The sequence below is a fragment of the Lepisma saccharinum genome, chromosome 2, assembly GCF_977018435.1.
Source record: "Lepisma saccharinum chromosome 2, izLepSacc3.1, whole genome shotgun sequence".
Taxonomy (NCBI): Eukaryota; Metazoa; Arthropoda; class Insecta; order Zygentoma; family Lepismatidae; genus Lepisma; species Lepisma saccharinum.
Window position 1 is genome coordinate 716,913 of NC_139230.1, and position 72,089 is coordinate 789,001.

The following is a 72,089-nucleotide window of genomic DNA, read 5'->3' on the forward strand; positions in this document are numbered from 1 at the left end:
AGGCACAGTAGATTGGTTGAATTTCCTTATTCTACACAGTGCTCTTGAGACTTGTCCTTTGGGGACTCGTTGTTTTATCGGCGTGTCCTTCATCGAACCAGTCTTTCTGGTACATTTCCATCTGAGATACAATGTTATTGAGACTTGTCATGTGGCGACCCGTTCCTTTAGAGGCATTTCCTTCCGCGACCCAGTCCTTGGTGACCTTTCCGTATGATACACAGTGATTTTGAGACTTACTCATTGGCGACCCGTTCTTTTAGTGGTGTGTCATTCAGCGACCAGACCTTTTATGACCTTTCTATATGCTAAAAAGTGTTTTTGAGACTTGTTCTTTAGCGAACCGTTTCCTTAGCGGTGTGTCCTTCATTGACTTGGTGTTCTTGTGACCTCTCCATATGCTACACCGTGATTTTGAGACCTGTCCTTTGTTGACCCGTTCTTTTAGCGGCGTTTCTTTAGGCGATGCAGTCTTCTTGCGACCCTTCCATATGCTACACAGTGATTTTGTAATCTGTGTTTTGGCCACTCGTTCCGTTAGTTTGGTTTCCTTCAGCGGCCCAGCCTTTTTATAACCATTCCATACGCATTATAAAGTTTTTGATACTTGTTCTTTCGCGATCTAATCTTTTAGCGGATTGTACTTCGGCGATCCAGTGTTTTTGTGACATTTCCATATGTAACACAGTGTTTTTGAGACTTGTCCTTTGGCGACCCGTTCTTTTAAATATGTGTCCCTCGGAGGCTCAGTCCTTTGGTAACCTCTCCATATTCTACACAGTGCTCTTGAGACTTGTCCTTTGGCGACCCGTTCTTTTAAAGGCGTGTCCCTCGGAGCTCAATCTTTTGGTAACCTTTCCATATTCTACACAGTGATCTTGAGACTCATCCATTGATGACCTTTTCTTTTAGCGGCGTGTTCATCGGCGTTGCAGTGTTTTTGTGACCTTTCTACATGCTGCATAGCTTTCTTGAGACTTGCTCTTTGGCGACCCGTTCTATTAAAGGCGTGCCCCTCGGAGGCACAGTAGATTGGTTGAATTTCCTTATTCTACACCTTGATTTTGAGACCTGTCCTTTGTTGACCCGTTCTTTTAGCAGCGTTTCTGTAGCCGACGCAGTATTCTTGCGACCCTTCCATATGCTACACAGTGATTTGGCAATCTGTGTTTTGGCCACTCGTTCCTTTAGTTTGGTTTCCTTCAGCGGCCCAGCCTTTTTATAACCATTCCATATGCAACACAGCGTTTTTGAGACTTGTCCTGTGGCGACCCGTTGCTTTAGCGGCATTTCCTTCCTCGATCCAGTCTTTGGTGACCTTTCCATATGATACACTGTGATTTTGAGACTTAATCATTGGCGATCCGTTCTTTTAGTAGCGTGTCATTCAGTGACCCAGTCCTTTTATGACCTTTCCATATGCTACACAGTGTTTTTGAGACTTGTTACTTTTAGCGATCCGTTTCCTTAGCGGTGTGTCCTTCATTGACCCGGTGTTCTTGTGACCTCTCCATATGCTACACAGTGATTTTGAGAAATGTCCTTTGTTGACCCGTTCTTTTAACGGCGTTTCTTTAGGCGACGCAGTCTTCTTGCGACCCTTCCATATGCTCCACAGTGATTTTGTAATCTGTGTTTTGGCCACTCGTTCCTTTAGTTTGGTTTCCTTCAGCGGCCCAGCCTTTTATAACCATTCCATATGCAACATAAAGTTTTTGAGACTTATTCTTTCGCGATCAAACCTTTTAGCGGATTGTCCTTCGGCGATCCAGTGTTTTTGTGACATTTCCATATGCAACACAGTGTTTTTGAGACTTGTCCTTTGACGACCCGTTCTTTTAGCGGCGTGCCTTTCGGCGACCAGTTTTTTCTGATCTTTTCATAAGCTGGACAGTGTTTTTGAGACCTGTCCTTTAGCGACCCGTTCTTAAAGCGACGTGTCCTTCGGCGAACCAGTCTTTTGGTAACCTTTCCATATTCTACACAGTGATCTTGAGACTCATCCATTGATGACCTTTTCCTTTAGCGGCGTGTTCATCGGCGTTGCAGTGTTTTTGTGACCTTTCTACATGCTGCATGGCTTTCTTGAGACTTGCTCTTTGGCGACCCGTTCTATTAAAGGCGTGCCCCTCGGAGGCACAGTAGATTGGTTGAATTTCCTTATTCTACACAGTGCTCTTGAGACTTGTCCTTTGGGGACCCGTTGTTTTATCGGCGTGTCCTTCATCGAACCAGTCTTTCTGGTACATTTCCATCTGATATACAATGTTATTGAGACTTGTCATGTGGCGACCCGTTCCTTTAGAGGCATTTCCTTCCGCGACCCAGTCTTTGGTGACATTTCTATATGATACACAGTGATTTTGAGACTTAGTCATTGGCGACCCGTTCTTTTAGTGGTGTGTCATTCAGCGACCAGACCTCTTATGGCCTTTCAATATGCCAAACAGTGTTTTTGAGACTTGTTCTTTAGCGATCCGTTTCCTTAGCAGTGTGTCCTTCATTGACTTGGTGTTCTTGTGACCTCTCCATATGCTACACCGTGATTTTGAGACCTGTCCTTTGTTGACCCGTTCTTTTAGCGGCGTTTCTTTAGGCGACGCAGTCTTCTTGCGACCCTTCCATATGCTCCACAGTGATTTTGAACTCTGTGTTTTGGCCACTCGTTCCTTTAGTTTGGTTTCCTTCAGCGGCCCAGCCTTTTTATAACCATTCCATATGCAACATAAAGTTTTTGAGACTTGTTGTTTCGCGATCAAATCTTTAAGCGGATTGTCCTTCGGCGATCCAGTGTTTTTGTGACATTTCCATATGCAACACAGTGCTTTTGAGACTTGTCCTTTGGCGACCCGTACTTTCAGCGACGTGCCTTTCGGCGACCAGTTTTTTCTGATCTTTTCATAAGCTGGAAAGTGTTTTTGAGACCTGTCCTTTAGCGACCCGTTCTTGAAGCGACGTGTCCTTCGGCGAACCAGTCTTTTTGTGACCTTTGAATATGCCACACAGTCATTTTGAGACTTGTCCTTTTGGCGACTTGTTCTTTTGAAGGCGTGTCCCTCGGAGCTCAGTCTTTTGGTAACCTTTCCATATTCTACACAGTGCTCTTGAGACTCATCTTTGGTGACCTTTTCTTTATGCGGCGTGTCCTTCAGCGACCAAGTCTTTCTGCTACATTTCCATATCATTGATAGTGTTATTGAATCTTGTCCTTTGGCGACCCGTTCTTTAGCGGCGACTCTCTCGACGACCCAGTCTTTTTGTCACCCTTTTATATACTACACAGTGTATTTGAGAATTAATCTTTGGCGACCCATTCCTTTAGCGGAGTTTCCTTTAGCGCCCATGCTTTTTTATCAAGTTTCAAGGCGTGTCCCCCGCAGGCACAGTATTTGGTAACCTTTCCATATTCTGCACAGTTCTCTTTATACTTGTCCTTTGGTGACCGTTCCTTTTAGCGGAGTGTCCTTCAGCTACATAGCCGTTCTGCTACATTTCCATTTGATATACAGTGTTATTGAGTCTTGTCCTTTGGTTACCCGTTCTTTCAGAGGCGTGCCCTTCGGCGACACAGTATTTTCCGACCTTTCCATATGCTACACATTGTTTTTGTAATCTGTATTTGGGCCATTCGTTCCTTTAGCGTGGTTTCCTTCAGCGGCCAGCCTTTTTATAACATTTCCATATGCAACACAGCGTTTTTGAGACTTGATCTTTCGCGATCAATTCTTTTAGCGGCGTGTCCATCGGCGTTCCAGTGTTTTTGTGACCTTTTCATATGCAACACACTGTTTTTGACACTTGTCCTTCGGCGACCACTATTTTTGTGACCTTTCCACAAGCTGGACAGTGTTTTTAAGACTTGTCCTTTATTGACCCGTTCTTGTAGCCACGTGCCCTTCGGCGACCCAGTCTTTTTGTGACCTTTCCATATACCACACAGTGATTTTTAGACTTCTCCTTTGGTCAGTTTTTCCTTTAACAAACGTGTACTTCGGCGACACAGTCTTTTTGTGACCTTTCTACATGCTGTATAGCTTTCTTGAGACTTGCTCTTTGGCGACCCGTTCTATTAAAGGCGTGCCCCTCTAGGGCACAGTAGATTGGTTGAATTTCCTTATTCTACACAGTGCTCTTGAGACTTGTCCTGTGGCGACCCGTTCCTTTAGAGGCATTTCCTTCCGCGACTCAGTCTTTGGTGACCTTTCCATATGATACACAGTGATTTTGAGACTTAGTTATAGGCGACCCGTTCTTTTAGTGGCGTGTCATTCAGCGACCCAGTCCTTTTATGACCTTTCTATATTCTACACAGTGTCTTTGAGACATGTTCTTTCAGCGATCCGTTTCCTTAGCGGTGTGTCCTTCATTGACTTGGTGTTCTTGTGACCTCTCCATATGCTACACAGTGATTTTGAGACCTGTCCTTTGTTGACCCGTTCTTTTAGCGGCGTTTCTGTAGCCGACGCAGTATTCTTGCGACACTTCCATATGCTACACAGTCTTTTTGTGACCTTTCTACATGCTGCATAGCTTTCTTGAGACTTGCTCTTTGGCGACCCGTTCTATTAAAGGCGTGCCCCTCGGAGGCACAGTAGATTGGTTGAATTACCTTATTCTACACAGTGCTCTTGAGACTTGTCCTTTGGGGACCCGTTGTTTTAGCTGCGTGTCCTTCACCGAACCAGTCTTTCTGGTACATTTCCATCTGATACAATATTATTGAGACTTGTCCTGTGGCGACCCGTTCCTTTAGAGGCATTTCCTTCCGCGACCCAGTCTTTGGTGACCTTTCCATATGATACACAGTGATTTTGAGACTTAGTTATTCGCGACCCGTTCTTTTAGTGGCGTGTCATTCAGCGACCCAGTCCTTTTATGACCTTTCTATATTCTACACAGTGTTTTTGAGACATGTTCTTTCAGCGATCAGTTTGCTTAGCGGTGTGTCCTTCATTGACTTGGTGTTCTTGTGACCTCTCCATATGCTACACAGTGATTTTGAGACCTGTCCTTTGTTGACCCGTTCTTTTAGCGGCGTTTCTTTAGCCGACGCAGTATTCTTGCGACCCTTCCATATGCTCCACAGTGATTTTGCAATCTGTGTTTTGGCCACTCGTTCCTTTAGTTTGGTTTCCTTCAGCGGCCCAGCCTTTTTATAACCATTCCATATGCAACATAGGGTTTTTGAGACTTGTTCTTTCGCGATCCGTTCTTTTAGCGGCGTGTCCATCGGCGACCCAGTGTTTGTGTTACCTTTCCATATGCAACACAGCGTTTTTGAGACTTGTCCTGTTGCGACCCGTTCCTTTAGCGGCATTTCCTTTCGCGACCCAGTCTTTGGTGACCTTTCCATATGATACACAGTGATTTTGAGACTTAGTCATTGGCGACCCGTTCTTTTAGTGGTGTGTCTTTAAGCGACCAGACCTTTTATGACCTTTCTATATGCTACACAGTGTTTTTGAGACTTGTTCTTTTAGCGATCCGTTTCCTTAGCGATGTGTCTTTCATTGACTTGGTGTTCTTGTGACCTCTCCAAATGCTACACAGTGATTTTGAGACCTGTTATTTGTTGACCCGTTCTTTTAGCGGCATTTCTTGAGGCGACGCAGTCTTCTTGCGACCCTTCCATATGCTACACAGTGATTTTGTAATCTGTGTTTTGGCCAATCGTTCCTTTAGTTTGGTTTCCATCAACGGCCCAGCCTTTTTATAACCATTCCATATGCAACATAGGGTTTTTAAGACTTGTTCTTTCGAGATCAATTCTTTTAGCGGATTGTCCTTCGGCGATCCAGTGTTTTTGTGACATTTCCATATGCAACACAGTGTTTTTGACACTTGTCCTTCGGCGACCAGTATTTTTGTGACCTTTCCACAAGCTGGACAGTGTTTTTAAGACTTGTCCTTTATTGACCCGTTCTTGTAGCCACGTGCCCTTCGGCGACCCAGTCTTTTTGTGACCTTTCCATATACCACACAGTGATTTTGAGACTTCTCCTTTCAACAGTTTTTCCTTTAACAAGCGTGTACTTCGGCGACACAGTGTTTTTGTGACCTTTCTACATGCTGCATAGCTTTCTTGAGACTTGCTCTTTGGCGACCCGTTCTATTAAAGGCGTGCCCCTCGGAGGCACAGTAGATTGGTTGAATTTCCTTATTCTACACAGTGCTCTTGAGACTTGTCCTTTGGGGACCCGTTGTTTTAGCGGCGTGTCCTTCATCGAACCAGTCTTTCTGGTACATTTCCAACTGATATACAATGTTATTGAGACTTGTCCTGTGGCGACCCGTTCCTTTAGAGGCATTTCCTTCCGCGACTCAGTCTTTGGTGACCTTTAAATATGATACACAGTGATTTTGAGACTTAGTTATTGGCGACCCGTTCTTTTAGTGGCGTGTCATTCAGCGACCCAGTCCTTTTATGACCTTTCTATATTCTACACAGTGTTTTTGACACATGTTCTTTCAGCGATCCGTTTCCTTAGCGGTGTGTCCTTCATTGATTTGGTGTTCTTGTGACCTCTCCATATGCTACACAGTGATTTTGAGACCTGTCCTTTGTTGACCCGTTCTTTTAGCGGCGTTTCTGTAGCCGACGCAGTATTCTTGCGACCCTTCCATATGCTACACAGTGATTTTGCAATCTGTGTTTTGGCCACTCGTTCCTTTAGTTTGGTTTCCTTCAGCGGCCCAGCCTTTTTATAACCATTCCATATGCAACATAGGGTTTTTGACACTTGTTCTTTAGGGATTAATTCTTTTAGCGGATTGTCCTTCGGCGATCCAGTGTTTTTGTGACATTTCCATATGCAACACAGTGTTTTTGTCCTTTGGCGACCCGTTCTTTTAGCGACGTGCGTTTCGGCGATCAGATTTTTGTGATCTTTTCATAAGCTGGACAGTGTTTTTTATACATGTTCTTTCGCGATCCGTTCTTTTAGCGGCGTGTCCTTCGGCGACCCAGTGTTTGTTTTACCTTTCCATATGCAACACAGCGTTTTTGAGACTTGTCCTGTGGCGACCCGTTGCTTTAGCGGCATTTCCTTCCTCGACCCAGTCTTTGGTGACCTTTCCATATGATACACTGTGATTTTGAGACTTAATCATTGGCGATCCGTTCTTTTAGTAGCGTGTCATTCAGCGACCCAGTCCTTTTATGACCTTTCTATATTCTACACAGTGTTTTTGAGACATGTTCTTTCAGCGATCAGTTTCCTTAGCGGTGTGTCCTTCATTGACTTGGTGTTCTTGTGACCTCTCCATATGCTACACAGTGATTTTGAGACCTGTCCTTTGTTGACCCGTTCTTTTAGCGGCGTTTCTGTAGCCGACGCAGTATTCTTGCGACCCTTCCATATGCTCCACAGTGATTTTGCAAACTGTGTTTTGGCCACTCGTTCCTTTAGTTTGGTTTCCTTCAGCGGCCCAGCCTTTTTATAACCATTCCATATGCAACATATGGTTTTTGAGACTTGTTCTTTCGCGATCAAATCTTTTAGCGGATTGTCCTTCGGCGATCCAGTGTTTTTGTGACATTTCCATATGCAACACAGTGTTTTTGAGACTTGTCCTGTGGCGACCCGTTCTTTAGCGGCGACTCTCTCGACGACCCAGTCTTTTTGTGACCCTTCCATATACTACACAATGTATTTGAGACTTATTCTTTGGCGACCCATTCCTTTAGCGGCGTTTCCTTTAGCGCCCAGGCTTTTTTATCAAGTTTCAAGGCGTGTCCCCCGCAGGCACAGTATTTGGTAACCTTTCCATATTCTGCACAGTTCTCTTTATACTTGTCCTTTGGTGACCTTTCCTTTTAGCGGAGTGTCCTTCAGCTACATAGCCTTTCTGCTAAATTTCCCTTTGATATACAGTGTTATTGAGTCTTGTCCTTTGGTGACCCGTTCTTTCAGAGGCGTGCCCTTCGGCGACACAGTATTTTCCGACCTTTCCATATGCTACACATTGTTTTTGTAATCTGTATTTCGGCCATTCGTTCCTTTAGCGTGGTTTCCTTCAGCGGCCCAGCCTTTTTATAACATTTCCACATGCAACACAGCGTTTTTGAGACTTGATCTTTCGCGATCAATTCTTTTAGCGGCGTGTCCATCGGCGTTCCAGTGTTTTTGTGACCTTTTCATATGTAACACACTGTTTTTGAGACTTGCCCTTCGGCGACCAGTATTTTTGTGACCTTCCCACAAGCTGGACAGTGTTTTTTAGACTTGCCCTTTAGGGACCCGTTCTTGAAGCCACTTGCCCTTCGGCGACCCAGACTTTTTGTGAAATTTCCTGATGCCACTCTGTCATTTTGAGACTTCTCCTTCGGCCAGTTTTTCCTTTAACAAGCGTGTATTTCGGCGACACAGTCTTTTTGTGACCTTTCTACATGCTGCATAGTTTTCTTGAGACTTGTCCTTTGGCGACCCGTTCTTTAAATACGTGTCCCTCGGAGGATCAGTCGTTTGGTAACCTTTCCATATTCTACACAGTGTTCTTGAGACTTGTGCTTTGGCGACCCGTTCTTTTAAAGGCGTGTCCCTCGGAGCTCAGTCTTTTGGTAACCTTTCCATATTCTACACAGTGCTCTTGAGACTCATCCATTGGTGACCTTCTCTTTTAGCGGCGTGTTCATCGGCGTTCCAGTGTTTTTGTGACCTTTTCATATGCCACACAGTGTTTTTGACACTTGTCCTTCGGCGACCAGTATTTTTGTGACCTTTCCACAAGCTGGACAGTGTTTTTAAGACTTGTCCTTTATTGACCCGTTCTTGTAGCCACGTGCCCTTCGGCGACTCAGTCTTTGGTGACCTTTCCATATGATACACAGTGATTTTGAGACTTAGTTATTGGCGACCCGTTCTTTTAGTGGCGTGTCATTCAGCGACCCAGTCCTTTTCAGACCTTGCTATATTCTACACAGTGTTTTTGAGACATGTTCTTTCAGCGATCCGTTTCCTTAGCGGTGTGTCCTTCATTGACTTGGTGTTCTTGAGACCTCTCCATAATCTACACAGTGATTTTGAGACCTGTCCTTTGTTGACCCGTTCTTTCAGCGGCGTTTCTGTAGCCGACGCAGTATTCCTGAGACCCTTCCATATGCTACACAGTGATTTTGCAATCTGTGTTTTGGCCACTCGTTCCTATAGTTTGGTTTCCTTCAGCGGCCCAGCCTTTTTATAACCATTCCATATGCAACATCGGGTTTTTGAGACTTGTTCTTTCGCGATCCGTTCTTTTAGCGGCGTGTCCATCGGCGACCCAGTGTTTGTGTTACCTTTCCATATGCAACACATCGTTTTTGAGACTTGTCCTGTGGCGACCCGTTCCTTTAGCGGCACTTCCTTCCGCGACCCAGTCTTTGGTGACCTTTCCATATGATACACAGTGATTTTGAAACTTCTCCTTCGGCCAGTTTTTCCCTTAACAAGCGTGTACTTCCGCGACACAGTCTTTTTGTGACCTTTCTACATGCTGCATAGTTTTCTTGAGACTTGCCCTTTGGCGACCCGTTTTTTTAAAGACGTGTCCCTCGGAGGCACACTAGTTTGGTTGAATTTCCTTATTCTGCACACTGCTCTTGAGACTTGTCCTTTGGGGAATCGTTGTTTTACCGGCGTGTCCTTCATCGACCCAGTCATTCTGCTACATTTCCATCTGATATACAGTGTTGTTGAGTCTTGTCCATTGGCGACCAGTTCTTTAGCGGCGTGCTAATCGGCGACCCTGTGTTTTTTTGACCTTTCCATATGCAACATAGGGTTTTTGAGACTTGTTCTTTCGCGATCAATTCTTTTAGCGGATTGTCCTTCGGCGATCCAGTGTTTTTGTGACATTTCCATATGCAACACAGTGTTTTTGAGACTTGTCCTTTGGCGACCCGTTCTTTTAGCGGCGTGCCTTTCGGCGACCAGTTTTTTGAGATATTTTCATCAGCTGGGCAGTGTTTTTGAGACCTGTCCTTTAGCGACCGGTTCTTGAAGCGACGTGTCCTTCGGCGAACCAGTCTTTTTGTGACCTTTACATATGCCACACAGTCATTTTGAGACTTGTCTTTCGGCCAGTTTTTCCTTTAACAAGCGTGTATTTCGGCGACACAGTCTTTTTGTGACCTTTCTACATGCTGCATAGTTTTCTTGAGACTTGCCCTTTGGCGACCCGTTCTTTTAAATACGTGTCCCTCGGAGGCTCAGTCCTTTGGTAACCTTTCCATATTCTACACAGTGCTCTTGAGACTTGTCCTTTGGCGACCCGTCCTTTTAAAGGCGTGTCCCTCGGAGCTCAGTCTTTTGGTAACCTTTCCATATTCTACACAGTGCTCTTGAGATTCATCCATTGGTGACCTTCTCTTTTAGCGGCGTGTTCATCGGCGTTCCAGTGTTTTTGTGACCTTTTCATATGCCACACAGTGTTTTTGACACTTGTCCTTCGGCGACCAGAATTTTTGTGACCTTTCCACAAGCTGGACAGTGTTTTTAAGACTTGTCTTTTATTGACCCGTTCTTGTAGCCACGTGCCCTTCGGCGACCCAGTCTTTTTGTGACCTTTCCATATACCACACAGTGATTTTGAGACTTCTCCTTTGGCCAGTTTTTCCTTTAACAAGCGTGTACTTGGGCGAAACAGTCTTTTTGTGACCTTTCTACATGCTGCATAGCTTTCTTGAGACTTTCTCTTTGGCGACCCGTTCTATTAAAGGCGTGTCCATCGGCGTTCCAGTGCTTTTGTGACCTTTTCATATGTAACACACTGTTTTTGAGACTTGTCCTTCGGCGACCAGTATTTTTGTGACCTTTCCACAAGCTGGACAGTGTTTTTCAGACTTGTCCTTTAGGGACCCGTTCTTGAAGCCACTTGCCCTTCGGCGACCCAGACTTTTTGTGACATTTCCATATGCCACTCAGTCATTTTGAGACTTCTCCTTCGGCCAGTTTTTCCTTTAACAAGCGTGTACTTCGGCGACACTCTGTTTTTGTGACCATTCTACATGCTGCTTAGTTTTCTTGAGACTTGCCCTTTGGCGACACGTTTTTTTAAAGACGTGTCCCTAGGAGGCACACTAGTTTGGTTGAATTTCCTTATTCTACACACTGCTCTTGAGACTTGTCCTTTGGGGAATCGTTGTTTTACCGGCGTGTCCTTCATCGACCCAGTCATTCTGCTACATTTCCATCTGATATACAGTGTTGTTGAGTCTTGTCCATTGGCGACCAGTTCTTTTGCGGTGTGCTAATCGGCGACCCAGTGTTTTTGTGACCTTTCCATATGCCACTCAGTCATTTTGAGACTTGTCCTTTAGGGACCCGTTCTTGAAGCCACTTGCCCTTCGGCGACCCAGACTTTTTGTGACATTTCCATATGCCACTCAGTCATTTTGAGACTTGTCCTTTGGCGACCCGTTCTTTTAAATACGTGTCCCTCGGAGGCTCAGTCTTTTGGCAACCTTTCCATATTCTACACAGTGTTCTTGAGACTCATCCATTGGTGACCTTCTCTTTTAGCGGCGTGTTCATTGGCGTTCCAGTGTTTTTGTGACCTTTTCATATGCCACACAGTGTTTTTGACACTTGTCCTTCTACGACCAGTATTTTTGTGACCTTTCCACAAGCTGGACAGTGTTTTTAAGACTTGTCATTTATTGACCCGTTCTTGTAGCCACGTGCCCTTCGGCGACCCAGTCTTTTTGTGACCTTTCCATATACCACACAGTGATTTTGAGACTTCTCCTTTGGCCAGTTTTTCCTTTAACAAGCGTGTACTTGGGCGACACAGTCTTTTTGTGACCTTTCTACATGCTGCATAGCTTTATTGAGACTTGCTCTTTGGCGACCCGTTCTATTAAAGGCGTGCCCCTCGGAGGCACAGTAGATTGGTTGAATTACCTTATTCTACACAGTGCTCTTGAGACTTGTCCTTTGGGGACCCGTTGTTTTAGAGGCGTGTCCTTCACCGAACCAGTCTTTCTGGTACATTTCCATCTGATATACAATGTTATTGAGACTTGTCCTGTGGCGACCCGTTCCTTTAGAGGCATTTCCTTCCGCGACTCAGTCTTTGGTGACCTTTCCATATGATACACAATGATTTTGAGACTTAGTTATTGGCGACCCGTTCTTTTAGTGGCGTGTCATTCAGCGATCCAGTCCTTTTATGACCTTTCTATATTCTACACAGTGTTTTTGAGACTTGTTCTTTCAGCGATCCGTTTCCTTAGCGGTGTGTACTTCATTGACTTGGTGTTCTTGTGACCTCTCCATATGCAACACAGTGTTTTTGAGACTTGTCCTTTGGCGACCCGTTCTTTTAGCGGCGTGCCTTTCGGCGACCAGTTTTTTGTGATATTTTCATAAGCTGGGCAGTGCTCTTGAGACTTGTCCTTTGGGGACCCGTTGTTTTAGCGGCGTGTCCTTCACCGAACCAGTCTTTCTGGTACATTTCCATCTCATATACAATATTATTGAGACTTGTCATGTGGCGACCCGTTCCTTTAGAGGCATTTCCTTCCGCGACTCAGTCTTTTGGTGACCTTTCCATATGATACACAGTGATTTTGAGACTTAGTTATTGGCGACCCGTTCTTTTAGTGGCGTGTCATTCAGCGACCCAGTCCTTTTATGACCTTTCTATATTCTACACAGTGTTTTTGAGACATGTTCTTTCAGCGATCAGTTTCCTTAGCGGTGTGTCCTTCATTGACTTGGTGTTCTTGTGACCTCTCCATATGCTACACAGTGATTTTCAGACCTGTCCTTTGTTGACCCGTTCTTTTAGCGGCGTTTCTGTAGCCGACGCAGTATTCTTGCGACCCTTCCATATGCTCCACAGTGATTTTGCAATCTGTGTTTTGGCCACTCGTTCCTTTAGTTTGGTTTCCTTCAGCGGCCCAGCCTTTTTATAACCATTCCATTTGCAACATAGGGTTTTTGAGACTTGTTCTTTCGCGATCCGTTCTTTTAGCGGCGTGTCCATCGGCGACCCAGTGTTTGTGTTACCTTTCCATATGCAACACAGCGTTTTTGAGACTTGTCCTGTGGCGACCCGTTCCTTTAGCGGCATTTCCTTTCGCGACCCAGTCTTTGGTGACCTTTCCATATGATACACAGTGATTTTGAGACAGTCATTGGCGACCCGTTCTTTTAGTGGTGTGTCTTTAAGCGACCAGACTTTTATGACCTTTCTATATGCTACACAGTGTTTTTGAGACTTGTTCTTTTAGCGATCCGTTTCCTTAGCGATGTGTCCTTCATTGACTTGGTGTTCTTGTGACCTCTCCATATGCTACACAGTGATTTTGAGACCTGTTATTTGTTGACCCGTTCTTTTAGCGGCATTTCTTGAGGCGACGCAGTCTTCTTGCGACCCTTCCATATGCTCCACAGTGATTTTGCAATCTGTGTTTTGGCCACTCGTTCCTTTAGTTTGGTTTCCTTCAGCGGCCCAGCCTTTTTATAACCATTCCATATGCAACATAGGGTTTTTAAGACTTGTTCTTTCGAGATCAATTCTTTTAGCGGATTGTCCTTCGGCGATCCAATGTTTTTGTGACATTTCCATATGCAACACAGTGTTTTTGACACTTGTCCTTCGGCGACCCGTTCTTTTAGGAGCGTTTCTTGAGGCGACGCAGTCTTCTTGCGACCCTTCCATATGCTACACAGTGATTTTGTAATCTGTGTTTTGGTCACTCGTTCCTTTAGTTTGGTTTCCTTCAGCGGCCCAACCTTTTTTTAACCATTCCATACGCAACGTAGGGTTTTTGAGACTTGTTCTTTCGCGATCAATTCTTTTAGCGGATTGTCCTTCGACGATCCAGTGTTTTTGTGACATTTCCATATGCAACACACTGTTTTTGAGACTTGTCCTTTGGCAACCCGTTCTTTAAAATACGTGTCCCTCGGAGGCTCAGTCTTTGGTAACCTATCCATAATCTACACAGTGTTCTTGAGCCTTGTCTTTTGGTGACCCGTTCTTTTAGCGGCGTGTCCTTCATCGACTCAGTCTTTCTGCTACATTTCCATCTGATATACATTGTTATTGAGTCTTGTCCTATAGCGACCAGTTCTATAGCGGCGTGCTAATCGGCGACCAGTATTTTTGTGACCTTTCCATATGCAACACTGTGTTTTTGAGACTTGTCCTTTGGCAACCCGTTCTTTTAAATACGTGTCCCTCGGAGGCTCAGTCTTTTGTTAACCTTTCGATATTCTACACAGTGCTCTTGAGCCTTGCCCTTTGGTGACCCGTTCTTTTAGCGGCGTGTCCTTCATCGACCCAGTCTTTCTGCTACATTTCCATCTGATATACTGTGATATTGAGTCTTGTCCTTTGGCTACCCGTTCTTTAGCGTCGTGCTAATCGGCTACCCAGTGTTTTTGTGACCTTTCCATATGCAACACAGTGTTTTTGAGACTTGTCCTTTGGCGACCCGTTCTTTAAGCGGCGTGTCCTTCGGCGACCCAGTGTTTGTGTTACCTTTCCATTTGATACACAGTGATTTTGAGACTTAGTTATTGGCGGCCCGTTCTTTTAGTGGCGTGTCTTTCAGCGACCCAGTCCTTTTATGACCTTTCTATATGCTACACAGTGTTTTTGAGACTGGTTCTTTCACCGATCCTTTTCCTTAGCGGTGTGTCCTTCATTGACCCGGTGTTCTTGTGACTTATCCATATGCTACACAGTGATTTTGAGACATGTCCTTTGTTGACCCGTTCTTTTAGCGGCATTTCTTGAGGCGACGCAGTCTTCTTGCGACCCTTCCATATGCTACACAGTGATTTTGTAATCTGTGTTTTGGCCACTCGTTCCTTTAGTTTGGTTTCCTTCAGCGGCCCAGCCTTTTTATATCCATTCCATATGCAACATAAAGTTTTTGAGACTTGTTCTTTCGCGATCAAATCTTTTAGCGCATTGTCCTTCGGCGATCCAGTGTTTTCGTGACATTTCCATATGCAACACAGTGTGTTTGAGACTTGTCCTTCGGCGACCCGTTCTTTTAGGGGCGTTTCTTGAGGCGACGCAGTCTTCTTGCGACCCTTCCATATGCTACACAGTGATTTTGTAATCTGTGTTTTGGCCACTCGTTCCTTTAGTTTGGTTTCCTTCAGCGGCCCAGCCTTTTTATATCCATTCCATATGCAACATAAAGTTTTTGAGACTTGTTCTTTCGCGATCAAATCTTTTAGCGCATTGTCCTTCGGCGATCCAGTGTTTTCGTGACATTTCCATATGCAACACTGTGTTTTTGAGACTTGTCCTTTGGCGACCCGTTCTTTTAGCGGCGTGCCTTTCGGCGACCAGTTTTTCTGATCTTTTCACAAGCTGGACAGTGTTTTTGAGACCTGTCCTTTAGCGACCCGTTCTTGAAGCGACGTGTCCTTCGGCGAACCAGTCTTTTTGTGACCTTTCCATATGCCACACAGTCATTTTGAGACTTTTCCTTTGGCGACTCGTTCTTTTAAAGGCGTGTCCCTCGGAGCTCAGTCTTTTGGTAACCTTTCCATATTCTATACAGTGCTCTTGAGACTCATCCTTTGGTGACCTTTTCTTTATGCGGCGTGTCCTTCAGCGACCCAGACTTTCTGCTACATTTCCATATCATTGATAGTGTTATTGAATCTTGTCCTTTGGCGACCCGTTCTTTAGCGGCGACTCTCTCGACGACCCAGTCTTTTTGTGACCCTTCCATATACTACACAATGTATTTGAGACTTATTCTTTGGCGACCCATTCTTTTAGCGGAGTTTCCTTTAGCGCCCAGGCTTTTTTATCAAGTTTCAAGGCGTGTCCCATGCAGGCACAGTATTTGGTAATCTTTCCATATTCTGCACAGTTCTCTTTATACTAGTCCTTTGGTGACCTTTCCTTTTAGCGGAGTGTCCTTCAGCTACATTGCCTTTCTGCTACATTTCCATTTGATATACAGTGTTATTGAGTCTTGTCCTTTGGAGACCCGTTCTTTCAGAGGCGTGCCCTTCGGCGACACAGTATTTTCCGACCTTTCCATATGCTACACATTGTTTTTGTAATCTGTATTTGGGCCATTCGTTCCTTTAGCGTGGTATCCTTCAGCGGCCCAGCCTTTTTATAACATTTCCATATGCAACACAGCGTTTCTGAGACTTGATCTTTCGCGATCAATTCTTTTAGCGGCGTGTCCATCGGCGTTCCAGTGTTTTTGTGACCTTTTCATATGAAACACACTGTTTTTGAAACTTGTCCTTCGGCGACCAGTATTTTTGTGACCTTTCCACAAGCTGGACACTATTTTTCAGACTTGTCCTTTAGGGACCCGTTCTTGAAGCCACGTGCCCTTCGGCGACCCAGACTTTTTGTGACCTTTCTATATGCCACTCAGTCATTTTGAGACTTCTCCTTCGGCCAGTTTTTCCTTTAACAAGCGTGTACTTCGGCGACATAGTGTTTTTGTGACCTTTCTACATGCTGCATAGTTTTCTTGAGACTTGCCCTTTGGAGACCCGTTTTTTTAAAGACGTGTCCCTTGGAGGCACAGTAGTTTGGTTGAATTTCCTTATTCTACACAGTACTCTTGAGACTTGTCCTTTGGGGACCCGTTGTTTTACCCGCGTGTCCGTCATCGACCCAGTCTTTCTTCTACATTTCCATCTGATATACATTGTTATTGAGTCTTGTCCATTGGCGACCGTTCTTTAGCGGCGTGCTAATCGGCGACCCAGTGTTTTGTGACCTTTCCATATGCAACATAGGGTTTTTGAGACTTGTTCTTTCGCGATCAATTCTTTTAGCGGATTGTCCTTCGGCGATCCAGTGTTTTTGTGACATTTCCATATGCAACACAGTGTTCTTGAGACTTGTCCTTTGGCGACCCGTTCTTTTAGCGGCGTGCCTTTCGGCGACCAGTTTTTTGTGATATTTTCATAAGATTGGCAGTGTTTTTGAGACCTGTCATTTATCGACCGGTTCTTGAAGCGACGTGTCCTTCGGCGAACCAGTGTTTTAGTGACCTTTCCATATGCCACACAGTCATTTTGAGACTTGTCCTTCTTCCAGTTTTTCTTTTAACAACCGTGTATTTCGGCGACACAGTCTTTTTGTGACTTTCTACATGCTGCATAGTTTTCTTGAGACTTGTCCTTTGGCGACCCGTTCTTTTAAATACGTGTCCCTCGGAGGCTCAGTCCTTTGGTAACCTTTCCATATTCTACACAGTGCTCTTGAGACTTGTCCTTTGGCGACCCGTTCTTTTAAAGGCGTGTCCCTCGGAGCTCAGTCTTTTGATAACTTTCCATATTCTACACAGTGCTCTTGAGACTAATCCATTGGTGACCTTCTCGTTTACCGGCGTGTTCTTCGGCGTTCCAGTGTTTTTGTGACCTTTTCATATGCAACACAGTGTTTTTGACACTTGTCCTTCAGCGACCAGTATTTTTGTGACCTTTCCACAAGCTGGACAGTGTTTTTAAGACTTGTCCTTTATTGACCCGTTCTTTTAGCCACGTGTACTTCGGCGACCCAGTCTTTTTGTGACCTTTCCATATACCACAGTGATTTTGAGACTTCTCCTTTGGCCAGTTTTTCCTTTAACAAGCGTGTACTTCGGCGACACAGTCTTTTTGTGACCTTTCTACATGCTGCATAGCTTTCTTGAGACTTGCTCTTTGGCGACCCGTTCTATTAAAGGCGTGCCCCTCGGAGGCACATTAGATTGGTTGAATTACCTTATTCTACACAGTGCTCTTGAGACTTGTCCTTTGGGGACCTGTTGTTTTAGCGGCGTGTCCTCCATCGAATCAGTCTTTCTGGTACATTTCCATCTGATATACAATGTTATTGAGACTTGTCCTGTGGCGACCCGTAACTTTAGAGGCATTTCCTTCCGCGACTCAGTCTTTGGTGACCTTTCCATATGATACACAGTGATTTTGAGACTTAGTTATTGGCGACCCGTTCTTTTAGTGGCGTGTCATTCAGCGACCCAGTCCTTTTATGACCTTTCTATATTCTATACAGTGTTTTTGAGACATGTTCTTTCAGCGATCCGTTTCCTTAGCGGTGTGTCCTTCATTGACTTGGTGTTCTTGTGACCTCCCATATGCTACACAGTGATTTTGAGACCTGTCCTTTGTTGACCCGTTCTTTTAGCGGCGTTTCTTTAGGCGACGCAGTCTTCTTGCGACCTTTCCATATGCTCCACAGTGATTTTGTAATCTGTGTTTTGGTCACTCGTTCCTTTAGTTTGGTATCCTTCAGCGGCCCAGCCTTTTTATAACCATTCCATATGCAACATAAAGATTTGAGACTTGTTCTTTCGCGATCAAATCTTTTAGCGGATTGTCCTTCGGCGATCAAGTGTTTTTGTGACATTTCCATACGCAACACAGTGTTTTTGAGACTTGTCCTTTAGCGACCCGTTCTTTTAAAGGCGTGTCCCTCGGAGCTCAGTCTTTTGGTAACCTTTCCATATTCTACACAGTGCTCTTGAGACTCATCCTTTAGTGACCTTTTCTTTATGCGGCGTGTCCTTCAGCGACCAAGTCTTTCTGCTATATTTCCATATCATTGATAGTGTTATTGAATCTTGTCCTTTGGCGACCCGTTATTTAGCGGCGACTCTCTCGGCGACCCAGTCTTTTTGTGACCCTTCCAATTACTACACTGTGTATATGAGACTTATTCCTTGGCGACCCATTCCTTTAGCGGAGTTTCCTTTAGCGCCCAGGCTTTTTATCAAGTTTCAAGGCGTGTCCCCCGCAGGCACAGTATTTGGTAACCTTTCCATATTCTGCACAGTTCTCTTTATACTTGTCCTTTGGTGACCTTTCCTTTTAGCGGAGTGTCCTTCAGCTACATAGCCTATCTGCTACATTTCTACATGATATACAGTGTTATTGAGTCTTGTCCTTTGGTGACCCGTTCTTTCAGAGGCGTGTCCTACGGCGACACAGTATTTTCCGACCTTTCCATATGCTACCCATTGTTTTCGTAATCTGTATTTTGGCCATTCGTTCCTTTAGCGTGGTTTCCTTCAGCGGCCCAGCCTTTTTATAACATTTCCACATGCAACACAGCGTTTTTGAGACTTGATCTTTCGCGATCAATTCTTTTAGCGGCGTGTCCATCGGCGTTCCAGTGTTTTTGTGACCTTTTCATATGTAACACACTGTTTTTGAGACTTGTCCTTCGGCGACCAGTATTTTTGTGACCTTCCCACAAGCTGGAGAGTGTTTTTCAGACTTGTCCTTTAGGGACCCGTTCTTGAAGCCACTTGCCCTTCGGCGACCCAGACTTTTTGTGACCTTTCCTTATGCCACTCTGTCATTTTGAGACTTCTCCTTCGGCCAGTTTTTCCTTTAACAAGCGTGTATTTCGGCGACACAGTCTTTTTGTGACCTTTCTACATTCTGCATAGTTTTCTTGAGACTTGTCCTTTGGCGACCCGTTCTTTTAAATACGTGTCCCTCGGAGGCTCAGTCCTTTGGTAACCTTTCCATATTCTACACAGTGCTCTTGAGACTTGTCCTTTGGCGACCCGTTCTTTTAAAGGCGTGTCCCTCAGAGCTCAGTCTTTTGGTAACCTTTCCATATTCTACACAATGCTCTTGAGACTCATCCATTGGTGACCTTTTCTTTTAGCGGCGTGTTCATCGGCGTTCCAGTGTTTTTGTGACCTTTTCATATGCCACACAGTGTTTTTGACACTTGTCCTTCGGCGACCAGTATTTTTGTGACCTTTCCACAAGCTGGACAGTGTTTTTAAGACTTGTCCTTTATTGACCCGTTCTTGTAGCCACGTGCCCTTCGGCGACCCAGTCTTTTTGTGACCTTTCCATATATCACACAGTGATTTTGAGACTTCTCCTTTGGCCAGTTTTTCCTTTAACAAGCGTGACCTTGGGCGACACAGTCTTTTTGTGACCTTTCTACATGCTGCATAGCTTTCTTGAGACTTGCTCTTTGGCGACCCGTTCTATTAAAGGCGTGCCCCTCGGAGGCACAGTAGATTGGTTGAATTACCTTATTCTACACAGTGCTCTTGAGACTTGTCCTTTGGGGACCCGTTGTTTTAGAGGCGTGTCCTTCACCGAACCAGTCTTTCTGGTACATTTCCATCTCATATACAATGTTATTGAGACTTGTCCTGTGGCGACCCGTTCCTTTAGAGGCATTTCCTTCCGCGACTCAGTCTTTGGTGACCTTTCCATGTGATACACAGTGATTTTGAGACTTGTTCTTTCAGCGATCCGTTTCCTTAGCGGTGTGTCCTTCATTGACTTGGTGTTCTTGTGACCTCTCCATATGCAACACAGTGTTTTTGAGACTTGTCCTTTGGCGACCCGTTCTTTTAGCGGCGTGCCTTTCGGCGACCAGTTTTTTGTGATATTTTCATTAGCTGGGCAGTGGTTTTGAGACCTGTCCTTTAGCGACCGGTTCTTGAAGCGACGTGTCCTTCGGCGAACCAGTCTTTTTGTGACCTTTCCATATGCCACACAGTCATTTTGAGACTTGTCCTTCGGCCAGTTTTTCCTTTAACAAGCGTGTATTTCGGCGACACAGTCTTTTTGTGACTTTCTACATGCTGCATAGTTTTCTTGAGACTTGTCCTTTGGCGACCCGTTCTTTTAAATACGTGTCCCTCGGAGGCTCAGTTCTTTGGTAACCTTTCCATATTCTACACAGTGCTCTTGAGACTTGTGCTTTGGCGACCCGCTCTTTTAAAGGCGTGTCCCTCGGAGCTCAGTCTTTTGGTAACCTTTCTATATTCTACACAGTGCTCTTGAGACTCATCCATTGGTGACCTTCTCTTTTAGCGGCGTGTTCATCGGCGTTCCAGTGTTTTTGTGACCTTTTCATATGCCACACAGTGTTTTTGACACTTGTCCTTCGGCGACCAGTATTTTTGTGACCTTTCCACAAACTGGACAGTGTTTTTAATAATTGTCCTTTATTGACCCGTTCTTGTAGCCACGTGCCCTTCGGCGACCCAGTCTTTTTGTGACCTTTCCATATACCACACAGTGATTTTGAGACTTCTCCTTTGGCCAGTTTTTCCTTTAACAAGCGTGTACTTGGGCGACACAGTCTTTTTGTGACCTTTCTACATGCTGCATAGCTTTCTTGAGACTTGCTCTTTGGCGACCCGTTCTATTAAAGGCGTGCCCCTCGGAGGCACAGTAGATTGGTTGAATTACCTTATTCTACACAGTGCTCTTGAGACTTGTCCTTTGGGGACCCGTTGTTTTAGCGGCGTGTCCTTCACCGAACCAGTCTTTCTGGTACATTTCCATCTCATATACAATATTATTGAGACTTGTCATGTGGCGACCCTTTCTTTTAGTGGCGTGTCATTCAGCGACCCACTCCTTTTATGACCTTTCTATATTCTACACGGTGTTTTTGACACATGTTCTTCCAGCGATCCGTTTCCTTAGCGGTGTGTCCTTCATTGACTTGGTGTTCTTGTGACCTCTCCATATGCTACAGTGATTTTGAGACCTGTTCTTTGTTGACCCGTTCTTTTAGCGGCGTTTCTGTAGCCGACGCAGTACTCTTGCGACCCTTCTATGTGCTGCACAGTTATTTCGCAATCTTTGTTTTGGCCACTCGTTCCTTTAGTTTTGTTTCCTTCAGCGACCCAGCCTTTTTATAACCATTCCATATGCAACATAAAGTTTTTGAGACTTGTTCTTTCGCGATCAAATCATTTAGCGGATTGTCCTTCGGCGATCCAGTGTTTTTGTGACATTTCCATATGCAACACAGTGTTTTTGAGACTTGTCCTTTGGCGACCCGTTCTTTTAGCGACGTGCCTTTCGGCGACCAGTTTTTTCTTATCTTTTCATAAGCTGGACAGTGTTTTTGAGACCTGTCCTTTAGCGACCCGTTCTTGAAGCGACGTGTCCTTCGGCGAACCAGTCTTTTTGTGACCTTTCCATATGCCACACAGTCATTTTGAGACTTGTCCTTTGGCGACTCGTTCTTTTAAAGGCGTGTCCCTCGGAGCTCAGTCTTTTGGTAACCTTTCCATATTCTACACAGTGCTCTTGAGACTCATCCATTGGTGACCTTCTCTTTTAGCGGCGTGTTCATCGGCGTTCCAGTGTTTTTGTGACCTTTTCATATGCCACACAGTGTTTTTGACACTTGTCCTTCGGCGACCAGTATTTTTGTGACCTTTCCACAAGCTGGACAGTGTTTTTAAGACTTGTCCTTTATTGACCCGTTCTTGTAGCCACGTGCCCTTCGGCGACCCAGTCTTTTTGTGACCTTTCCATATACCACACAGTGATTTTGAGACTTCTCCTTTGGCCAGTTTTTCCTTTAACAAGCGTGTACTTGGGCGACACAGTCTTTTTGTGACCTTTCTACATGCTGCATAGATTTCTTGAGACTTGCTCTTTGGCGACCCGTTCTGTTAAAGGCGTGCCCCTCGGAGGCACAGTAGATTGGTTGAATTACCTTATTCTACACAGTGCTCTTGAGACTTGTCCTTTGGGGACCCGTTGTTTTAGAGGCGTGTCCTTCACCGAACCAGTCTTTCTGGTACATTTCCATCTGATATACAATGTTATTGAGACTTGTCCTGTGGCGACCCGTTCCTTTAGAGGCATTTCCTTCCGCGACTCAGTCTTTGGTGACCTTTCCATATGATACACAGTGATTTTGAGACTTGTTCTTTCAGCGATCCGTTTCCTTAGCGGTGTGTCCTTCATTGACTTGGTGTTCTTGTGACCTCTCCGTATGCAACACAGTGTTTTTGAGACTTATCCTTTGGCGACCCGTTCTTTTAGCGGCGTGCCTTTCGGCGACCAGTTTTTTGTGATATTTTCATAAGCTGTTCAGTGGTTTTGAGACCTGTCCTTTAGCGACCGGTTCTTGAAGCGACGTGTCCTTCGGCGAACCAGTCTTTTTGTGACCTTTCCATATGCCACACAGTCATTTTGAGACTTGTCCTTCGGCCAGTTTTTCCTTTAACAAGCGTGTATTTCGGCGACACAGTCTTTTTGTGACTTTCTACATGCTGCATAGTTTTCTTGAGACTTGTCCTTTGGCGACCCGTTCTTTTAAATACGTGTCCCTCGGAGGCTCAGTTCTTTGGTAACCTTTCCATATTCTACACAGTGCTATTGAGACTTGTGCTTTGGCGACCCGTTCTTTTAAAGGCGTGTCCCTCGGAGCTCAGTCTTTTGGTAACCTTTCCATATTCTACACAGTGCTCTTGAGACTCATCCATTGGTGACCTTCTCTTTTAGCGGCGTGTTCATCGGCGTTCCAGTGTTTTTGTGACCTTTTCATATGACACACAGTGTTTTTGACACTTGTCCTTCGGCGACCAGTACTTTTGTGACCTTTCCACAAACTGGACAGTGTTTTTAAGAATTGTCCTTTATTGACCCGTTCTTGTAGCCACGTGCCCTTCGGCGACCCAGTCTTTTTGTGACCTTTCCATATACCACGCAGTGATTTTGAGACTTCTCCTTTGGCCAGTTTTTCCTTTAACAAGCGTGTACTTGGGCGACACAGTGTTTTTGTGACCTTTCTACATGCTGCATAGCTTTCTTGAGACTTGCTCTTTGGCGACCCGTTCTATTGAAGGCGTTCCCCTAGGAGGCACAGTAGATTGGTTGAATTACCTTATTCTACACAGTGCTCTTGAGACTTGTCCTTTGGGGACCCGTTGTTTTAGCGGCGTGTCCTTCACCGAACCAGTCTTTCTGGTACATTTCCATCTCATATACAATATTATTGAGACTTGTCCTTTGGCGACCCGTTCTTTTAGCGGCGTGCCTTTCGGCGACCAGTTTTTTCTTATCTTTTCATAAGCTGGACAGTGTTTTTGAGACCTGTCCTTTAGCGACCCGTTCTTGAAGCGACGTGTCCTTCGGCGAACCAGTCTTTTTGTGACCTTTCCATATGCCACACAGTCATTTTGAGACTTGTCCTTTGGCGACTCGTTCTTTTAAAGGCGTGTCCCTCGGAGCTCAGTCTTTTGGTAGCCTTTCGATATTCTACACAGTGCTCTTGAGACTCATTCTTTGGTGACCTTTTCTTTATGCGGCGTGTCCTTCAGCGACCCAGTCTTTCTGCTACATTTCCATATCATTGATAGTGTTATTGAATCTTGTCCTTTGGCGACCCGTTCTTTAGCGGCGACTCTCTCGACGACCCAGTCTTTTTGTGACCCTTCCATATACTACACAATGTATTTGAGACTTATTCTTTGGCGACCCATTCCTTTAGCGGAGTTTCCTTTAGCGCCCAGGCTATTTTATCAAGTTTCAAGGCGTGTCCCCCGCAGGCACAGTATTTGGTAACCTTTCCATATTCTGCACAGTTCTCTTTATACTTGTCCTTTGGTGACCTTTCCTTTTAGCGGAGTGTCCTTCAGCTACATAGCCTTTCTGCTAAATTTCCATTTGATATACAGTGATATTGAGTCTTGTCCTTTGGTGACCCGTTCTTTCAGAAGCGTGCCCTTCCGCGACACAGTATTTTCCGACCTTTCCATATGCTACACATTGTTTTTGTAATCTGTATTTGGGCCATTCGTTCCTCTAGCGTGGTTTCCTTCAGCGGCCCAGCCTTTTTATAACATTTCCACATGCAACACAGCGTTTTTGAGACTTGATCTTTCGCGATCAATTCTTTTAGCAGCGTGTCCATCGGCGTTCCAGTGTTTTTGTGACCTTTTCATATGTAACACACTGTTTTTGAGACTTGTCCTTCGGCGACCAGTATTTTTGTGACCTTCCCACAAGCTGAACAGTGTTTTTCAGACTTGTCCTTTAGGGACCCGTTCTTGAAGCCACTTGCCCTTCGGCGACCCAGACTTTTTGTGACCTTTCCTTATGCCACTCTGTCATTTTGAGACTTCTCCTTCGGTCAGTTTTTCCTTTAACAAGCGTGTATTTCGGCGACACAGTCTTTTTGTGACCTTTCTACATGCTGCATAGTTTTCTTGAGATTTGTCCTTTGGCGACCCGTTCTTTTAAATACGTGTCCCTCGGAGGCTCAGTCCTTAGGTAACCTTTCCATATTCTACACAGTGCTCTTGAGACTTGTCCTTTGGCGACCCGTTCTTTTAAAGGCGTGTCCCTCGGAGCTCAGTCTTTTGGTAACCTTTCCATATTCTACACTGTGTTCTTGAGACTCATCCATTGGTGACCTTCTCTTTTAGCGGCGTGTTCATCGGCGTTCCAGTGTTTTTGTGACCTTTTCATATGCCACACAGTGTTTTTGACACTTGTCCTTCGGCGACCAGTATTTTTGTGAGCTTTCCACAAGCTGGACAGTGTTTTTAAGACTTGTCCTTTATTGACCCGTTCTTGTAGCCACGTGCCCTTCGGCGACCCAGTCTTTTTGTGACCTTTCCATATATCACACAGTGATTTTGAGACTTCTCCTTTGGCCAGTTTTTCCTTTAACAAGCGTGTACTTGGGCGACACAGTCTTTTTGTGACCTTTCTACATGCTGCATAGCTTTCTTGAGACTTGCTCTTTGGCGACCCGTTCTATTAAAGGCGTGCCCCTCGGAGGCACAGTAGATTGGTTGAATTACCTTATTCTACACAGTGCTCTTGAGACTTGTCCTTTGGCGACCCGTTCTTTTAGCGGCGTGCCTTTCGGCGACCAGTTTTTTGTGATATTTTCATAAGCTGGGCAGTGCTCTTGAGACTTGTCCTTTGGGGACCCGTTGTTTTAGCGGCGTGTCCTTCACCGAACCAGTCTTTCTGGTACATTTCCATCTCATATACAATATTATTGAGACTTGTCATGTGGCGACCCGTTCCTTTAGAGGCATTTCCTTCCGCGACTCAGTCTTTGGTGACCTTTCCATATGATACACAGTGATTTTGAGACTTAGTTATTGGCGACCCGTTCTTTTAGTGGCGTGTCATTCAGCGACCCAGTCCTTTTATGACCTTTCTATATTCTACACAGTGTTTTTGAGACATGTTCTTTCAGCGATCAGTTTCCTTAGCGGTGTGTCCTTCATTGACTTGGTGTTCTTGTGACCTCTCCATATGATACACAGTGATTTTGAGACCTGTCCTTTGTTGACCCGTTCTTTTAGCGGCGTTTCTGTAGCCGATTCAGTATTCTTGCGACCCTTCCATATGCTCCACAGTGATTTTGCAATCTGTGTTTTGGCCACTCGTTCCTTTAGTTTGGTTTCCTTCAGCGGCCCAGCCTTTTTATAACCATTCCATATGCAACTTAGGGTTTTTGAGACTTGTTCTTTCGCGATCCGTTCTTTTAGCGGCGTGTCCATCGGCGACCCAGTGTTTGTGTTACCTTTCCATATGCAACACAGCGTTTTTGAGACTTGTCCTGTGGCGACCTGTTCCTTTAGCGGCATTTCCTTTCGCGACCCAGTCTTTGGTGACCTTTCCATATGATACACAGTGATTTTGAGACTTAGTCATTGGCGACCCGTTCTTTTAGTGGTGTGTCTTCAAGCGACCAGACCTTTTATGACCTTTCTATATGCTACACAGTGTTTTTGAGACTTGTTCTTTTAGCGATCCGTTTCCTTAGCGATGTGTCCTTCATTGACTTGGTGTTCTTGTGACCTCTCCATATGCTACACAGTGATTTTGAGACCTGTTATTTGTTGACCCGTTCTTTTAGCGGCATTTCTTGAGGCGACGCAGTCTTCTTGCGACCCTTCCATATGCTACACAGTGATTTTGAAATCTGTGATTTGGCAAATCGTTCCTTTAGTTTGGTTTCCTTCAACGGCCCAGCCTTTTTATAACCATTCCATATGCAACATAGGGTTTTTAAGACTTGTTCTTTCGAGATCAATTCTTTTAGCGGATTGTCCTTCGGCGATCCAGTGTTTTTGTGACATTTCCATATGCAACACAGTGTTTTTGACACTTGTCCTTCGGCGACCCGTTCTTTTAGGAGCGTTTCTTGAGGCGACGCAGTCTTCTTGCGACCCTTCCATATGCTACACAGTGATTTTGTAATCTGTGTTTTGGTCACTCGTTCCTTTAGTTTGGTTTCCTTCAGCGGCCCAACCTTTTTATAACCATTCCATACGCAACGTAGGGTTTTTGAGACTTGTTCTTTCGCGATCAATTCTTTTAGCGGATTGTCCTTCGACGATCCAGTGTTTTTGTGACATTTCCATATGCAACACAGTGTTTTTGAGACTTGTCCTTTGGCAACCCGTTCTTTAAAATACGTGTCCCTCGGAGGCTCAGTCTTTGGTAACCTATCCATAATCTACACAGTGCTCTTGAGCCTTGTCTTTTGGTGACCCGTTCTTTTAGCGGCGTGTCCTTCATCGACCCAGTCTTTCTGCTACATTTCCATCTGATATACATTGTTATTGAGTCTTGTCCTATAGCGACCAGTTCTATAGCGGCGTGCTAATCGGCGACCAGTATTTTTGTGACCTTTCCATATGCAACACTGTGTTTTTGAGACTTGTCCTTTGGCAACCCGTTCTTTTAAATACGTGTCCCTCGGAGGCTCAGTCTTTTGTTAACCTTTCGATATTCTACACAGTGCTCTTGAGCCTTGCCCTTTGGTGACCCGTTCTTTAGCGGCGTGTCCTTCATCGACCCAGTCTTTCTGCTACATTTCCATCTGATGTACTGTGATATTGAGTCTTGTCCTTTGGCTACCCGTTCTTTAGCGTCGTGCTAATCGGCGACCCAGTGTTTTTGTGACCTTTCCATATGCAACACAGTGTTTTTGAGACTTGTCCTTTGGCGACCCGTTCTTTAAGCGGCGTGTCCTTCGGCGACCCAGTGTTTGTGTTACCTTTCCATTTGATACACAGTGATTTTGAGACTTAGTTATTGGCGGCCCGTTCTTTTAGTGGCGTGTCATTCAGCGACCCAGTCCTTTTATGACCTTTCTATATGCTACACAGTGTTTTTGAGACTGGTTCTTTCAGCGATCCGTTTCCTTAGCGGTGTGTCCTTCATTGACCCGGTGTTCTTGTGACTTATCCATATGCTACACAGTGATTTTGAGACATGTCCTTTGTTGACCCGTTCTTTTAGCGGCATTTCTTGAGGCGACGCAGTCTTCTTGCGACCCTTCCATATGCTACACAGTGATTTTGTAATCTGTGTTTTGGCCACTCGTTCCTTTAGTTTGGTTTCCTTCAGCGGCCCAGCCTTTTTATATCCATTCCATATGCAACATAAAGTTTTTGAGACTTGTTCTTTCGCGATCAAATCTTTTAGCGCATTGTCCTTCGGCGATCCAGTGTTTTCGTGACATTTCCATATGCAACACAGTGTGTTTGAGACTTGTCCTTCGGCGACCCGTTCTTTTAGGGGCGTTTCTTGAGGCGACGCAGTCTTCTTGCGACCCTTCCATATGCTACACAGTGATTTTGTAATCTGTGTTTTGGCCACTCGTTCCTTTAGTTTGGTTTCCTTCAGCGGCCCAGCCTTTTTATATCCATTCCATATGCAACATAAAGTTTTTGAGACTTGTTCTTTCGCGATCAAATCTTTTAGCGCATTGTCCTTCGGCGATCCAGTGTTTTCGTGACATTTCCATATGCAACACTGTGTTTTTGAGACTTGTCCTTTGGCGACCCGTTCTTTTAGCGGCGTGCCTTTCGGCGACCAGTTTTTCTGATCTTTTCACAAGCTGGACAGTGTTTTTGAGACCTGTCCTTTAGCGACCCGTTCTTGAAGCGACGTGTCCTTCGGCGAACCAGTCTTTTTGTGACCTTTCCATATGCCACACAGTCATTTTGAGACTTTTCCTTTGGCGACTCGTTCTTTTAAAGGCGTGTCCCTCGGAGCTCAGTCTTTTGGTAACCTTTCCATATTCTACACAGTGCTCTTGAGACTCATCCTTTGGTGACCTTTTCTTTATGCGGCGTGTCCTTCAGCGACCCAGACTTTCTGCTACATTTCCATATCATTGATAGTGTTATTGAATCTTGTCCTTTGGCGACCCGTTCTTTAGCGGCGACTCTCTCGACGACCCAGTCTTTTTGTGACCCTTCCATATACTACACAATGTATTTGAGACTTATTCTTTGGCGACCCATTCTTTTAGCGGAGTTTCCTTTAGCGCCCAGGCTTTTTTATCAAGTTTCAAGGCGTGTCCCATGCAGGCACAGTATTTGGTAATCTTTCCATATTCTGCACAGTTCTCTTTATACTAGTCCTTTGGTGACCTTTCCTTTTAGCGGAGTGTCCTTCAGCTACATTGCCTTTCTGCTACATTTCCATTTGATATACAGTGTTATTGAGTCTTGTCCTTTGGAGACCCGTTCTTTCAGAGGCGTGCCCTTCGGCGACACAGTATTTTCCGACCTTTCCATATGCTACACATTGTTTTTGTAATCTGTATTTGGGCCATTCGTTCCTTTAGCGTGGTATCCTTCAGCGGCCCAGCCTTTTTATAACATTTCCATATGCAACACAGCGTTTTTGAGACTTGATCTTTCGCGATCAATTCTTTTAGCGGCGTGTCCATCGGCGTTCCAGTGTTTTTGTGACCTTTTCATATGAAACACACTGTTTTTGAAACTTGTCCTTCGGCGACCAGTATTTTTGTGACCTTTCCACAAGCTGGAAACTATTTTTCAGACTTGTCCTTTAGGGACCCGTTCTTGAAGCCACGTGCACTTCGGCGACCCAGACTTTTTGTGACCTTTCCATATGCCACTCAGTCATTTTGAGACTTCTCCTTCGGCCAGTTTTTCCTTTAACAAGCGTGTACTTCGGCGACATAGTGTTTTTGTGACCTTTCTACATGCTGCATAGTTTTCTTGAGACTTGCCCTTTGGAGACCCGTTTTTTTAAAGACGTGTCCCTTGGAGGCACAGTAGTTTGGTTGAATTTCCTTATTCTACACAGTGCTCTTGAGACTTGTCCTTTGGGGACCCGTTGTTTTACCCGCGTGTCTGTCATCGACCCAGTCTTTCTTCTACATTTCCATCTGATATACATTGTTATTGAGTCTTGTCCATTGGCGACCGTTCTTTAGCGGCGTGCTAATCGGCGACCCAATGTTTTTTTGACCTTTCCATATGCAACATAGGGTTTTTGAGACTTGTTCTTTCGCGATCAATTCTTTTAGCGGATTGTCCTTCGGCGATCCAGTGTTTTTGTGACATTTCCATATGCAACACAGTGTTCTTAAGACTTGTCGTTTGGCGACCCGTTCTTTTAGCGGCGTGCCTTTCGGCGACCAGCTTTTTGTGATATTTTCATAAGCTGGGCAGTGTTTTTGAGACCTGTCCTTTAGCGACCGGTTCTTGAAGCGACGTGTCCTTCGGCGAACCAGTGTTTTAGTGACCTTTCCATATGCCACACAGTCATTTTGAGACTTGTCCTTCTTCCAGTTTTTCTTTTAACAACCGTGTATTTCGGCGACACAGTCTTTTTGTGACTTTCTACATGCTGCATAGTTTTCTTGAGACTTGTCCTTTGGCGACCCGTTCTTTTAAATACGTGTCCCTCGGAGGCTCAGTCCTTTGATAACCTTTCCATATTCTACACAGTGCTCTTGAGACTTGTCCTTTGGCGACCCGTTCTTTTAAAGGCGTGTCCCTCGGAGCTCAGTCTTTTGATAACCTTTCCATATTCTACACAGTGCTCTTGAGACTCATCCATTGGTGACCTTCTCGTTTACCGGCGTGTTCATCGGCGTTCCAGTGTTTTTGTGACCTTTTCATATGCAACACAGTGTTTTTGACACTTGTCCTTCAGCGACCAGTATTTTTGTGACCTTTCCACAAGCTGGACAGTGTTTTTAAGACTTGTCCTTTATTGACCCGTTCTTTTAGCCACGTGTACTTCGGCGACCCAGTCTTTTTGTGACCTTTCCATATACCACACAGTGATTTTGAGACTTCTCCTTTGGCCAGTTTTTCCTTTAACAAGCGTGTACTTCGGCGACACAGACTTTTTGTGACCTTTCTACATGCTGCATAGCTTTCTTGAGACTTGCTCTTTGGCGACCCGTTCTATTAAAGGCGTGCCCCTCGGAGGCACATTAGATTGGTTGAATTACCTTATTCTACACAGTGCTCTTGAGACTTGTCCTTTGTTGACCCGTTGTTTTAGCGGCGTGTCCTCCATCGAATCAGTCTTTCTGGTACATTTCCATCTGATATACAATGTTATTGAGACTTGTCCTGTGGCGACCCGTTCCTTTAGAGGCATTTCCTTCCGCGACTCAGTCTTTGGTGACTTTTCCAAATGATACACAGTGATTTTGAGACTTAGTTATTGGCGACCCGTTCTTTTAGTGGCGTGTCATTCAGCGACCCAGTCCTTTTATGACCTTTCTATATTCTACACAGTGTTTTTGAGACATGTTCTTTCAGCGATCCGTTTCCTTAGCGGTGTGTCCTTCATTGACTTGGTGTTCTTGTGACCTCCCATATGCTACACAGTGATTTTGAGACCTGAAATTTGTTGACCCGTTCTTTTAGCGACGTTTCTTTAGGCGACGCAGTCTTCTTGCGAACCTTCCATATGCTCCACAGTGATTTTGTAATCTGTGTTTTGGCCACTCGTTCCTTTAGTTTGGTTTCCTTCAGCGGCCCAGCCTTTTTATAACCATTCCATATGCAACATAAAGTTTTTGAGACTTGTTCTTTCGCGATCAAATCTTTTAGCGGATTGTCCTTCGGCGATCAAGTGTTTTTGTGACATTTCCATATGCAACACAATGTTTTGAGACTTGTCCTTTGGCGACCCTTTCTTTTAGCGGCGTGCCTTTCGGCGACCAGTTTTTTCTGATCTTTTCATAAGCTGGACAGTGTTTTTGAGACCTGTCCTTTAGCGACCCGTTCTTGAAGCGACGTGTCCTTCGGCTTACCAGTCTTTTTGTGAAATTTTCCATATGCCACACAGTCATTTTGAGACTTGTCCTTTGGCGACTCGTTCTTTTAAAGGCGTGTCCCTCGGAGCTCAGTCTTTTGGTAACCTTTCCATATTCTACACAGTGCTCTTGAGACTCATCCTTTAGTGACCTTTTCTTTATGCGGCGTGTCCTTCAGCGACCAAGTCTTTCTGCTACATTTCCATATCATTGATAGTGTTATTGAATCTTGTCCTTTGGCGACCCGTTCTTTAGCGGCGACTCTCTCGGCGACCCAGTCTTTTTGTAACCCTTCCATATACTACACTGTGTGTATGAGACTTATTCTTTGGCGACCCATTCCTTTAGCGGAGTTTCCTTTAGCGCCCAGGCTTTTTATCAAGTTTCAAGGCGTGTCCCCCGCAGGCACAGTATTTGTTAACCTTTCCATATTCTGCACAGTTCTCTTTATACTTGTCCTTTGGTGACCTTTCCTTTTAGCGGAGTTTCCTTCAGCTACATAGCCTATCTGCTACATTTCCATATGATATACAGTGTTATTGAGTCTTGTCCTTTGGTGACCCGTTCTTTCAGAGGCGTGCCCTTCGGCGACACAGTATTTTCCGACCTTTCCATATGCTACACATTGTTTTTGTAATCTGTATTTCGGCCATTCGTTCCTCTAGCGTGGTTTCCTTCAGCGGCCCAGCCTTTTTATAACATTTCCACATGCAACACAGCGTTTTTGAGACTTGATCTTTCGCGATCAATTCTTTAGCGGCGTGTCCATCGGCGTTCCAGTGTTTTTGTGACCTTTTCATATGTAACACACTGTTTTTGAGACTTGTCCTTCGGCGACCAGTATTTTTGTGATCTTTCCACAAGCTGGATAGTGTTTTTCAGGCTTGTCCTTTAGGGACCCGTTCTTGAAGCCACTTGCCCTTCGGCGACCCAGACTTTTTGTGACCTTTCCATATGCCACTCAGTCATTTTGAGACTTCTCCTTCGGCCAGTATTTAGTTTAACAAGCGTGTACTTCGGCGACACAGTGTTTTTGTGACCTTTCTACATGCTGCATAGTTTTCTTGAGACTTGCCCTTTGGCGACCCGTTTTTTTAAAGACGTGTCCCTCGGAGGCACACTAGTTTGGTTGAATTTCCTTATTCTGCACACTGCTCTTGAGACTTGTCCTTTGGGGAATCGTTGTTTTACCGGCGTGTCCTTCATCGACCCAGTCATTCTGCTACATTTCCATCTGATATACAGTGTTGTTGAGTCTTGTCCATTGGCGACCAGTTCTTTAGCGGCGTGCTAATCGGCGACCCTGTGTTTTTTGACCTTTCCATATGCAACATAGGGTTTTTGAGACTTGTTCTTTCGCTATCAATTCTTTTAGCGGATTGTCCTTCGGCGATCCAGTGTTTTTGTGACATTTCCATATGCAACACAGTGTTTTTGAGACTTGTCCTTTGGCGACCCGTTCTTTTAGCGGCGTGCCTTTCGGCGACCAGTTTTTTGAGATATTTTCATCAGCTGGGCAGTGTTTTTGAGACCTGTCCTTTAGCGACCGGTTCTTGAAGCGACGTGTCCTTCGGCGAACCAGTCTTTTTGTGACCTTTACATATGCCACACAGTCATTTTGAGACTTGTCCTTCGGCCAGTTTTTCCTTTAACAAGCGTGTATTTCGGCGACACAGTCTTTTTGTGACCTTTCTACATGCTGCATAGTTTTCTTGAGACTTGTCCTTTGGCGACCCGTTCTTTTAAATACGTGTCCCTCGGAGGCTCAGTACTTTGGTAACCTTTCCATATTCTACACAGTGCTCTTGAGACTTGTCCTTTGGCGACCCGTCCTTTTAAAGGCGTGTCCCTCGGAGCTCAGTCTTTTGGTAACCTTTCCATATTCTACACAGTGCTCTTGAGATTCATCCATTGGTGACCTTCTCTTTTAGCGGCGTGTTCATCGGCGTTCCAGTGTTTTTGTGACCTTTTCATATTCCACACAGTGTTTTTGACACTTGTCCTTCGGCGACCAGAATTTTTGTGACCTTTCCACAAGCTGGACAGTGTTTTTAAGACTTGTCTTTTATTGACCCGTTCTTGTAGCCACGTGCCCTTCGGCGACCCAGTCTTTTTGTGACCTTTCCATATACCACACAGTGATTTTGAGACTTCTCCTTTGGCCAGTTTTTCCTTTAACAAGCGTGTACTTGGGCGACACAGTCTTTTTGTGACCTTTCTACATGCTGCATAGCTTTCTTGAGACTTGCTCTTTGGCGACCCGTTCTATTAAAGGCGTGTCCATCGGCGTTCCAGTGCTTTTGTGACCTTTTCATATGTAACACACTGTTTTTGAGACTTGTCCTTCGGCGACCAGTATTTTTGTGACCTTTCCACAAGCTGGACAGTGTTTTTCAGACTTGTCCTTTAGGGACCCGTTCTTGAAGCCACTTGCCCTTCGGCGACCCAGACTTTTTGTGGCATTTCCATATGCCACTCAATCATTTTGAGACTTCTCCTTCGGCCAGTTTTTCCTTTAACAAGCGTGTACTTCGGCGACACACTGTTTTTGTGACCTTTCTACATGCTGCATAGTTTTCTTGAGACTTGCCCTTTGGCGACACGTTTTTTTAAAGACGTGTCCCTAGGAGGCACACTAGTTTGGTTGAATTTCCTTATTCTACACACTGCTCTTGAGACTTGTCCTTTGGGGAATCGTTGTTTTACCGGCGTGTCCTTCATCGACCCAGTCATTCTGCTACATTTCCATCTGATATACAGTGTTGTTGAGTCTTGTCCATTGGCGACCAGTTCTTTAGCGGCGTGCTAATCGGCGACCCAGTGTTTTTGTGACCTTTCCATATGCAACATAGGGTATTTGAGACTTGTTCTTTCGCGATCAATTCTTTTAGCGGATTGTCCTTCGGCGATCCAGTGTTTTTGTGACCTTTCCATATGCCACTCAGTCATTTTGAGACTTGTCCTTTAGGGACCCGTTCTTGAAGCCACTTGCCCTTCGGCGATCCAGACTTTTTGTGACATTTCCATATGCCACTCAGTCATTTTGAGACTTGTCCTTTGGCGACCCGTTCTTTTAAATACGTGTCCCTCGGAGGCTCAGTCTTTTGGTAACCTTTTCATATTCTACACAGTGTTCTTGAGACTCATCCATTGGTGACCTTCTCTTTTAGCGGCGTGTTCATCGGCGTTCCAGTGTTTTTGTGACCTTTTCATATGCCACACAGTGTTTTTGACACTTGTCCTTCTACGACCAGTATTTTTGTGACCTTTCCACAAGCTGGACAGTGTTTTTAAGACTTGTCCTTTATTGACCCGTTCTTGTAGCCACGTGCCATTCGGCGACCCAGTCTTTTTGTGACCTTTCCATATACCACACAGTGATTTTGAGACTTCTCCTTTGGCCAGTTTTTCCTTTAACAAGCGTGTACTTGGGCGACACAGTCTTTTTGTGACCTTTCTACATGCTGCATAGCTTTCTTGAGACTTGCTCTTTGGCGACCCGTTCTATTAAAGGCGTGCCCCTCGGAGGCACAGTAGATTGGTTGAATTACCTTATTCTACACAGTGCTCTTGAGACTTGTCCTTTGGGGACCCGTTGTTTTAGAGGCGTGTCCTTCACCGAACCAGTCTTTCTGGTACATTTCCATCTGATATACAATGTTATTGAGACTTGTCCTGTGGCGACCCGTTCCTTTAGAGGCATTTCCTTCCGCGACTCAGTCTTTGGTGACCTTTCCATATGATACACAATGATTTTGAGACTTAGTTATTGGCGACCCGTTCTTTTAGTGGCGTGTCATTCAGCGATCCAGTCCTTTTATGACCTTTCTATATTCTACACAGTGTTTTTGAGACTTGTTCTTTCAGCGATCCGTTTCCTTAGCGGTGTGTCCTTCATTGACTTGGTGTTCTTGTGACCTCTCTATATGCAACACAGTGTTTTTGAGACTTGTCCATTGGCGACCCGTTCTTTTAGCGGCGTGCCTTTCGGCGACCAGTTTTTTGTGATATTTTCATAAGCTGGGCAGTGCTCTTGAGACTTGTCCTTTGGGGACCCGTTGTTTTAGCGGCGTGTCCTTCACCGAACCAGTCTTTCTGGTACATTTCCATCTCATATACAATATTATTGAGACTTGTCATGTGGCGACCCGTTCCTTTAGAGGCATTTCCTTCCGCGACTCAGTCTTTGGTGACCTTTCCATATGATACACAGTGATTTTGAGACTTAGTTATTGGCGACCCGTTCTTTTAGTGGCGTGTCATTCAGCGACCCAGTCCTTTTATGACCTTTCTATATTCTACACAGTGTTTTTGAGACATGTTCTTTCAGCGATCAGTTTCCTTAGCGGTGTGTCCTTCATTGACTTGGTGTTCTTGTGACCTCTCCATATGCTACACAGTGATTTTGAGACCTGTCCTTTGTTGACCCGTTCTTTTAGCGGCGTTTCTGTAGCCGACGCAGTATTCTTGCGACCCTTCCATATGCTCCACAGTGATTTTGCAATCTGTGTTTTGGCCACTCGTTCCTTTAGTTTGGTTTCCTTCAGCGGCCCAGCCTTTTTATAACCATTCCATATGCAACATAGGGTTTTTGAGACTTGTTCTTTCGCGATCCGTTCTTTTAGCGGCGTGTCCATCGGCGACCCAGTGTTTGTGTTACCTTTCCATATGCAACACAGCGTTTTTGAGACTTGTCCTGTGGCGACCTGTTCCTTTAGCGGCATTTCCTTTCGCGACCCAGTCTTTGGTGACCTTTCCATATGATACACAGTGATTTTGAGACTTAGTCATTGGCGACCCGTTCTTTTAGTGGTGTGTCTTTAAGCGACCAGACCTTTTATGACCTTTCTATATGCTACACAGTGTTTTTGAGACTTGTTCTTTTAGCGATCCGTTTCCTTAGCGATGTGTCCTTCATTGACTTGGTGTTCTTGTGACCTCTCCATATGCTACACAGTGATTTTGAGACCTGTTATTTGTTGACCCGTTCTTTTAGCGGCATTTCTTGAGGCGACGCAGTCTTCTTGCGACCCTTCCATATGCTACACAGTGATTTTGAAATCTGTGTTTTGGCAAATCGTTCCTTTAGTTTGGTTTCCTTCAACGGCCCAGCCTTTTTATAACCATTCCATATGCAACATAGGGTTTTTAAGACTTGTTCTTTCGAGATCAATTCTTTTAGCCAATTGTCCTTCGGCGATCCAGTGTTTTTGTGACATTTCCATATGCAACACAGTGTTTTTGACACTTGTCCTTCGGCGACCCGTTCTTTTAGGAGCGTTTCTTGAGGCGACGCAGTCTTCTTGCGACCCTTCCATATGCTACACAGTGATTTTGTAATCTGTGTTTTGGTCACTCGTTCCTTTAGTTTGGTTTCCTTCAGCGGCCCAACCTTTTTATAACCATTCCATACGCAACGTAGGGTTTTTGAGACTTGTTCTTTCGCGATCAATTCTTTTAGCGGATTGTCCTTCGACGATCCAGTGTTTTTGTGACATTTCCATATGCAACACAGTGTTTTTGAGACTTGTCCTTTGGCAACCCGTTCTTTAAAATACGTGTCCCTCGGAGGCTCAGTATTTGGTAACTTATCCATAATCTACACAGTGCTCTTGAGCCTTGTCTTTTGGTGACCCGTTCTTTTAGCGGCGTGTCCTTCATCGACCCAGTCTTTCTGCTACATTTCCATCTGATATACATTGTTATTGAGTCTTGTCCTATAGCGACCAGTTCTATAGCGGCGTGCTAATCGGCGACCAGTATTTTTGTGACCTTTCCATATGCAACACTGTGTTTTTGAGACTTGTCCTTTGGCAACCCGTTCTTTTAAATACGTGTCCCTCGGAGGCTCAGTCTTTTGTTAACCTTTCGATATTCTACACAGTGCTCTTGAGCCTTGCCCTTTGGTGACCCGTTCTTTTAGCGGCGTGTCCTTCATCGACCCAGTCTTTCTGCTACATTTCCATCTGATATACTGTGATATTGAGTCTTGTCCTTTGGCTACCCGTTCTTTAGCGTCGTGCTAATCGGCGACCCAGTGTTTTTGTGACCTTTCCATATGCAACACAGTGTTTTTGGGACTTGTCCTTTGGCGACCCGTTCTTTAAGCGGCGTGTCCTTCGGCGACCCAGTGTTTGTGTTACCTTTCCATTTGATACACAGTGATTTTGAGACTTAGTTATTGGCGGCCCGTTCTTTTAGTGGCGTGTCATTCAGCGACCCAGTCCTTTTATGACCTTTCTATATGCTACACAGTGTTTTTGAGACTGGTTCTTTCAGCGATCCGTTTCCTTAGCGGTGTGTCCTTCATTGACCCGGTGTTCTTGTGACTTATCCATATGCTACACAGTGATTTTGAGACATGTCCTTTGTTGACCCGTTCTTTTAGCGGCATTTCTTGAGGCGACGCAGTCTTCTTGCGACCCTTCCATATGCTACACAGTGATTTTGTAATCTGTGTTTTGGCCACTCGTTCCTTTAGTTTGGTTTCCTTCAGCGGCCCAGCCTTTTTATATCCATTCCATATGCAACATAAAGTTTTTGAGACTTGTTCTTTCGCGATCAAATCTTTTAGCGCATTGTCCTTCGGCGATCCAGTGTTTTCGTGACATTTCCATATGCAACACAGTGTGTTTGAGACTTGTCCTTCGGCGACCCGTTCTTTTAGGGGCGTTTCTTGAGGCGACGCAGTCTTCTTGCGACCCTTCCATATGCTACACAGTGATTTTGTAATCTGTGTTTTGGCCACTCGTTCCTTTAGTTTGGTTTCCTTCAGCGGCCCAGCCTTTTTATATCCATTCCATATGCAACATAAAGTTTTTGAGACTTGTTCTTTCGCGATCAAATCTTTTAGCGCATTGTCCTTCGGCGATCCAGTGTTTTCGTGACATTTCCATATGCAACACTGTGTTTTTGAGACTTGTCCTTTGGCGACCCGTTCTTTTAGCGGCGTGCCTTTCGGCGACCAGTTTTTCTGATCTTTTCACAAGCTGGACAGTGTTTTTGAGACCTGTCCTTTAGCGACCCGTTCTTGAAGCCACGTGTCCTTCGGCGAACCAGTCTTTTTGTGACCTTTCCATATGCCACACAGTAATTTTGAGACTTGTCCTTTGGCAACCCGTTCTTTTAAATACGTGTCCCTCGGAGCTCAGTCTTTTGGTAACCTTTCCATATTCTACACAGTGCTCTTGAGACTCATCCTTTGGTGACCTTTTCTTTATGCGGCGTGTCCTTCAGCGACCCAGACTTTCTGCTACATTTCCATATCATTGATAGTGTTATTGAATCTTGTCCTTTGGCGACCCGTTCTTTAGCGGCGACTCTCTCGACGACCCAGTCTTTTTGTGACCCTTCCATATACTACACAATGTATTTGAGACTTATTCTTTGGCGACCCATTCTTTTAGCGGAGTTTCCTTTAGCGCCCAGGCTTTTTTATCAAGTTTCAAGGCGTGTCCCATGCAGGCACAGTATTTGGTAATCTTTCCATATTCTGCACAGTTCTCTTTATACTAGTCCTTTGGTGACCTTTGCTTTTAGCGGAGTGTCCTTCAGCTACATTGCCTTTCTGCTACATTTCCATTTGATATACAGTGTTATTGAGTCTTGTCCTTTGGAGACCCGTTCTTTCAGAGGCGTGCCCTTCGGCGACACAGTATTTTCCGACCTTTCCATATGCTACACATTGTTTTTGTAATCTGTATTTGGGCCATTCGTTCCTTTAGCGTGGTATCCTTCAGCGGCCCAGCCTTTTTATAACATTTCCTTATGCAACACAGCGTTTTTGAGACTTGATCTTTCGCGATCAATTCTTTTAGCGGCGTGTCCATCGGCGATCCAGTGTTTTTGTGACCTTTTCATATGAAACACACTGTTTTTGAAACTTGTCCTTCGGCGACCAGTATTTTTGTGACCTTTCCACAAGCTGGACACTATTTTTCAGACTTGTCCTTTAGGGACCCGTTCTTGAAGCCACGTGCACTTCGGCGACCCAGACTTTTTGTGACCTTTCCATATGCCACTCTGTCATTTTGAGACTTCTCCTTCGGCCAGTTTTTCCTTTAACAAGCGTGTACTTCGGCGACATAGTGTTTTTGTGACCTTTCTACATGCTGCATAGTTTTCTTGAGACTTGCCCTTTGGAGACCCGTTTTTTTAAAGACGTGTCCCTTGGAGGCACAGTAGTTTGGTTGAATTTCCTTATTCTACACAGTACTCTTGAGACTTGTCCTTTGGGGACCCGTTGTTTTACCCGCGTGTCCGTCATCGACCCAGTCTTTCTTCTACATTTCCATCTGATATACATTGTTATTGAGTCTTGTCCATTGGCGACCGTTCTTTAGCGGCGTGCTAATCGGCGACCCAGTGTTTTTGTGACCTTTCCATATGCAACATAGGGTTTTTGAGACTTGTTCTTTCGCGATCAATTCTTTTAGCGGATTGTCCTTCGGCGATCCAGTGTTTTTGTGACATTTCCATATGCAACACAGTGTTCTTGAGACTTGTCGTTTGGCGACCCGTTCTTTTAGCGGCGTGCCTTTCGGCGACCAGTTTTTTGTGACATTTTCATAAGCTGGGCAGTGTTTTTGAGACCTGTCCTTTAGCGACCGGTTCTTGAAGCGACGTGTCCTTCGGCGAACCAGTGTTTTAGTGACCTTTCCATATGCCACACAGTCATTTTGAGACTTGTCCTTCTTCCAGTTTTTCTTTTAACAACCGTGTATTTCGGCGACACAGTCTTTTTGTGACTTTCTACATGCTGCATAGTTTTCTTGAGACTTGTCCTTTGGCGACCCGTTCTTTTAAATACGTGTCCCTCGGAGGCTCAGTCCTTTGGTAACCTTTCCATATTCTACACAGTGCTCTTGAGACTTGTCCTTTGGCGACCCGTTCTTTTAAAGGCGTGTCCCTCGGAGCTCAGTCTTTTGATAACCTTTCCATATTCTACACAGTGCTCTTGAGACTCATCCATTGGTGACCTTCTCGTTTACCGGCGTGTTCATCGGCGTTCCAGTGTTTTTGTGACCTTTTCATATGCAACACAGTGTTTTTGACACTTGTCCTTCAGCGACCAGTATTTTTGTGACCTTTCCACAAGCTGGACAGTGTTTTTAAGACTTATCCTTTATTGACCCGTTCTTTTAGCCACGTGTACTTCGGCGACCCAGTGTTTTTGTGACCTTTCCATATACCACAGTGATTTTGAGACTTCTCCTTTGGCCAGTTTTTCCTTTAACAAGCGTGTACTTCGGCGACACAGTCTTTTTGTGATCTTTCTTCATGCTGCATAGCTTTCTTGAGACTTGCTCTTTGGCGACCCGTTCTATTAAAGGCGTGCCCCTCGAAGGCACATTAGATTGGTTGAATTACCTTATTCTACACAGTGCTCTTGAGACTTGTCCTTTGTTGACCCGTTGTTTTAGCGGCGTGTCCTCCATCGAATCAGTCTTTCTGGTACATTTCCATCTGATATACAATGTTATTGAGACTTGTCCTGTGGCGACCCGTTCCTTTAGAGGCATTTCCTTCCGCGACTCAGTCTTTGGTGACCTTTCCATATGATACACAGTGATTTTGAGACTTAGTTATTGGCGACCCGTTCTTTTAGTGGCGTGTCATTCAGCGACCCAGTCCTTTTATGACCTTTCTATATTCTACACAGTGTTTTTGAGACATGTTCTTTTAGCGATCCGTTTCCTTAGCGGTGTGTCCTTCATTGACTTGGTGTTCTTGTGACCTCCCATATGCTACACAGTGATTTTGAGACCTGTAATTTGTTGACCCGTTCTTTTAGCGGCGTTTCTTTAGGCGACGCAGTCTTCTTGCGACCCTTCCATATGCTCCACAGTGATTTTGTAATCTGTGTTTTGGCCACTCGTTCCTTTAGTTTGGTTTCCTTCAGCGGCCCAGCCTTTTTATAACCATTCCATATGCAACATAAAGTTTTTGAGACTTGTTCTTTCGCGATCAAATCTTTTAGCGGATTGTCCTTCGGCGATCAAGTGTTTTTGTGACATTTCCATATGCAACACAATGTTTTTGAGACTTGTCCTTTGGCGACCCTTTCTTTTAGCGGCGTGCCTTTCGGCGAACAGTTTATTCTGATCTTTTCATAAGCTGGACAGTGTTTTTGAGACCTGTCCTTTAGCGACCCGTTCTTGAAGCGACGTGTCCTTCGGCTTACCAGTCTTTTTGTGAAATTTTCCATATGCCACACAGTCATTTTGAGACTTGTCCTTTGGCGACTCGTTCTTTTAAAGGCGTGTCCCTCGGAGCTCAGTCTTTTGGTAACCTTTCCATATTCTGCACAGTGCTCTTGAGACTCATCCTTTAGTGACCTTTTCTTTATGCGGCGTGTCCTTCAGCGACCAAGTCTTTCTGCTATATTTCCATATCATTGATAGTGTTATTGAATCTTGTCCTTTGGCGACCCGTTCTTTAGCGGCGACTCTCTCGGCGACCCAGTCTTTTTGTGACCCTTCCATATACTACACTGTGTGTATGAGACTTATTCTTTGGCGACCCATTCCTTTAGCGGAGTTTCCTTTAGCGCCCAGGCTTTTTATCAAGTTTCAAGGCGTGTCCCCCGCAGGCACAGTATTTGGTAACCTTTCCATATTCTGCACAGTTCTCTTTATACTTGTCCTTTGGTGACCTTTCCTTTTAGCGGAGTTTCCTTCAGCTACATAGCCTATCTGCTACATTTCCATATGATATACAGTGTTATTGAGTCTTGTCCTTTGGTGACCCGTTCTTTCAGAGGCGTGCCCTTCGGCGACACAGTATTTTCCGACCTTTCCATATGCTACACATTGTTTTTGTAAACTGTATTTCGGCCATTCGTTCCTCTAGCGTGGTTTCCTTCAGCGGCCCAGCCTTTTTATAACATTTCCACATGCAACACAGCGTTTTTGAGACTTGATCTTTCGCGATCAATTCTTTAGCGGCGTGTCCATCGGCGTTCCAGTGTTTTTGTGACCTTTTCATATGTAACACACTGTTTTTGAGACTTGTCCTTCGGCGACCAGTATTTTTGTGATCTTTCCACAAGCTGGATAGTGTTTTTCAGACTTGTCCTTTAGGGACCCGTTCTTGAAGCCACTTGCCCTTCGGCGACCCAGACTTTTTGTGACCTTTCCATATGCCACTCAGTCATTTTGAGACTTCTCCTTCGGCCAGTATTTAGTTTAACAAGCGTGTACTTCGGCGACACAGTGTTTTTGTGACCTTTCTACATGCTGCATAGTTTTCTTGAGACTTGCCCTTTGGCGACCCGTTTTTTTAAAGACGTGTCCCTCGGAGGCACACTAGTTTGGTTGAATTTCCTTATTCTGCACACTGCTCTTGAGACTTGTCCTTTGGGGAATCGTTGTTTTACCGGCGTGTCCTTCATCGACCCAGTCATTCTGCTACATTTCCATCTGATATACAGTGTTGTTGAGTCTTGTCCATTGGCGACCAGTTCTTTAGCGGCGTGCTAATCGGCGACCCTGTGTTTTTTTGACCTTTCCATATGCAACATAGGGTTTTTGAGACTTGTTCTTTCGCGATCAATTCTTTTAGCGGATTGTCCTTCGGCGATCCAGTGTTTTTGTGACATTTCCATATGCAACACAGTGTTTTTGAGACTTGTCCTTTGGCGACCCGTTCTTTTAGCGGCATGCCTTTCGGCGACCAGTTTTTTGAGATATTTTCATCAGCTGGGCAGTGTTTTTGAGACCTGTCCTTTAGCGACCGGTTCTTGAAGCGACGTGTCCTTCGGCGAACCAGTCTTTTTGTGACCTTTACATATGCCACACAGTCATTTTGAGACTTGTCCTTCGGCCAGTTTTTCCTTTAACAAGCGTGTATTTCGGCGACACAGTCTTTTTGTGACCTTTCTACATGCTGCATAGTTTTCTTGAGACTTGTCCTTTGGCGACCCGTTCTTTTAAATACGTGTCCCTCGGAGGCTCAGTCCTTTGGTAACCTTTCCATATTCTACACAGTGCTCTTGAGACTTGTCCTTTGGCGACCCGTCCTTTTAAAGGCGTGTCCCTCGGAGCTCAGTCTTTTGGTAACCTTTCCATATTCTACACAGTGCTCTTGAGATTCATCCATTGGTGACCTTCTCTTTTAGCGGCGTGTTCATCGGCGTTCCAGTGTTTTTGTGACCTTTTCATATGCCACACAGTGTTTTTGACACTTGTCCTTCTACGACCAGTATTTTTGTGACCTTTCCACAAGCTGGACAGTGTTTTTAAGACTTGTCCTTTATTGACCCGTTCTTGTAGCCACGTGCCCTTCGGCGACCCAGTCTTTTTGTGACCTTTCCATATACCACACAGTGATTTTGAGACTTCTCCTTTGGCCAGTTTTTCCTTTAACAAGCGTGTACTTGGGCGACACAGTCTTTTTGTGACCTTTCTACATGCTGCATAGCTTTCTTGAGACTTGCTCTTTGGCGACCCGTTCTATTAAAGGCGTGCCCCTCGGAGGCACAGTAGATTGGTTGAATTACCTTATTCTACACAGTGCTCTTGAGACTTGTCCTTTGGGGACCCGTTGTTTTAGAGGCGTGTCCTTCACCGAACCAGTCTTTCTGGTACATTTCCATCTGATATACAATGTTATTGAGACTTGTCCTGTGGCGACCCGATCCTTTAGAGGCATTTCCTTCCGCGACTCAGTCTTTGGTGACCTTTCCATATGATACACAATGATTTTGAGACTTAGTTATTGGCGACCCGTTCTTTTAGTGGCGTGTCATTCAGCGATCCAGTCCTTTTATGACCTTTCTATATTCTACACAGTGTTTTTGAGACTTGTTCTTTCAGCGATCCGTTTCCTTAGCGGTGTGTCCTTCATTGACTTGGTGTTCTTGTGACCTCTCCATATGCAACACAGTGTTTTTGAGACTTGTCCTTTGGCGACCCGTGCTTTTAGCGGCGTGCCTTTCGGCGACCAGTTTTTTGTGATATTTTCATAAGCTGGGCAGTGCTCTTGAGACTTGTCCTTTGGGGACCCGTTGTTTTAGCCGCGTGTCCTTCACCGAACCAGTCTTTCTGGTACATTTCCATCTCATATACAATATTATTGAGACTTGTCATGTGGCGACCCGTTCCTTTAGAGGCATTTCCTTCCGCGACTCAGTCTTTGGTGACCTTTCCATATGATACACAGTGATTTTGAGACTTAGTTATTGGCGACCCGTTCTTTTAGTGGCGTGTCATTCAGCGACCCAGTCCTTTTATGACCTTTCTATATTCTACACAGTGTTTTTGAGACATGTTCTTTCAGCGATCAGTTTCCTTAGCGGTGTGTCCATCATTGACTTGGTGTTCTTGTGACCTCTCCATATGCTACACAGTGATTTTGAGACCTGTCCTTTGTTGACCCGTTCTTTTAGCGGCGTTTCTGTAGCCGACGCAGTATTCTTGCGACCCTTCCATATGCTCCACAGTGATTTTGCAATCTGTGTTTTGGCCACTCGTTCCTTTAGTTTGATTTCCTTCAGCGGCCCAGCCTTTTTATAACCATTCCATATGCAACATAGGGTTTTTGAGACTTGTTCTTTCGAGATCAATTCTTTTAGCGGATTGTCCTTCGGCGATCCAGTGTTTTTGTGACATTTCCATATGCAACACAGTGTTTTTGACACTTGTCCTTCGGCGACCCGTTCTTTTAGGAGCGTTTCTGTAGCCGACGCAGTATTCTTGCGGCCCTTCCATATGCTCCACAGTGATTTTGCAATCTGTGTTTTGGCCACTCGTTCCTTTAGTTTGATTTCCTTCAGCGGCCCAGCCTTTTTATAACCATTCCATATGCAACGTAGGGTTTTTGAGACTTGTTCTTTCGCGATCAATTCTTTTAGCGGATTGTCCTTCGACGATCCAGTGTTTTTGTGACATTTCCATATGCAACACACTGTTTTTGAGACTTGTCCTTTGGCAACCCGTTCTTTAAAATACGTGTCCCTCGGAGGCTCAGTCTTTGGTAACCTATCCATAATCTACACAGTGTTCTTGAGCCTTGTCTTTTGGTGACCCGTTCTTTTAGCGGCGTGTCCTTCATCGACCCAGTCTTTCTGCTACATTTCCATCTGATATACATTGTTATTGAGTCTTGTCCTATAGCGACCAGTTCTATAGCGGCGTGCTAATCGGCGACCAGTATTTTTGTGACCTTTCCATATGCAACACTGTGTTTTTGAGACTTGTCCTTTGGCAACCCGTTCTTTTAAATACGTGTCCCTCGGAGGCTCAGTCTTTTGTTAACTTTCGATATTCTACACAGTGCTCTTGAGCCTTGCCCTTTGGTGACCCGTTCTTTTAGCGGCGTGTCCTTCATCGACCCAGTCTTTCTGCTACATTTCCATCTGATATACTGTGATATTGAGTCTTGTCCTTTGGCTACCCGTTCTTTAGCGTCGTGCTAATCGGCTACCCAGTGTTTTTGTGACCTTTCCATATGCAACACAGTGTTTTTGAGACTTGTCCTTTGGCGACCCGTTCTTTAAGCGGCGTGTCCTTCGGCGACCCAGTGTTTGTGTTACCTTTCCATTTGATACACAGTGATTTTGAGACTTAGTTATTGGCGGCCCGTTCTTTTAGTGACGTGTCTTTCAGCGACCCAATCCTTTTATGACCTTTCTATATGCTACACAGTGTTTTTGAGACTGGTTCTTTCAGCGATCCGTTTCCTTAGCGGTGTGTCCTTCATTGACCCGGTGTTCTTGTGACTTATCCATATGCTACACAGTGATTTTGAGACATGTCCTTTGTTGACCCGTTCTTTTAGCGGCATTTCTTGAGGCGACGCAGTCTTCTTGCGACCCTTCCATATGCTACACAGTGATTTTGTAATCTGTGTTTTGGCCACTCGTTCCTTTAGTTTGGTTTCCTTCAGCGGCCCAGCCTTTTTATATCCATTCCATATGCAACATAAAGTTTTGAGACTTGTTCTTTCGCGATCAAATCTTTTAGCGCATTGTCCTTCGGCGATCCAGTGTTTTCGTGACATTTCCATATGCAACACAGTGTGTTTGAGACTTGTCCTTCGGCGACCCGTTCTTTTAGGGGCGTTTCTTGAGGCGACGCAGTCTTCTTGCGTCCCTTCCATATGCTACACAGTGATTTTGTAATCTGTGTTTTGGCCACTCGTTCCTTTAGTTTGGTTTCCTTCAGCGGCCCAGCCTTTTTATATCCATTCCATATGCAACATAAAGTTTTTGAGACTTGTTCTTTCGCGATCAAATCTTTTAGCGCATTTTCCTTCGGCGATCCAGTGTTTTCGTGACATTTCCATATGCAACACTGTGTTTTTGAGACTTGTCCTTTGGCGACCCGTTCTTTTAGCGGCGTGCCTTTCGGCGACCAGTTTTTCTGATCTTTTCACAAGCTGGACAGTGTTTTTGAGACCTGTCCTTTAGCGACCCGTTCTTGAAGCGACGTGTCCTTCGGCGAACCAGTCTTTTTGTGACCTTTCCATATGCCACACAGTCATTTTGAGACTTGTCCTTTGGCAACCCGTTCTTTTAAATACGTGTCCCTCGGAGCTCAGTCTTTTGGTAACCTTTCCATATTCTACACAGTGCTCTTGAGACTCATCCTTTGGTGACCTTTTCTTTATGCGGCGTGTCCTTCAGCGACCCAGACTTTCTGCTACATTTCCATATCATTGATAGTGTTATTGAATCTTGTCCTTTGGCGACCCGTTCTTTAGCGGCGACTCTCTCGACGACCCAGTCTTTTTGTGACCCTTCCATATACTACACAATGTATTTGAGACTTATTCTTTGGCGACCCATTCTTTTAGCGGAGTTTCCTTTAGCGCCCAGGCTTTTTTATCAAGTTTCAAGGCGTGTCCCATGCAGGCACAGTATTTGGTAATCTTTCCATATTCTGCACAGTTCTCTTTATACTAGTCCTTTGGTGACCTTTCCTTTTAGCGGAGTGTCCTTCAGCTACATTGCCTTTCTGCTACATTTCCATTTGATATACAGTGTTATTGAGTCTTGTCCTTTGGAGACCCGTTCTTTCAGAGGCGTGCCCTTCGGCGACACAGTATTTTCCGACCTTTCCATATGCTACACATTGTTTTTGTAATCTGTATTTGGGCCATTCGTTCCTTTAGCGTGGTATCCTTCAGCGGCCCAGCCTTTTTATAACATTTCCATATGCAACACAGCGTTTTTGAGACTTGATCTTTCGCGATCAATTCTTTTAGCGGCGTGTCCATCGGCGTTCCAGTGTTTTTGTGACCTTTTCATATGAAACACACTGTTTTTGAAACTTGTCCTTCGGCGACCAGTATTTTTGTGACCTTTCCACAACCTGGACACTATTTTTCAGGCTTGTCCTTTAGGGACCCGTTCTTGAAGCCACGTGCCCTTCGGCGACCCAGACTTTTTGTGACCTTTCTATATGCCACTCAGTCATTTTGAGACTTCTCCTTCGGCCAGTTTTTCCTTTAACAAGCGTGTACTTCGGCGACATAGTGTTTTTGTGACCTTTCTACATGCTGCATAGTTTTCTTGAGACTTGCCCTTTGGAGACCCGTTTTTTTAAAGACGTGTCCCTTGGAGGCACAGTAGTTTGGTTGAATTTCCTTATTCTACACAGTACTCTTGAGACTTGTCCTTTGGGGACCCGTTGTTTTACCCGCGTGTCCGTCATCGACCCAGTCTTTCTTCTACATTTCCATCTGATATACATTGTTATTGAGTCTTGTCCATTGGCGACCGTTCTTTAGCGGCGTGCTAATCGGCGACCCAGTGTTTTTGTGACCTTTCCATATGCAACATAGGGTTTTTGAGACTTGTTCTTTCGCGATCAATTCTTTTAGCGGATTGTCCTTCGGCGATCCAGTGTTTTTGTGACATTTCCATATGCAACACAGTGTTCTTGAGACTTGTCCTTTGGCGACCCGTTCTTTTAGCGGCGTGCCTTTCGGCGACCAGTTTTTTGAGATATTTTCATCAGCTGGGCAGTGTTTTTGAGACCTGTCCTTTAGCGACCGGTTCTTGAAGCGACGTGTCCTTCGGCGAACCAGTCTTTTTGTGACCTTTACATATGCCACACAGTCATTTTGAGACTTGTCCTTCGGCCAGTTTTTCCTTTAACAAGCGTGTATTTCGGCGACACAGTCTTTTTGTGACCTTTCTACATGCTGCATAGTTTTCTTGAGACTTGTCCTTTGGCGACCCGTTCTTTTAAATACGTGTCCCTCGGAGGCTCAGTCCTTTGGTAACCTTTCCATATTCTACACAGTGCTCTTGAGACTTGTCCTTTGGCGACCCGTCCTTTTAAAGGCGTGTCCCTCGGAGCTCAGTCTTTTGGTAACCTTTCCATATTCTACACAGTGCTCTTGAGATTCATCCATTGGTGACCTTCTCTTTTAGCGGCGTGTTCATCGGCGTTCCAGTGTTTTTGTGACCTTTTCATATGCCACACAGTGTTTTTGACACTTGTCCTTCGGCGACCAGAATTTTTGTGACCTTTCCACAAGCTGGACAGTGTTTTTAAGACTTGTCTTTTATTGACCCGTTCTTGTAGCCACGTGCCCTTCGGCGACCCAGTCTTTTTGTGACCTTTCCATATACCACACAGTGATTTTGAGACTTCTCCTTTGGCCAGTTTTTCCTTTAACAAGCGTGTACTTGGGCGACACATTCTTTTTGTGACCTTTCTACATGCTGCATAGCTTTCTTGAGACTTGCTCTTTGGCGACCCGTTCTATTAAAGGCGTGTCCATCGGCGTTCCAGTGCTTTTGTGACCTTTTCATATGTAACACACTGTTTTTGAGACTTGTCCTTCGGCGACCAGTATTTTTGTGACCTTTCCACAAGCTGGACAGTGTTTTTCAGACTTGTCCTTTAGGGACCCGTTCTTGAAGCCACTTGCCCTTCGGCGACCCAGACTTTTTGTGACATTTCCATATGCCACTCAGTCATTTTGAGACTTCTCCTTCGGCCAGTTTTTCCTTTAACAAGCGTGTACTTCGGCGACACACTGTTTTTGTGACCTTTCTACATGCTGCATAGTTTTCTTGAGACTTGCCCTTTGGCGACCCGTTTTTTTAAAGACGTGTCCCTAGGAGGCACACTAGTTTGGTTGAATTTCCTTATTCTACACACTGCTCTTGAGACTTGTCCTTTGGGGAATCGTTGTTTTACCGGCGTGTCCTTCATCGACCCAGTCATTCTGCTACATTTCCATCTGATATACAGTGTTGTTGAGTCTTGTCCATTGGCGACCAGTTCTTTAGCGGCGTGCTAATCGGCGACCCAGTGTTTTTGTGACCTTTCCATATGCAACATAGGGTATTTGAGACTTGTTCTTTCGCGATCAATTCTTTTAGCGGATTGTCCTTCGGCGATCCAGTGTTTTTGTGATCTTTCCATATGCAACTCAGTCATTTTGAGACTTGTCCTTTAGGGACCGGTTCTTGAAGCCACTTGCCCTTCGGCGACCCAGACTTTTTGTGACATTTCCATATGCCACTCAGTCATTTTGAGACTTGTCCTTTGGCGACCCGTTCTTTTAAATACGTGTCCCTCGGAGGCTCAGTCTTTTGGTAACCTTTCCATATTCTACACAGTGTTCTTGAGACTCATCCATTGGTGACCTTCTCTTTTAGCGGCGTGTTCATCGGCGTTCCAGTGTTTTTGTGACCTTTTCATATGCCACACAGTGTTTTTGACACTTGTCCTTCTACGACCAGTATTTTTGTGACCTTTCCACAAGCTGGACAGTGTTTTTAAGACTTGTCCTTTATTGACCCGTTCTTGTAGCCACGTGCCCTTCGGCGACCCAGTCTTTTTGTGACCTTTCCATATACCACACAGTGATTTTGAGACTTCTCCTTTGGCCAGTTTTTCCTTTAACAAGCGTGTACTTGGGCGACACAGTCTTTTTGTGACCTTTCTACATGCTGCATAGCTTTCTTGAGACTTGCTCTTTGGCGACCCGTTCTATTAAAGGCGTGCCCCTCGGAGGCACAGTAGATTGGTTGAATTACCTTATTCTACACAGTGCTCTTGAGACTTGTCCTTTGGGGACCCGTTGTTTTAGAGGCGTGTCCTTCACCGAACCAGTCTTTCTGGTACATTTCCATCTGATATACAATGTTATTGAGACTTGTCCTGTGGCGACCCGATCCTTTAGAGGCATTTCCTTCCGCGACTCAGTCTTTGGTGACCTTTCCATATGATACACAATGATTTTGAGACTTAGTTATTGGCGACCCGTTCTTTTAGTGGCGTGTCATTCAGCGATCCAGTCCTTTTATGACCTTTCTATATTCTACACAGTGTTTTTGAGACTTGTTCTTTCAGCGATCCGTTTCCTTAGCGGTGTGTCCTTCATTGACTTGGTGTTCTTGTGACCTCTCCATATGCAACACAGTGTTTTTGAGACTTGTCCTTTGGCGACCCGTTCTTTTAGCGGCGTGCCTTTCGGCGACCAGTTTTTTGTGATATTTTCATAAGCTGGGCAGTGCTCTTGAGACTTGTCCTTTGGGGACCCGTTGTTTTAGCCGCGTGTCCTTCACCGAACCAGTCTTTCTGGTACATTTCCATCTCATATACAATATTATTGAGACTTGTCATGTGGCGACCCGTTCCTTTAGAGGCATTTCCTTCCGCGACTCAGTCTTTGGTGACCTTTCCATATGATACACAGTGATTTTGAGACTTAGTTATTGGCGACCCGTTCTTTTAGTGGCGTGTCATTCAGCGACCCAGTCCTTTTATGACCTTTCTATATTCTACACAGTGTTTTTGAGACATGTTCTTTCAGCGATCAGTTTCCTTAGCGGTGTGTCCTTCATTGACTTGGTGTTCTTGTGACCTCTCCATATGCTACACAGTGATTTTGAGACCTGTCCTTTGTTGACCCGTTCTTTTAGCGGCGTTTCTGTAGCCGACGCAGTATTCTTGCGACCCTTCCATATGCTCCACAGTGATTTTGCAATCTGTGTTTTGGCCACTCGTTCCTTTAGTTTGATTTCCTTCAGCGGCCCAGCCTTTTTATAACCATTCCATATGCAACATAGGGTTTTTGAGACTTGTTCTTTCGCGATCCGTTCTTTTAGCGGCGTGTCCATCGGCGACCCAGTGTTTGTGTTACCTTTCCATATGCAACACAGCGTTTTTGAGACTTGTCCTGTGGCGACCCGTTCCTTTAGAGGCATTTCCTTTCGCGACTCAGTCTTTGGTGACCTTTCCATATGATACACAGTGATTTTGAGACTTAGTCATTGGCGACCCGTTCTTTTAGTGGTGTGTCTTTAAGCGACCAGACCTTTTATGACCTTTCTATATGCTACACAGTGTTTTTGAGACTTGTTCTTTTAGCGATCCGTTTCCTTAGCGATGTGTCCTTCATTGACTTGGTGTTCTTGTGACCTCTCCATATGCTACACAGTGATTTTGAGACCTGTTATTTGTTGACCCGTTCTTTTAGCGGCATTTCTTGAGGCGACGCAGTCTTCTTGCGACCCTTCCATATGCTACACAGTGATTTTGAAATCTGTGTTTTGGCAAATCGTTCCTTTAGTTTGGTTTCCTTCAACGGCCCAGCCTTTTTATAACCATTCCATATGCAACATAGGGTTTTTAAGACTTGTTCTTTCGAGATCAATTCTTTTAGCGGATTGTCCTTCGGCGATCCAGTGTTTTTGTGACATTTCCATATGCAACACAGTGTTTTTGACACTTGTCCTTCGGCGACCCGTTCTTTTAGGAGCGTTTCTTGAGGCGACGCAGTCTTTTTGCGACCCTTCCATATGCTACACAGTGATTTTGTAATCTGTGTTTTGGTCACTCGTTCCTTTAGTTTGGTTTCCTTCAGCGGCCCAACCTTTTTATAACCATTCCATACGCAACGTAGGGTTTTTGAGACTTGTTCTTTCGCGATCAATTCTTTTAGCGGATTGTCCTTCGACGATCCAGTGTTTTTGTGACATTTCCATATGCAACACACTGTTTTTGAGACTTGTCCTTTGGCAACCCGTTCTTTAAAATACGTGTCCCTCGGAGGCTCAGTCTTTGGTAACCTATCCATAATCTACACAGTGTTCTTGAGCCTTGTCTTTTGGTGACCCGTTCTTTTAGCGGCGTGTCCTTCATCGACCCAGTCTTTCTGCTACATTTCCATCTGATATACATTGTTATTGAGTCTTGTCCTATAGCGACCAGTTCTATAGCGGCGTGCTAATCGGCGACCAGTATTTTTGTGACCTTTCCATATGCAACACTGTGTTTTTGAGACTTGTCCTTTGGCAACCCGTTCTTTTAAATACGTGTCCCTCGGAGGCTCAGTCTTTTGTTAACTTTCGATATTCTACACAGTGCTCTTGAGCCTTGCCCTTTGGTGACCCGTTCTTTTAGCGGCGCGTCCTTCATCGACCCAGTCTTTCTGCTACATTTCCATCTGATATACTGTGATATTGAGTCTTGTCCTTTGGCTACCCGTTCTTTAGCGTCGTGCTAATCGGCTACCCAGTGTTTTTGTGACCTTTCCATATGCAACACAGTGTTTTTGAGACTTGTCCTTTGGCGACCCGTTCTTTAAGCGGCGTGTCCTTCGGCGACCCAGTGTTTGTGTTACCTTTCCATTTGATACACAGTGATTTTGAGACTTAGTTATTGGCGGCCCGTTCTTTTAGTGACGTGTCTTTCAGCGACCCAATCCTTTTATGACCTTTCTATATGCTACACAGTGTTTTTGAGACTGGTTCTTTCAGCGATCCGTTTCCTTAGCGGTGTGTCCTTCATTGACCCGGTGTTCTTGTGACTTATCCATATGCTACACAGTGATTTTGAGACATGTCCTTTGTTGACCCGTTCTTTTAGCGGCATTTCTTGAGGCGACGCAGTCTTCTTGCGACCCTTCCATATGCTACACAGTGATTTTGTAATCTGTGTTTTGGCCACTCGTTCCTTTAGTTTGGTTTCCTTCAGCGGCCCAGCCTTTTTATATCCATTCCATATGCAACATAAAGTTTTGAGACTTGTTCTTTCGCGATCAAATCTTTTAGCGCATTGTCCTTCGGCGATCCAGTGTTTTCGTGACATTTCCATATGCAACACTGTGTTTTTGAGACTTGTCCTTTGGCGACCCGTTCTTTTAGCGGCGTGCCTTTCGGCGACCAGTTTTTCTGATCTTTTCACAAGCTGGACAGTGTTTTTGAGACCTGTCCTTTAGCGACCCGTTCTTGAAGCGACGTGTCCTTCGGCGAACCAGTCTTTTTGTGACCTTTCCATATGCCACACAGTCATTTTGAGACTTGTCCTTTGGCAACCCGTTCTTTTAAATACGTGTCCCTCGGAGCTCAGTCTTTTGGTAACCTTTCCATATTCTACACAGTGCTCTTGAGACTCATCCTTTGGTGACCTTTTCTTTATGCGGCGTGTCCTTCAGCGACCCAGACTTTCTGCTACATTTCCATATCATTGATAGTGTTATTGAATCTTGTCCTTTGGCGACCCGTTCTTTAGCGGCGACTCTCTCGACGACCCAGTCTTTTTGTGACCCTTCCATATACTACACAATGTATTTGAGACTTATTCTTTGGCGACCCATTCTTTTAGCGGAGTTTCCTTTAGCGCCCAGGCTTTTTTATCAAGTTTCAAGGCGTGTCCCATGCAGGCACAGTATTTGGTAATCTTTCCATATTCTGCACAGTTCTCTTTATACTAGTCCTTTGGTGACCTTTCCTTTTAGCGGAGTGTCCTTCAGCTACATTGCCTTTCTGCTACATTTCCATTTGATATACAGTGTTATTGAGTCTTGTCCTTTGGAGACCCGTTCTTTCAGAGGCGTGCCCTTCGGCGACACAGTATTTTCCGACCTTTCCATATGCTACACATTGTTTTTGTAATCTGTATTTGGGCCATTCGTTCCTTTAGCGTGGTATCCTTCAGCGGCCCAGCCTTTTTATAACATTTCCATATGCAACACAGCGTTTTTGAGACTTGATCTTTCGCGATCAATTCTTTTAGCGGCGTGTCCATCGGCGTTCCAGTGTTTTTGTGACCTTTTCATATGAAACACACTGTTTTTGAAACTTGTCCTTCGGCGACCAGTATTTTTGTGACCTTTCCACAACCTGGACACTATTTTTCAGGCTTGTCCTTTAGGGACCCGTTCTTGAAGCCACGTGCCCTTCGGCGACCCAGACTTTTTGTGACCTTTCTATATGCCACTCAGTCATTTTGAGACTTCTCCTTCGGCCAGTTTTTCCTTTAACAAGCGTGTACTTCGGCGACATAGTGTTTTTGTGACCTTTCTACATGCTGCATAGTTTTCTTGAGACTTGCCCTTTGGAGACCCGTTTTTTTAAAGACGTGTCCCTTGGAGGCACAGTAGTTTGGTTGAATTTCCTTATTCTACACAGTACTCTTGAGACTTGTCCTTTGGGGACCCGTTGTTTTACCCGCGTGTCCGTCATCGACCCAGTCTTTCTTCTACATTTCCATCTGATATACATTGTTATTGAGTCTTGTCCATTGGCGACCGTTCTTTAGCGGCGTGCTAATCGGCGACCCAGTGTTTTTGTGACCTTTCCATATGCAACATAGGGTTTTTGAGACTTGTTCTTTCGCGATCAATTCTTTTAGCGGATTGTCCTTCGGCGATCCAGTGTTTTTGTGACATTTCCATATGCAACACAGTGTTCTTGAGACTTGTCCTTTGGCGACCCGTTCTTTTAGCGGCGTGCCTTTCGGCGACCAGTTTTTTGTGATATTTTCATAAGCTGGGCAGTGTTTTTGAGACCTGTCCTTTAGCGACCGGTTCTTGAAGCGACGTGTCCTTCGGCGAACCAGTGTTTTAGTGACCTTTCCATATGCCACACAGTCATTTTGAGACTTGTCCTTCCTCCAGTTTTTCTTTTAACAACCGTGTATTTCGGCGACACAGTCTTTTTGTGACTTTCTACATGCTGCATAGTTTTCTTGAGACTTGTCCTTTGGCGACCCGTTCTTTTAAATACGTGTCCCTCGGAGGCTCAGTCCTTTGGTAACCTTTCCATATTCTACACAGTGCTCTTGAGACTTGTCCTTTGGCGACCCGTTCTTTTAAAGGCGTGTCCTCGGAGCTCAGTCTTTTGATAACCTTTCCATATTCTACACAGTGCTACACTCATCCATTGGTGACCTTCTCGTTTACCGGCGTGTTCTTCGGCGTTCCAGTGTTTTTGTGACCTTTTCATATGCAACACAGTGTTTTTGACACTTGTCCTTCAGCGACCAGTATTTTTGTGACCTTTCCACAAGCTGGACAGTGTTTTTAATACTTGTCCTTTATTGACCCGTTCTTTTAGCCACGTGTACTTCGGCGACCCAGTCTTTTTGTGACCTTTCCATATACCACAGTGATTTTGAGACTTCTCCTTTGGCCAGTTTTTCCTTTAACAAGCGTGTACTTCGGCGACACAGTCTTTTTGTGACCTTTCTACATGCTGCATAGCTTTCTTGAGACTTGCTCTTTGGCGACCCGTTCTATTAAAGGCGTGCCCCTCGGAGGCACATTAGATTGGTTGAATTACCTTATTCTACACAGTGCTCTTGAGACTTGTCCTTTGGGGACCCGTTGTTTTAGCGGCGTGTCCTCCATCGAATCAGTCTCTCTGGTACATTTCCATCTGATATACAATGTTATTGAGACTTGTCCTGTGGCGACCCGTTCCTTTAGAGGCATTTCCTTCCGCGACTCAGTCTTTGGTGACCTTTCCATATGATACACAGTGATTTTGAGACTTAGTTATTGGCGACCCGTTCTTTTAGTGGCGTGTCATTCAGCGACCCAGTCCTTTTATGACCTTTCTATATTCTACACAGTGTTTTTGAGACATGTTCTTTCAGCGATCCGTTTCCTTAGCGGTGTGTCCTTCATTGACTTGGGGTTCTTGTGACCTCCCATATGCTACACAGTGATTTTGAGACCTGTCCTTTGTTGACCCGTTCTTTTAGCGGCGTTTCTTTAGGCGACGCAGTCTTCTTGCGACCCTTCCATATGCTCCACAGTGATTTTGTAATCTGTGTTTTGGCCACTCGTTCCTTTAGTTTGGTTTCCTTCAGCAGCCCAGCCTTTTTATAACCATTCCATATGCAACATAATTTTTTTGAGACAAGTTCTTTCGCGATCAAATCTTTTAGCGGATTGTCCTTCGGCGATCAAGTGTTTTTGTGACATTTCCATATGCAACACAATGTTTTTGAGACTTGTCCTTTGGCGACCCGTTCTTTTAGCGGCGTGCCTTTCGGCGACCAGTTTTTCTGATCTTTTCATAAGCTGGACAGTGTTTTTGAGACCTGTCCTTTAGCGACCCGTTCTTGAAGCGACGTGTCCTTCGGCGAACCAGTCTTTTTGTGACCTTTCCATATGCCACACAGTCATTTTGAGACTTGTCCTTTGGCAACCCGTTCTTTTAAATACGTGTCCCTCGGAGCTCAGTCTTTTGGTAACCTTTCCATATTCTACACAGTGCTCTTGAGACTCATCCTTTGGTGACCTTTTCTTTATGCGGCGTGTCCTTCAGCGACCCAGACTTTCTGCTACATTTCCATATCATTGATAGTGTTATTGAATCTTGTCCTTTGGCGACCCGTTCTTTAGCGGCGACTCTCTCGACGACCCAGTCTTTTTGTGACCCTTCCATATACTACACAATGTATTTGAGACTTATTCTTTGGCGACCCATTCTTTTAGCGGAGTTTCCTTTAGCGCCCAGGCTTTTTTATCAAGTTTCAAGGCGTGTCCCATGCAGGCACAGTATTTGGTAATCTTTCCATATTCTGCACAGTTCTCTTTATACTAGTCCTTTGGTGACCTTTCCTTTTAGCGGAGTGTCCTTCAGCTACATTGCCTTTCTGCTACATTTCCATTTGATATACAGTGTTATTGAGTCTTGTCCTTTGGAGACCCGTTCTTTCAGAGGCGTGCCCTTCGGCGACACAGTATTTTCCGACCTTTCCATATGCTACACATTGTTTTTGTAATCTGTATTTGGGCCATTCGTTCCTTTAGCGTGGTATCCTTCAGCGGCCCAGCCTTTTTATAACATTTCCATATGCAACACAGCGTTTTTGAGACTTGATCTTTCGCGATCAATTCTTTTAGCGGCGTGTCCATCGGCGTTCCAGTGTTTTTGTGACCTTTTCATATGAAACACACTGTTTTTGAAACTTGTCCTTCGGCGACCAGTATTTTTGTGACCTTTCCACAACCTGGACACTATTTTTCAGGCTTGTCCTTTAGGGACCCGTTCTTGAAGCCACGTGCCCTTCGGCGACCCAGACTTTTTGTGACCTTTCTATATGCCACTCAGTCATTTTGAGACTTCTCCTTCGGCCAGTTTTTCCTTTAACAAGCGTGTACTTCGGCGACATAGTGTTTTTGTGACCTTTCTACATGCTGCATAGTTTTCTTGAGACTTGTCCTTTGGAGACCCGTTTTTTTAAAGACGTGTCCCTTGGAGGCACAGTAGTTTGGTTGAATTTCCTTATTCTACACAGTACTCTTGAGACTTGTCCTTTGGGGACCCGTTGTTTTACCCGCGTGTCCGTCATCGACCCAGTCTTTCTTCTACATTTCCATCTGATATACATTGTTATTGAGTCTTGTCCATTGGCGACCGTTCTTTAGCGGCGTGCTAATCGGCGACCCAGTGTTTTTGTGACCTTTCCATATGCAACATAGGGTTTTTGAGACTTGTTCTTTCGCGATCAATTCTTTTAGCGGATTGTCCTTCGGCGATCCAGTGTTTTTGTGACATTTCCATATGCAACACAGTGTTCTTGAGACTTGTCCTTTGGCGACCCGTTCTTTTAGCGGCGTGCCTTTCGGCGACCAGTTTTTTGTGATATTTTCATAAGCTGGGCAGTGTTTTTGAGACCTGTCCTTTAGCGACCGGTTCTTGAAGCGACGTGTCCTTCGGCGAACCAGTGTTTTAGTGACCTTTCCATATGCCACACAGTCATTTTGAGACTTGTCCTTCTTCCAGTTTTTCTTTTAACAACCGTGTATTTCGGCGACACAGTCTTTTTGTGACTTTCTACATGCTGCATAGTTTTCTTGAGACTTGTCCTTTGGCGACCCGTTCTTTTAAATACGTGTCCCTCGGAGGCTCAGTCCTTTGGTAACCTTTCCATATTCTACACAGTGCTCTTGAGACTTGTCCTTTGGCGACCCGTTCTTTTAAAGGCGTGTCCTCGGAGCTCAGTCTTTTGATAACCTTTCCATATTCTACACAGTGCTACACTCATCCATTGGTGACCTTCTCGTTTACCGGCGTGTTCTTCGGCGTTCCAGTGTTTTTGTGACCTTTTCATATGCAACACAGTGTTTTTGACACTTGTCCTTCAGCGACCAGTATTTTTGTGACCTTTCCACAAGCTGGACAGTGTTTTTAATACTTGTCCTTTATTGACCCGTTCTTTTAGCCACGTGTACTTCGGCGACCCAGTCTTTTTGTGACCTTTCCATATACCACAGTGATTTTGAGACTTCTCCTTTGGCCAGTTTTTCCTTTAACAAGCGTGTACTTCGGCGACACAGTCTTTTTGTGACCTTTCTACATGCTGCATAGCTTTCTTGAGACTTGCTCTTTGGCGACCCGTTCTATTAAAGGCGTGCCCCTCGGAGGCACATTAGATTGGTTGAATTACCTTATTCTACACAGTGCTCTTGAGACTTGTCCTTTGGGGACCCGTTGTTTTAGCGGCGTGTCCTCCATCGAATCAGTCTCTCTGGTACATTTCCATCTGATATACAATGTTATTGAGACTTGTCCTGTGGCGACCCGTTCCTTTAGAGGCATTTCCTTCCCCGACTCAGTCTTTGGTGACCTTTCCATATGATACACAGTGATTTTGAGACTTAGTTATTGGCGACCCGTTCTTTTAGTGGCGTGTCATTCAGCGACCCAGTCCTTTTATGACCTTTCTATATTCTACACAGTGTTTTTGAGACATGTTCTTTCAGCGATCCGTTTCCTTAGCGGTGTGTCCTTCATTGACTTGGGGTTCTTGTGACCTCCCATATGCTACACAGTGATTTTGAGACCTGTCCTTTGTTGACCCGTTCTTTTAGCGGCGTTTCTTTAGGCGACGCAGTCTTCTTGCGACCCTTCCATATGCTCCACAGTGATTTTGTAATCTGTGTTTTGGCCACTCGTTCCTTTAGTTTGGTTTCCTTCAGCAGCCCAGCCTTTTTATAACCATTCCATATGCAACATAATTTTTTTGAGACTTGTTCTTTCGCGATCAAATCTTTTAGCGGATTGTCCTTCGGCGATCAAGTGTTTTTGTGACATTTCCATATGCAACACAATGTTTTTGAGACTTGTCCTTTGGCGACCCTTTCTTTTAGCGGCGTGCCTTTCGGCGACCAGTTTTTTCTGATCTTTTCATAAGCTGGACAGTGTTTTTGAGACCTGTCCTTTAGCGACCCGTTCTTGAAGCGACGTGTCCTTCGGCTTACCAGTCTTTTTGTGAAATTTTCCATATGCCACACAGTCATTTTGAGACTTGTCCTTTGGCGACTCGTTCTTTTAAAGGCGTGTCCCTCGGAGCTCAGTCTTTTGGTAACCTTTCCATATTCTACACAGTGCTCTTGAGACTCATCCTTTAGTGACCTTTTCTTTATGCGGCGTGTCCTTCAGCGACCAAGTCTTTCTGCTACATTTCCATATCATTGATAGTGTTATTGAATCTTGTCCTTTGGCGACCCGTTCTTTAGCGGCGACTCTCTCAGCGACCCAGTCTTTTTGTGACCCTTCCATATACTACACTGTGTGTATGAGACTTATTCTTTGGCGACCCATTCCTTTAGCGGAGTTTCCTTTAGCGCCCAGGCTTTTTATCAAGTTTCAAGGCGTGTCCCCCGCAGGCACAGTATTTGGTAACCTTTCCATATTCTGCACAGTTCTCTTTATACTTGTCCTTTGGTGACCTTTCCTTTTAGCGGAGTTTCCTTCAGCTACATAGCCTATCTGCTACATTTCCATATGATATACAGTGTTATTGAGTCTTGTCCTTTGGTGACCCGTTCTTTCAGAGGCGTGCCCTTCGGCGACACAGTATTTTCCGACCTTTCCATATGCTACACATTGTTTTTGTAATCTGTATTTCGGCCATTCGTTCCTCTAGCGTGGTTTCCTTCAGCGGCCCAGCCTTTTTATAACATTTCCACATGCAACACAGCGTTTTTGAGACTTGATCTTTCGCGATCAATTCTTTAGCGGCGTGTCCATCGGCGTTCCAGTGTTTTTGTGACCTTTTCATATGTAACACACTGTTTTTGAGACTTGTCCTTCGGCGACCAGTATTTTTGTGATTTTTCCACAAGCTGGATAGTGTTTTTCAGACTTGTCCTTTAGGGACCCGTTCTTGAAGCCACTTGCCCTTCGGCGACCCAGACTTTTTGTGACCTTTCCATATGCCACTCAGTCATTTTGAGACTTCTCCTTCGGCCAGTTTTTAGTTTAACAAGCGTGTACTTCGGCGACACAGTGTTTTTGTGACCTTTCTACATGCTGCATAGTTTTCTTGAGACTTGCCCTTTGGCGACCCGTTTTTTTAAAGACGTGTCCCTCGGAGGCACACTAGTTTGGTTGAATTTCCTTATTCTGCACACTGCTCTTGAGACTTGTCCTTTGGGGAATCGTTGTTTTACCGGCGTGTCCTTCATCGACCCAGTCATTCTGCTACATTTCCATCTGATATACAGTGTTGTTGAGTCTTGTCCATTGGCGACCAGTTCTTTAGCGGCGTGCTAATCGGCGACCCTGTGTTTTTTGACCTTTCCATATGCAACATAGGGTTTTTGAGACTTGTTCTTTCGCGATCAATTCTTTTAGCGGATTGTCCTTCGGCGATCCAGTGTTTTTGTGACATTTCCATATGCAACACAGTGTTTTTGAAACTTGTCCTTTGGCGACCCGTTCTTTTAGCGGCGTGCCTTTCAACGACCAGTTTTTTGAGATATTTTCATCAGCTGGGCAGTGTTTTTGAGACCTGTCCTTTAGCGACCGGTTCTTGAAGCGACGTGTCCTTCGGCGAACCAGTCTTTTTGTGACCTTTACATATGCCACACAGTCATTTTGAGACTTGTCCTTCGGCCAGTTTTTCCTTTAACAAGCGTGTATTTCGGCGACACAGTCTTTTTGTGACCTTTCTACATGCTGCATAGTTTTCTTGAGACTTGTCCTTTGGCGACCCGTTCTTTTAAATACGTGTCCCTCGGAGGCTCAGTCCTTTGGTAACCTTTCCATATTCTACACAGTGCTCTTGAGACTTGTCCTTTGGCGACCCGTCCTTTTAAAGGCGTGTCCCTCGGAGCTCAGTCTTTTGGTAACCTTTCCATATTCTACACAGTGCTCTTGAGATTCATCCATTGGTGACCTTCTCTTTTAGCGGCGTGTTCATCGGCGTTCCAGTGTTTTTGTGACCTTTTCATATGCCACACAGTGTTTTTGACACTTGTCCTTCGGCGACCAGAATTTTTGTGACCTTTCCACAAGCTGGACAGTGTTTTTAAGACTTGTCTTTTATTGACCCGTTCTTGTAGCCACGTGCCCTTCGGCGACCCAGTCTTTTTGTGACCTTTCCATATACCACACAGTGATTTTGAGACTTCTCCTTTGGCCAGTTTTTCCTTTAACAAGCGTGTACTTGGGCGACACCATATGATACACAGTGATTTTGAGACTTAGTTATTGGCGACCCGTTCTTTAAGTGGCGTGTCATTCAGCGACCCTGTCCTTTTATGACCTTTCTATATGCTACACAGTGTTTTTAAGACTTGTTCTTTCAGCGATCCGTTTCCTTAGCGGTGTGTCCTTCATTGACCCGGTGTTCTTGTGACCTCTCCATATGCTACACAGTGATTTTGAGACCTGTCCTTTGTTGACCCGTTCTTTTAGCGGCGTCTATGTAGGCGACGCAGTCTTCTTGCGACCCTTCCATATCCTACACAGTGATTTTGTAATCTGTGTTTTGGCCACTCGTTCCTTAATTTGGTTTCCTTCAGCGGCCCAGCCTTTTTATAACCATTCCATATGCAACATAGGGTTTTGAGACTTGTTCTTTCACGATCAATTCTTTTAGCGGCGTGTCCTTCGGCGACCTAGTGTTTGTGTTACCTTTCCATATGCAACACATCGTTTTTGAGACTTGTCCTGTGGCGACCCTTTCCTTTAGCAGCATTTCCTTCCGCGACTCAGTCTTTGGTGACCTTTCCATATGATACACTGTGATTTTGAGACTTAGTTATTGGCGACCCGTTCTTTTAGTGGCGTGTCATTCAGCGACCCAGTCCTTTAATGACCTTTCTATATGCTACACAGTGTTTTTGAGACTGGTTCTTTCAGCGAAGGATATGTCTCAAAATGACTGTGTGGCATATGGAAAGGTCACAAAAGGACTGGTTCGCCAAAGGACAGGTCTCAAAAACACTGTCCAGCTTATGAAAAGAACACAAAAGACTGGTCGCCGAAAGGCACGCCGGTAAAAGAACGGGTCGCCAAAGGACAAGTATCAAAAACACTGTGTTGCATATGGAGAGCTCACAAAAATACTGGTCGCCGATTAGCACGCCGCTATAGAACTGGTCGCCATAGGACAAGACTCAATAACATTGTATATCAGATGGAAATGTAGCAGAAAGACTGGGTCAATGAAGGACACACCGCTAAAAGAACGGGTCACCAAAGGGCAAGGCTCAAGAGCACTGTGTAGAATATCGAAAGGTTACCAAAAGACTGAGCCTCCGAGGGACACCTATTTAAAAGAACGGGTCGCCAAAGGACAAGTCTCAAAAACACTGTGTTGCATATGGAAATGTCACAAAAACACTGGATCGCCGAAGGACAATCCGCTAAAAGAATTGATCGCGTGAGAACAAGTCTCAAAAATCCGATGTTGCATATGGAATGGTTATAAAAAGGCTGGGCCGCTGAAGGAAACCAAACTAAAGGAACGAGTGGCCAAAACACAGATTACAAAATCACTGTGCAGCATATGGAAGGGTCGCAAGAAGACTGCGTCGCCTAAAGGAATGCCGCTAAAAGAACGGTTCGCCACAGGACAAGTCTCAAAAACGCTGTGTCGCACATGGAAACGTAACACAAACACTGGGTCGCCGAAGGACACGCCGCTAAAAGAACTGATCGCGACAGAACATGTATCAAAAACACTGTCCAGCTTATGAAAAGATCACAAAAAGACTGGTGGCCGAAAGACACGCAGCTAAAAGAACGGGTCGCCAAAGGACAAGTCTCAAAAAACGAAACAGTCTTTCTGCTGCATTTCCATATCATTGATAGTGTTATTGAATCTTGTCCTTTGGCGACCCGTTCTTTAGCGGCGACTCTCTCGACGACCCAGTCTTTTAGTGACCCTTCCATATACTACACAGTGTATTTGAGACTTATTCTTTGGCGACCCATTCCTTAAGCGGAGTTTCCTTTAGCGCCCAGGCTTTTTATCAAGTTTCAAGGCGTGTCCCCCGCAGGCACAGTATTTGGTAACCTTTCCATATTCTGCACAGTTCTCTTTATACTTGTCCTTTGGTGACCTTTCCTTTTAGCGGAGTGTCCTTCAGCTACATAGCCTTTCTGCTACATTTCCATATGATATACAGTGTTATTGAGTCTTGTCCTTTGGTGACCCGTTCTTTCAGAGGCGTGCCCTTCGGCGACACAGTATTTTCCGACCTTTCCATATGCTACACATTGTTTTTGTAATCTGTATTTTGGCCATTCGTTCCTGTAGCGTGGTTTCCTTCAGCGGCCCAGCCTTTTTATAACATTTCCACATGCAACACAGCGTTTTTGAGACTTGATCTTTCGCGATCAATTCTTTTAGCGGCGTGTCCATCGGCAATCCAGTGTTTTTGTGACCTTTTCATATGTAACACACTGTTTTTGAGACTTGTCCTTCGGCGACCAGTATTTTTGTGATCTTTCCACAAGCTGGACAGTGTTTTTCAGACTTGTCCTTTATTGACCCGTTCTTGAAGCCACGTGCCCTTCGGCGACCCAGACTTTTTGTGACCTTTCCATATGCCACTCAGTCATTTTGAGACTTCTCCTTCGGCCAGTTTTTAGTTTAACAAGCGTGTACTTCGGCGACATAGTGTTTTTGTGACCTTTCTACATGCTGCATAGTTTTCTTGAGACTTGCTATTTGGCGAACCGTTTTTTTAAAGACGTGTCCCTCGGATTCACACTAGTTTGGTTGAATTTCCTTATTCTACACATTGCTCTTGAGACTTGACCTTTGGGGACCCGTTGTTTTACATGCGTGTCCTTCATCGACCCAGTCTTATTGCTACATTTCCATCTGATATACATTGTTATTGAGTCTTGTCCATTGTAGACCCGTTCTTTAGCGGCGTGCTAATCGGCGACCCAGTGTTTTTGTGACCTTTCCATATGCAACATAGGGTTTTTGAGACTTGTTCTTTCGCGATCAATTCTTTTAACGGATTGTCCTTCGGCGATCCAGTGTTTTTGTGACATTTCCATATGCAACACAGTGTTTTTGAGACTTGTCCTTTGGCGACCCGTTCTTTTAGCGGCGTGCCTTTCGGCGACCAGTTTTTTGAGATATTTTCATAAGCTGGGCAGTGTTTTTGAGACCTGTCCTTTAGCGACCGGTTCTTGAAGCGACGTGTCCTTCGGCGAACCAGCCTTTTTGTGACCTTTACATATGCCACACAGTCATTTTGAGACTTGTCCTTCGGCCAGTTTTTCCTTTAACAAGCGTGTATTTCGGCGACACAGTCTTTTTGTGACCTTTCTACATGCTGCATAGTTTTCTTGAGACTTGTCCTTTGGCGACCCGTTCTTTTAAATACGTGTCCCTCGGAGGCTCAGTCCTTTGGTAACTTTTCCATATTCTACACAGTGCTCTTGAGACTTGTCCTTTGGCGACCCGTCCTTTTATAGGCGTGTCCCTCGGAGCTCAGTCTTTTGGTAACCTTTCCATATTCTACACAGTGCTCTTGAGATTCATCCATTGGTGACCTTCTCTTTTAGCGGCGTGTTCATCGGCGTTCCAGTGTTTTTGTGACCTTTTCATATGCCACACAGTGTTTTTGACATTTGTCCTTCGGCGACCAGAATTTTTGTGACCTTTCCACAAGCTGGACAGTGTTTTTAAGACTTGTCTTTTATTGACCCGTTCTTGTAGCCACGTGCCCTTCGGCGACCCAGTCTTTTTGTGACCTTTCAATATACCACACAGTGATTTTGAGACTTCTCCTTTGGCCAGTTTTTCCTTTAACAAGCGTGTACTTGGGCGACACAGTCTTTTTGTGACCTTTCTACATGCTGCATAGCTTTCTTGAGACTTGCTCTTTGGCGACCCGTTCTATTAAAGGCGTGCCCCTCGGAGGCACAGTAGATTGGTTGAATTATCTTATTCTACACAGTGCTCTTGAGACTTGTTGTTTGGGGACCCGTTGTTTTAGCGGCGTGTCCTTCATCGAACCAGTCTTTCTGGTACATTTCCATCTGATATACAATGTTATTGAGACTTGTCCTGTGGCGACCCGTAACTTTAGAGGCATTTCCTTCCGCGACTCAGTCTTTGGTGACCTTTCCATATGATACACAGTGATTTTGAGACTTAGTTATTGGCGACCCGTTCTTTTAGTGGCGTGTCATTCAGCGACCCAGTCCTTTTATGACCTTTCTATATTCTACACAGTGTTTTTGAGACATGTTCTTTCAGCGATCCGTTTCCTTAGCGGTGTGTCCTTCATTGACTTGGTGTTCTTGTGACCTCCCATATGCTACACAGTGATTTTGAGACCTGTCCTTTGTTGACCCGTTCTTTTAGCGGCGTTTCTTTAGGCGACGCAGTCTTCTTGCGACCTTTCCATATGCTCCACAGTGATTTTGTAATCTGTGTTTTGGCCACTCGTTCCTTTAGTTTGGTATCCTTCAGCGGCCCAGCCTTTTTATAACCATTCCATATGCAACATAAAGTTTTTGAGACTTGTTCTTTCGCGATCAAATCTTTTAGCGGATTGTCCTTCGGCGATCAAGTGTTTTTGTGACATTTCCATATGCAACACAGTGTTTTTGAGACTTGTCCTTTAGCGACCCGTTCTTGAAGCGACGTGTCCTTCGGCGAACCAGTCTTTTTGTGAAATTTTCCATATGCCACACAGTCATTTTGAGACTTTTCCTTTGGCGACTCGTTCTTTTAAAAGCGTGTCCCTCGGAGCTCAGTCTTTTGGTAACCTTTCCATATTCTACACAGTGCTCTTGAGACTCATCCTTTAGTGACCTTTTCTTTATGCGGCGTGTCCTTCAGCGACCAAGTCTTTCTGCTATATTTCCATATCATTGATAGTGTTATTGAATCTTGTCCTTTGGCGACCCGTTCTTTAGCGGCGACTCTCTCGGCGACCCAGTCTTTTTGTGACCCTTCCAATTACTACACTGTGTGTATGAGACTTATTCTTTGGCGACCCATTCCTTTAGCGGAGTTTCCTTTAGCGCCCAGGCTTTTTATCAAGTTTCAAGGCGTGTCCCCCGCAGGCACAGTATTTGGTAACCTTTCCATATTCTGCACAGTTCTCTTTATACTTGTCCTTTGGTGACCTTTCCTTTCAGAGGCGTGCCCTTCGGCGACACAGTATTTTCCGACCTTTCCATATGCTACCCATTGTTTTTGTAATCTGTATTTTGGCCATTCGTTCCTTTAGCGTGGTTTCCTTCAGCGGCCCAGCCTTTTTATAACATTTCCACATGCAACACAGCGTTTTTGAGACTTGATCTTTCGCGATCAATTCTTTTAGCGGCGTGTCCATCGGCGTTCCAGTGCTTTTGTGACCTTTTCATATGTAACACACTGTTTTTGAGACTTGTCCTTCGGCGACCAGTATTTTTGTGACCTTTCCACAAGCTGGACAGTGTTTTTCAGACTTGTCCTTTAGGGACCCGTTCTTGAAGCCACTTGCCCTTCGGCGACCCAGACTTTTGTGACATTTCCATATGCCACTCAGTCATTTTGAGACTTCTCCTTCGGCCAGTTTTTCCTTTAACAAGCGTGTACTTCGGCGACACACTGTTTTTGTGACCTTTCTACATGCTGCATAGTTTTCTTGAGACTTGCCCTTTGGCGACACGTTTTTTTAAAGACGTGTCCCTAGGAGGCACACTAGTTTGGTTGAATTTCCTTATTCTACACACTGCTCTTGAGACTTGTCCTTTGGGGAATCGTTGTTTTACCGGCGTGTCCTTCATCGACCCAGTCATTCTGCTACATTTCCATCTGATATACAGTGTTGTTGAGTCTTGTCCATTGGCGACCAGTTCTTTAGCGGCGTGCTAATCGGCGACCCAGTGTTTTTGTGACCTTTCCATATGCAACATAGGGAATTTGAGACTTGTTCTTTCGCGATCAATTCTTTTAGCGGATTGTCCTTCGGCGATCCAGTGTTTTTGTGACCTTTCCATATGCCACTCAGTCATTTTGAGACTTGTCCTTCGGCCAGTTTTTCCTTTAACAAGCGTGTATTTCGGCGACACAGTCTTTTTGTGACCTTTCTACATGCTGCATAGTTTTCTTGAGACTTGTCCTTTGGCGACCCGTTCTTTTAAATACGTGTCCTTCGGAGGCTCAGTCCTGTGGTAACCTTTCCATATTATACACAGTGCTCTTGAGACATGTCCTTTGGCGACCCGTTCTTTTAAAGGCGTGTCCCTCGGAGCTCAGTCTTTTGGTAACCTTTCCATATTCTACACAGTGCTCTTGAGACTCATCCATTGATGACCTTCTCTTTTAGCGGCGTGTTCATCGGCGTTCCAGTGTTTTTGTGACCTTTTCATATGCAACACAGTGTTTTTGACACTTGTCCTTCGGCGAACAGTATTTTGGTGACCTTTCCACAAGCTGGACAATGTTTTTAAGACTTGTCCTTTATTGACCCGTTCTTGTAGCCACGTGCCCTTCGGCGACCCAGTCTTTTTGTGACCTTTCCATATACCACACAGTGATTTTGAGACTTCTCCTTTGGCCTGTTTTTCCTTTAACAAGCGTGTACTTGGGCGACACAGTCTTTTTGTGACCTTTCTACATGCTGCATAGCTTTCTTGAGACTTGCTCTTTGGCGACCCGTTCTATTAAAGGCGTGCCCCTCGGAGGCACAGTAGATTGGTTGAATTTCCTTATTCTACACAGTGCTCTTGAGACTTGTCCTTTGGGGACCCGTTGTTTTAGAGGCGTGTCCTTCACCGAACCAGTCTTTCTGCTACATTTCCATCTGATATACAATGTTATTGAGACTTGTCCTGTGGCGACCCGTTCCTTTAGAGGCATTTCCTTCCGCGACTCAGTCTTTGGTGACCTTTCCATATGATACACAGTGATTTTGAGACTTAGTTATTGGCGACCCGTTCTTCTAATGGCGTGTCATCCAGCGACCCAGTCCTTTTATGACCTTTCTATATTCTACACAGTGTTTTTGAGACATGTTCTTTCAGCGATCAGTTTCCTTAGCGGTGTGTCCTTCATTGACTTGGTGTTCTTGTGACCTCTTCATATGCTACACAGTGATTTTGAGACCTGTCCTTTGTTGACCCGTTCTTTTAGCGGCGTTTCTGTAGGCGACGCAGTATTCTTGCGACCCTTTCATATGCTCCACAGTGATTTTGCAATCTGTGTTTTGGCCACTCGTTCCTTTAGTTTGGTTTCCTTCAGCGGCCCAGCCTTTTTATAACCATTCCATATGCAACATAGGGTTTTTGAGACTTGTTCTTTCGCGATCCGTTCTTTTAGCGGCGTGTCCATCGGCGACCCAGTGTTTGTGTTACCTTTCCATATGCAACACAGCGTTTTTGAGACTTGTCCTGTGGCGACCCGTTCCTTTAGCGGCATTTCCTTTCGCGACCCAGTCTTTGGTGACCTTTCCATATGATACACAGTGATTTTGAGACTTAGTCATTGGCGACCCGTTCTTTTAGTGGTGTGTCTTTAAGCGACCAGACCTTTTATGACCTTTCTATATGCTACACAGTGTTTTTGAGACTTGTTCTTTTAGCGATCCGTTTCCTTAGCGATGTGTCCTTCATTGACTTGGTGTTCTTGTGACCTCTCCATATGCTACACCTGTTATTTGTTGACCCGTTCTTTTAGCGGCATTTCTTGAGGCGACGCAGTCTTCTTGCGACCCTTCCATATGCTACACAGTGATTTTGTAATCTATGTTCTGGCCAATCGTTCCTTTAGTTTGGTTTCCTTCAACGGCCCAGCCTTTTTATAACCATTCCATATGCAACATAGGGTTTTTAAGACTTGTTCTTTCGCGATCAATTCTTTTAGCGGATTGTCTTTCGGCGATCCAGTGTTTTTGTGACATTTACAAATGCAACACAGTGTGTTTGAGACTTGTCCTTCGGCGACCCGTTCTTTTAGGAGCGTTTCTTGAGGCGACGCAGTCTTCTTGCCACCCTTCCATATGCTACACAGTGATTTTGTAATCTGTGTTTTGGTCACTCGTTCCTTTAGTTTGGTTTCCTTCAGCGGCCCAACCTTTTTATAACCATTCCATATGCAACATAGGGTTTTTGAGACTTGTTCTTTCGCGATCAATTCTTTTAGCTTATTGTCCTTCGACGATCCAGTGTTTTTGTGACATTTCCATATGCAACCCATTGTTTTTGAGACTTGTCCTTTGGCAACCCGTTCTTTTAAATACGTGTCCCTCGGAGGCTCAGTCTTTGGTAACCTATCCATAATCTACAAAGTGCTCTTGAGCCTTGTCTTTTGGTGACCCGTTCTTTTAGCGGCGTGTCCTTCATCGACCCAGTCTTTCTGCTACATTTCCATCTGATATACATTGTTATTGAGTCTTGTCCTATAGCGACCAGTTCTATAGCGGCGTGCTAATCGGCGACCAGTATTTTTGTGACCTTTCCATATGCAACACTGTGTTTTTTGAAACTTGTCCTTTGGCGACCCGTTCTTTTAGCGGCGTGTCTTTCGGCCACCAGTCTTTTTGTGATCTTTTCATAAGCTGGACAGTGTTTTTGATACATGTTCTTTCGCGATCAGTTTTTTTAGCGGCGTGTCCTTCGGCGACCCAGTGTTTGTGTTACGTTTCCATGTGCGACACAGAGTTTTTGAGACTTGTCCTGTGGCGACCCGTTAATTTAGCGGCATTTCCTTCCGCGACCCAGTCTTTGGTGACCTTTCCATATGATACACAGTGATTTTGAGACTTCTCCTTCGGCCAGTTTTTCCCTTAACAAGCGTGTACTTCCGCGACACAGTCTTTTTGTGACCTTTCTACATGCTGCATAGTTTTCTTGAGACTTTCTCTTTGGCGACCCGTTCTTTTAAAGGCGTGCCCCTCTGAGACACAGTAGATTGGTTGAATTTCCTTATTCTACATTGTGCTCTTAAGACTTGCCCTTTGGGGACCTGTGGTTTTAGCGGAGTGTCCTTCATCGACCCAGTCTTTCTGCTACATTTCCATCTGATATACAAATGTTATTGAGACTTGTCCTGTGGCGACCCGTTCCTTTAGAGGCTTTTCCTTCCGCTACTCAGTCTTTGGTGACCTTTCCATATGATACACAGTGATTTTGAGACTTAGTTATTGGCGACAAGTTCTTTTAGTGGCGTGTCATTCAGCGACCCAGTCCTTTTATGACCTTTCTATATTCTACACAGTGTTTTTGAGACTTGTTCTTTCAGCGATCCGTTTCCTTAGCGGTGTGTCCTTCATTGACTTGGTGTTCTTTTGACCTCTCCATATGCTACACAGTGATTTTGAGACCTGTTCTTTGTTGACCCGTTCTTTTAGCGGCGTTTCTGTAGCCGACGCAGTCTTCTTGCGACCCTTCCATATGCTACACAGTGATTTTGCAATCTGTGTTTTGGCCACTCGTTCCTTTAGTTTGGTTTCCTTCAGCGACCCAGCCTTTTTATAACCATTCCATATGCAACATAGGGTTTTTGAGACTTGTTCTATCGCGATCCGTTCTTTTAGCGGCGTGTCCATCGGCGACCCAGTGTTTGTGTTACCTTTCCATATGCAACACAGCGTTTTTGAGACTTGATCTTTCGCGATCAATTCTTTTAGCGGCGTGTCCATCGGCGTTCCAGTGTTTTTGAGACCTTTTCATATGTAACACACTGTTTTTGAGACTTGTCCTTCGGCGACAAGTATTTTTGTAACCTTTCCACAAGCTGGACAGTGTTTTTCAGACTTGTCCTTTAGGAACCAGTTCTTGAAGCCACGTGCCCTTCGGCGACCCAGACTTTTTGTGACCTTTCCATATGCCA